This window comes from Panthera tigris, chromosome D1 (genome assembly GCF_018350195.1).
Source record: "Panthera tigris isolate Pti1 chromosome D1, P.tigris_Pti1_mat1.1, whole genome shotgun sequence".
NCBI classification, from domain to species: Eukaryota; Metazoa; Chordata; class Mammalia; order Carnivora; family Felidae; genus Panthera; species Panthera tigris.
This window is the reverse complement of record NC_056669.1, coordinates 14078089-14149936: the sequence shown is the minus strand read 5'-3', so window position 1 is coordinate 14149936 and position 71848 is coordinate 14078089. Positions and strand designations below refer to the sequence as shown.

The window sequence follows — 71848 nt, the reverse complement described above, 5'->3', positions numbered from 1 at the left end:
CCTGGGGCTCTGAGGAAGCCATTACCTAACCGTGGGACCTGGGGATCTTGGAAGCACCCTCTCTTACTTTCTGAGTTAGAAATACTCCCCCTACCCACCCATGTCCTGACAGACAAGATTCCATCATTTGAATGTTACTCTTTTAGTTTAATGTGTTTGTTCTTCTTCGTCTTCCTTTTTTTTAATGTGTATTTATTTTTGAGAGAAAGACAGAGCCTGAGCAGGAGAGGGGCAGAGAGAAAGGGTCACGGAATCCAAAGCAGGCTCCAGGATTTGAGCTGTCAGCACAGAGCCTGACTCGGGGCTCGAACTCAGGAACCATGAGATCGTGACCTGAACTGAAGTTGGACGCTTAACCAACTGAGCCACCCAGGTGCCCCAATGTGCTTTTTTTTTTTTTTTTTTTTTTTTTTTTTTTTTTTTTTAACAAGGCAACATATAGGTGTGAATGAGCTTATCAGATCACTAACTGAGTGTGTTTCACTGGAGAATGAGTAGAAGGTGCTTGGAATTGGTGGAGTAAGAGGGACACCTGGGACAGCAGAAAGACAAGTGAAGGGAGATAGCAAGTGAAAAGTGAGGGTCCTCACTTTACAATGTTCCCTGGGTCACTGGCCTAGAGCTGGCTGTGCTGGTGGGGCTGGAGGCGGGAGGGAGGGGAGTGCATGGATCCGAGGGTATCGTCCAAGGGAGAATTTCCCCTGACAGCCCTATCAGGGCCACCATAGTCGGAGTTACTAGAGTAAATGTATTGGCTCCAGTGATAGATTAGACTTCCCATGTGTGTTCTCCCCGAAGACACCACTTTCTCTACAAGACTCCCTCCAGCTTTTACCGTGTGATTAACTCCCCAGACAGCCCATGCCCTGCTCTGCTGCCTGTCATGTGGTTGAACTTTCTGCCACCAGGGTGTGATGTGTCTCCCAACGTGCTAGAAGGTCTCAGGGACAGGGACAGGTTTTAGATGGCATGTAAAACAAGGAGGACAGGCAGTGGTTGCAGGGACTCTCCCGCCTGTTGAGATGGTCCCGGTGTCCTCCTGCATGCTTCTGCAGAGTTTGCCAGACTGAGGCGATGTCACAGGCAGGGCTAGGGGATGTGTGAAGTTGCTGCTCTTTTTTATCCTTCTCCAGACTCCCATGCAATCGCGTCGGCTAGTTGTGTAACTGTGGAGAGCAGGAGTGATCTACACGTGTGGGTTCAGGTTGGATTTCAAGATGTGCATGTGCTCTCTGTATCTGAGGGAACCTCCCCACATGTGTAAGGTGATGGAATGTCCTGCTACCCCCTTGGCTTTGAGCAAGGGACAGCTTCTCCGGGTGTCCTCAGATGACTGTCATGAGCCTCAGCATCCCCGGTTGTATTCAGTGCAGGGCACTTTCTCATCCTCTGACCCAAGTCTCCTGTGCTTCACTCATGGTCCCTGTGTCATGCTGTCTCGAGAAAGACAAGAAGTGTCTTTGAAAATAGCAATCCTTCTCAGATCTAGGGGCAGTTGCCCGGGAAGTTCTTATCTGCCCTGGATTGTCCCACTGTATTTGGATAAAAGTAATAGAGCAGAGTTGAAGAGGGAGGTTGTCCCACAACTGGTACCCAAAGAGTGGTGGAGGTTTTCTGAGCCTGTGCCAAGTCCCGGCAAATTAACGTTCCTATGTGCGTGTGCCCATCTCCTCTAGCATCTGTTGGTAGCAGATGCCTCCGTGAGGTAGTGGTGGAGGTTTGGAGGGATAGCCCCCAGGTGTGCTCCTGAGAGAGGTGCTAATAAAGTGGCTGCAAGGGGCCCATGGGAATGCCCGGGGAGGAGGCCCCAGGATCTGATCTAACTTTTTCTCTGTGATGAACCTGGGAGAAAAACAGAGATGGAGAGAGACAGGGAGGAAAGAGGAGAGGATTTCAGTGAGGACTGGCCCCCCTTTACAGTACACTCTCAGAGAGACCTGTGGCTGGAGTGCATTCAATGGAGAGTGATGGATATGGGTGGAAAGTAAAAGCCGTATCTCGTAAGGAATGGTTGAAAGAAATGAAGATATCTGCTCTTTAGGCCAAAAGACCTATAGGAGCATTATAACTGTCTCCCAGGGGCTGTTGTGGGCGAGAGGACACAGTTGTTCTCCACACTCCTAAGGGTAGAGATAGGACGTGTGTAGAAGCCCCAGGAAGATGGCCTTGAGCCCAATGCAAGGAAGGTTTTTCTCCAGCTGGAGCTGACCAAGGGAGGTATTGGCTCCCTGGGAAGGTGGTGAGTTTCTGGTCATTGGAGGAAGGCCATCAACCAGAGGCTGGGAAGTGTCTAAGACTGGAGGGAGAGAGAGAGCTATGTTTGGATTCCCTGAAGAGACCATTCCAACTTGAATTGGGGAGTTGGAAAGATGACTTTGAAGTCTCCTTCCAACCAGAAGCTCCTCAGTTGCAAGAAGATTAGGTCACAGATTGTTTAGCTTCCAAGCTGAGCTGGGACTCATCCCAGCTGCTCTGGCTGTGCTCCATAGTGTGAGGGAGGTAGCAGATTCCCAAAAGCTCCCAGATAGATGCAGGGTGAGTCTCAGGGGGACGAATGTTTCTTATGTGTGAGACAGAGCACTGGGGGTAGAATCACGATGGTTGAGGGGTTTAACGGAGCGAGGTTGTCCACAGGGAACAGGGGAATCATGCCAGAACGGCCTCCTCAGTATACCTTCTACTGAATTATTCAGGTACATTCACTTGCTGGGGTCTATGAGGCAAGTACATGTTCATGTAAAGTTTAGAGACTATTTATAGTGAAAAAATTAATGAAGAGATTTTATTTCTGATACGCACTCTGCCAAATCCTGCAGGGATGGCTGTGGACAAATCCCTTGTACTCTGAGTGGCTCTCATCTGTGAAATGGGGCTAATCATTTCTATCTCACAGAACTGTGCTGGAGTCTAAATTAGGTAATACATGTGAGGCATAGTGTTTAGACCTAGTAAGGTTCAATAAATGGTAGTTCCATCTCCCCCAGGATCTGGGCTTTCTCATCAGCCCTTTTGGCTCTCCCCTCCCAGGTCTCATTTACAGTGATGTTCCTGATGCCTAGTGCGGGGCCTTCTATGTGCTAAATCCTTGGTGATGGTTTGAGCAGCAGGTACCCGCCTGTGCCCACACAGAGATGCAGAGCCCTGAGAGCTATTTCTGACTTATGGCTTGTTGGAGATGGGCAGCAGTCCTGGAGAAGCTCAAGGCCATGGCCTGCCTTCTGTAGATGCGTTGCAAAGGATCACCCTGTGGTGATCAGTGGAGGGGGAGACTAGATGCTGAGAGAGGGAAGGAAGTGGGGGTAGATGGAGGCTCTCACTCGAGAAGCCAAGTTGGGCGGGGGGGATAAGAACAAAACCAAAAGGCTGTGCACATCAGCAACCACAATTACTAGACATCCTGAAGTTCCCATGGCACTAATGCACACACACCTGTAGCCTGACAACATGTTCCCCTGCTCTAGACCCCTGCTCCTGCTGATGCAGCAGGTGATAGGCTGTTTAGCTGCAGCTCTCCAGAAATCACTGGCTCATCATGGCTCTGTGCCCCTGCTCTACACTGGCAGCTCAAAAGGAGACAGGTGCTCCAAAACAGTGGCAGCAGGGAGATGAAGCAAATAGAGGTGACCCAGAAAGTCGCAAAGAGGATTTTTGGTGACTGTCTCTGTAGCCGTTATTTCAGTCCTGTAATGTTGAGCTTTCCTGGATTCTACACCTTTAGGTGGTCAGGACATATGCCCACATCTGCTCTCTTTGCCCCCAAGAAATTTTCCCATCCTTTCCTTGAGTGCAGCGTCAGAAGACAGAATAACATCGAATAATTTGGACAAGGCTCAACTCCTGAGCCCAGTGTATTGCTCTGGAGATTTCATAAGTGAGCAGGACACAAGCAACAAATGCAGAGTCTTGAGCTGTGGAGCTGAGTAGAACCCTTTCTCAGAAAGGGCAGGCTCTCTGAGTGGTAGTCACTGCCCTACATTTACTAATACCCCTTTGTATGTTTTATTTTTTAGCATCCGCTATGTATAGGCTGTTGAACAAATATTTATGGATTACAAAAATGACATAATGCATTTTATTTCATTTTATTTTTTCATCTGCAATGGGGGAGGTACTTGCTAGGCACCATGTTTTGCCTCATTTAATCCTAACGACAGCTGAGAAGCAGATACCATTATCCCAGTTTACAGGTGAGGGAATCAAGGCTTGAGACACCTCCAGGTCACCGTGGCTCCAAAGCCCGAACTTCTTCATCACACCATCCTGCCCCTTACTCTGAAACTGTAATTAATTCGAATCATGTTATATATTTTACTCTGTATGTATCTTTTTAGAATTTCACTTAGCTCTTCCCATTTTGAAGGCTTAGTTCTGCAAGTTGTGCCTATAGGAATGTGATTATAGTTTCTTCTGGTACTTTGGTAGCCACTGACAGAGGGTCATGTGGTTGGAATCAGTAGGCTTCCAATGACCTTTGAGAAATATTAGAATACCTTTACATTTTAATTATACTTTAAATATGTAAATTATTGAATTTTATTGGAAGAGCCAAGTATCATCATTCAAAAAGAATAAGTAGACGAGGAAGAGTTTGATAACACTTTTTACCAATTCCATAATTATTGTAAGTTATTGCTTCTCATAGCTCCAATTTTATCTAGAGCTTGAATAGAAAACTGGATTCTCCAGGGCTTGGGAATGGCTGGTGCTTTGGGGGCAATAGGAAAGATTATGACTGAGAGCCCAGCTCCTCAGCTGTAATAGTCTTTAGTGGTCACAAGGGGTACTATTCCTTGCTTACTTCTAGAGCTGTGCTTGTCCAATGGTAGACACTAGCCACATGTGGTTATTGAGTGTTTGAAATATGGCTAGTCTGAATTGGTGTGCCCTAGGTATAAAATATATACTGGATTTCAAAGGTGTAGCACCAAAAAATGTGAAACTATCTTATTAATACTTTTTATGTTTTATGTTATAATATTTTGGAAATATTAGATTTAATAAAACACATTGTTAACTTCACCTGTTTCTTTTATTTGTTTTTAAAGTTGGCTATGAGAAAATTCAAATATAGATGTGGTTCACATTTTTGCCTTGCACTATATTTCTATTGGGCAGCACTGTTTTAGAGAATGCCTTAGTTTTTGTCTTTGATAAGGCTTCAAGTCTTTAATTGTCTTTAAAAATTTTTTTAATGTTTATTTATTTTAGAGAGAGAGAGACAGAGCATGAGCAGGGGAGGGGCAGAGAGAGAGAGAGGGAGACACAGAATCCGAAGCAGACTCCAGACTCTGAGCTGTCAGCACAGAGCCCGACATGGGGATTGAACCCACAAACTGTAAGATCATGACCTGAGCTGAAGTCGGACACTTAACCGACTGAGCCACCCAGGCACCCCAAGTTCTTTAATCTTCTAGGTTGCTCTCAGATGAAAATCAAAAGTGAAACATAAATTTTTAATTCATAGCCTAATTCTTCTAATTTTTGTAAAGAAGCATGGCAGTGTTTCCCCCATTTAGAAGATCTCTCAGCTGCCTTACTGACTCTACCCACCTGGTATCCCTCTCCAAAAGAAATTAAGGTCTTCAGCCTGTACTTGAAATTTGTTGAAAGTTCAGCTGGTGGGAATTTTATCCATTAACAAAAGAGGTTATAGGAAAACCGTAGCGTCCCAGAATGTCAAGGCCAGATTGGTCAAGAAGACAGATTGAGGCATAGTCGTGTCCACATCAAGGCTGATCAGGCTTAGGTGAAGAACAGAAACGAAAGGAAAGTCAGGGCAAGAGCCTACCAGACAATGTCTAATGCAGGATCTGAGATAGCACCCAAGGGCCTCTAGCTCTGGTTGGAATTCACAACAGCTGCTGCCTTTCCATCTAACACAATTTAGGACTCCTCTTTCCTCTTCCCCACCTCCTCACCAATTCCTGATTCCCTGATACCTTCCTTCTAGGCTGAAAAGACAAGAAATTTCTAAGGTAGGTCATGATCTCCCATGAAAAAAAGTCACTTCCTCGTCTCTTTTTCAGAGAAGGCTTAGAGTTAAGGTCAGTTTTGGCGCTCCCTCTTCTAAGTCGCTATGAGCTGCGTCAGGCATGGATCCTCTCCCGGTTCGTAGGAGGTTGGGGTCCTATGAATGGTCTCTTTCCTTTGAAGCAGTGGTTCTATGAGCCGGACTTGTGAACAAGGTGTGGATCCCGGTGGACTTTCAATGGGGTATGAATGCAGTCTCCATGCTAGACTCTATATGGAGTCCAGCCGCCCTCCATCCAAGTATTGAGAAAATCTTCTTTAATAATTTAGCCTCTCTCTGGCTGTATACAGATTATGCATAGCTTTTGCTGTGGGTAATATCTGTCATGCATAAGTTCTGTGTTTATGGAATAATGTTTGTTTGTTTTTCAACTTTTTATTATTCAAACATAGGTGGAAAGAAGAGTGTAATGAAACCCCTGTGGACCATAATTCAGCCTCAACAATTACCAACATACAGCTGTTAAAAAAATCTATACTCCCCACTTCTCCCTGCCCCCTGCTAGACATCATATTATTTCATATGTAAATGCTTCAGTTATGTATTTGTAGGAGATTAGGACTCTTTTCTTCTTTAAACATAACTTCAATACCATTTTACCATCTGAAAATTAGAACTTTATTTAAAGCTGTATTATTTTTAGTTTTTATGAAAGTAATACATTCTCACTGAAAATATTCAGACAATACAAGAAGGTATAAAGAAGAAAATGAAAATTACTTATAAGCTAACATCCAGACATAATTACTGTTAGCATTTTGGCATATAGAGTTATACATGTTAAGCACATATTCTTTATATAGGTTTACATATATAAAATCAAGCTACAAATGATGTTTGCAATCTTGTTTTATTATTTTATTTTTTTTGGTAAGCATTAAAAAAAATTGAAGCCAAAAACACATGCAGAGAAATGCACAAGTTGTAAGTATATAGTTCAATGAATTTTCACTGTCATGTAATCAACTGCCATCCGGATCAAGAAACAGACTATTACCTGCATCCCAAAACCTTTTGTAACTCTCTTAGTCACTGACCACACCGAACGTAACTACCATTCTGACTTCCATCACTATAGAGGAGTTTTGTCTGCTTTTGAGTTTTTTGTTTTTAAGTTTATTTTTTTTGAGAGAGAGAGCTCACTCACATGTGCACAAGCCAGGGGAGGGGCAGAGAAAGAGAGAGAGAGAGACAGAGAGAGAGAGAGAGAGAGAGAGAGAGAGAATATGAATCCCAAACAGGCTCCACACTGTCAGTGTAGACCCTGACGCAGGGCTCAATCTCACAAACCATGAGATCATGACCTGATCCGAAATCAAGAGTTAAGACTCTTAACTGACTGAGCCACCCAGGTGCTCCCTGGTTTTGAGTTTTATACAAATAGGATTATATGGTATTTGCTCTCTTATGTGTGGCTTCATTTCACGTTGAATTTTCAAGATGCATACAAGCTGCTGTATATAGCAATAGTTCATCCATTTTCTTTGCTGTGTAGTATTCCACTGTGTGAATATTTCACAGTTTATTTACACCTTTTACTATTGATGTATACTCCTCCCTCCCCCAACCCCATTGTACTACTGTTAAGAATATTTTCTAGTATTACATATGTATCCCCTTCTATTAGGTAATTACTTAGGAACAGATCTGGGGATGTACCAAATTATACTTGTACCGACAGTCTGTGAGAGTCCCATTTGCTCCACACCTTGCTAACACTTGGTTATTATCAATGTAGTAGTAACTCATTGTGTTTTTAATTTACATTTCCCTAATGACTAATGAAATGGAGTGCCTTTTCATATGCTTATCGGACACATGGATATCTTCTTTTGTGAAATACCTGTTCATCTTTACCCCATTTTTCTATTTGATTTTCTGTGGTTTTCTTATTGATTATAGGAGTCTTTTATATATTCTAGATATTAATTTTTTGGTCAAACATATTTTGCTAGTATATTCTCCTACCATGTGTGTTGCCTTTTCAATATTTTAAGGCACTGTTTGATAAATGGAAATTTTAAATTTAATGTAATCCTATTATCAATATTTTCCTTTATGATTAGCACATTTTGTGCCCTATTTAAGAAATATTTGCCTACTTTAAAGTCATTGATATATTCTTTCATGTTCTAGAAGCTTTATTGTTTTATCTTTGACTTTTTTGTTTAGAATACATCTAGAACTGATTTTTGTGTATGTTTGAGATAGGGATCAAAATTTATTTATTTCCCCATATAAATTCTCAATTGTTTGGTTGTTTTCTGTGAGAGGATATAGCTGGTATCTGTTACTTCAAGTTAATATTGAGTGTATTGTTTCTATATACTTTAATTAGTTTAACATAGTTTTAATTAGTTTGGGCTTGTTAAGGGTATATTTCAAATCTTCTGTATCTTTTATGGTATTTTTGTGCTCACTCTAACAGTTACTGGGAAAAATGTAAGAAATCCTTTATTTCTGCTTGCTCCAAATTTTGCTTTTTACATTTTGAGGTCATGTTATGAGCTGCATACAAATTTAGAATTTTTATATCTTTCTGGCAGTTGATCTTTTTGTCATTAGGAACTGTCTGTCCTCATCTCTAGTAATTCTTCTTGCCTTAAAGTCTACTTTGTTTGATGTAAGTATAGCCATACTAACTTTCTTTTGGTTAGTGTTTTCATAGAATATATTTTTCTATTCTTTTACATTTACTCTTTCTTTGGTCATATATATATAAGATGCATCACTTGTAAGCAACATATAGCTATCTTCTTTTATCATGGTTATTAGAGAGCAATATAAATATTTTCATGTTTCTGCATGGTTCAAGTTTTCTAAGTCTTTCGAAGCAAAGAAAGTTGACATGCTGTAATAATGGAAAATGTCTCTTTTCCCCAGACACATTTGCTTTTCATATTCTAAGGGTGATAAGCCTGGAGCTGCTTTTATCCTTTAAAATGGAGTCATCTGCTCCCATTCAAAGGGTAAATAAAGTTACCTACCCCAGAGTCAAATACTTGGATTCTAGAGTAGAAACTTTGCCATTTCTCTTCCCTGAGAAAATTTGTTTGCGCTAGAAAGATAAAGCTCCTCTCCTTCTCTCAGGAGGGAAGGAAGACAGCTGTATGACTGTTCCCATATAAACACTCAGATTCATAACTTTGGGATTCCTGTTGCACCAGAACCTTCTTTGCATGTACTAGCCTGACTATCTGGCTCTCATTACACCACCCTTAAGGCGAAGAATTAGGTATAGGGAACCAATGCAGTTACTGCTATAATAATAGTCTTCCACAATCCAGAAACCCTGTATTTGTTTTCAGAACAATATAAATAAATAATAGTCATCAAAAACATATCTGACCAGTTAAAAATTTGCCTGACAATTTTTGTTTTCAATAGGAGAATTTATTATATTTACCCTTTTGTAATTACTGATATGTTTGGGCTTAAATACACAATGTTTTCTATTTGTATCTTATTTGAAATTTTCCCTTTGTCCTCCTTTATTTTCTTCTTTTGAGCTAATTAAGTATGTTTACTATTTCTATTATTGTGTTTGTTGTGTACTTTTGTTGTTCTTTTAGTGGTTACTCCTGATATTACAACATGCATCTTTGATTTATTACAGTAAATGGAAAAATCATTATTTTTGCTACTTTTATCATTTCTATTAAGAGGTTATCCATGTTTTATTGTTACTCATTTGAAAGTGTTTTTTTTTTTCCTGGCTGCTTTAAATGTTTCTCTTGGTTTTGCGTTTTCAACAGTTTTGCTACGATATGCCTAGATACACATTTATCCTGCTTGAGTTTCTCTGAAAATCTGTGGCTTAATGTCTTTCTTCAGTTTTAGAAAATTCACAGCCACTATTCTTCAAATATTGTTAATGCTGCTTTTTTTTTCTTGGACTCCAGTTTCACATATGTTAGATCTTTTCACCATGTCCCATATGTCTCATACTCTTTTCTACATTTTTAGTTTTAAAAAATAGTCTCTTTTGTTATCAGTCTGATTATTGTCTTCCAACCTATCATTCCAACATATTCCTCCTTTTAACAGTGTCTAATCTCCTGTTAAACCCAAATTATTGATTTTAGGTAGTATACTTTTTTACTTCTTGAATTTTATTTTGGTTCTTGTTTAAGATTTCAGATTTCTTTCTTTTCTTTTCTTTCTTTTCTTTTCTTTCTTTCTTTCTCTCTTGTTGAAAAGATTTCCTTTTGATCCATTTCCTTGAAGATATTCATCATGGGTATTTTAAGGTCTATATCTGAGAACAATATTTTGTTCAGATGTGAATCTGTCCTATGATCTGAACTTTTGATTTTTAGGCGTTTTCTGTGTCCTAGAATGCTTAGTCATTTATTTTTATTGGATGCCAGACATGGTTATGAAAATTGTTGTTTCTAGATGATACCTTCTTCCAGTTAAGATTTGCTTAGTCAATTAGAGTAGGGGAAGATCATCTGTATTTGAAGCTGAGTTCCAGTCTCTGTGAAGGTTGCTATATTCCCTACTCACTTTTACTCTTTGGGTTTAGCACCTCATGGGTCCCAGATGGAATCCTGGAATGTGTACCAAGCCTTCTCTTCCTTGGTGATCTTTCATTTTTACTCCCCAGCACTTTAAGACTACAGTGCTGAAAAGCCTATTTAAAAGTATAATTTCCCCTTATTTTTATTTTTCCAGAGCACAGCTTTTCTTCAGTCCTTAAGAACCCAGCTTTCTTGCGTGTGCTTTGGCGAAGGCCATGGGGCAACGCCGTTAGGTTTAAATTCGGTGGGAGTGTTCAGGCCTCCCAGGCTTCGTGAGAATGATCTGCGACCACCTCGCTGTGGATGGCACAATTCACGCATAGCGATGTAGTTTTCCACAGTAACGTAGTTTCATACAAGGCTTGGGGAGCATGTGGGTCTCAAAGAGTATTGCTTGGGAACCTCTTGATGGCTGTGCCTATACTGTTTTGAGTGATGAACTTCTTAATGGCCTGGTCCTTGGGCGCACAGAGGGTACCATTAGTGCAGAGTATAGGCTGCACATGGCCGTGGCTCTTTGGAACCACCATTGTCACTTCTTTTCTTGGTCCACATCAGGATGAAGATCCTGTCGGGAAGGGTGTGCGACACATTCAGCCTCAGCCCCTTTCAGGCATCTTGGGAGTGAAGACCTGAGAGCTAAAAGCTCTTTCTAATTTCTCAGCTTCATGGCCACGTTTTGGTTCAGCTTCTTAGCCTCTGGGCTGTTGCTTATTGATCACAAATGCCTTGTGGGAAATTGGCATTAAATATCAGGCTCACTTCTTTGATCTGCCCTTCTTTCTAGGATCTCGCCCTTTGTATCCTGGATGCTCTGGTGGCTCTGAACTGCAATTTATATCTCCTCAGACTCGTGAGACTGTCAAAGGCTCTGTTAGCTTCATGGTGTCTTAGCTACTAGTTTACACTTGTCCTCTTAGTCTCTGCTTGTCTTCTCAGCCTCGGAGCTACTGTGTATGAGCCAGTGAATGCCTCCAGGGAAAAGCAGTCATGAAGGCAGAGTGCCTCCCAGTTCATTTCCCTTCTTTTTGGGATTTTGGCTCGTAAGTCCTGGCTGCCTTGGTGGCTCTCTGGTGATTTTTAAAGGGTTGGTTTCTCTTTTTGTTTTTAAAAGTCTTTAATAGCAGAATTTGTCCGATACAAGCCACTCTGTCGCAGACAAGGACAGAAATCTTGTAACCTGCTTTTATGAAGGACTTTGGTGACTGCTACTTTGTGCTAGACTGGAGATTAAGTAGAAAAGGATTCAAATAAATGTGAGGGAGAAGAGTTACAAACGGATTAAGTTACTTGACATCCAAAAGGCTTAGTGCTGCCACAGTCCATCCACCTTGTTCCTCAGAGTAGTAATTAGATGTTGGTCATGTTGCTGGGTTGGAAGGAACCTGGAGGTTGTTTTCGGCTACCTGAAGGACTGTGCTGTGGCCTTGGCAGTGGCTAGGGGCGGCAGTAGGGAGTGGATCAGGGGAACGAGGGCCAAGGGTACAACTAGAAGCAGAAGAGACAGATTTTTGGCTTGCTTAAGAGGAATTATTTCCAACAAAGATTGGTTGGAATGAGGATCGCGAGGGACTAACACCTTCCCCATCCATGAAGTCTTTAAAACATTGGCCAAAGTGGGATAGGGTACTGTAGAAGGCTTAAAGTACTGGATGTGGGGTGGGCTAGATGGCCCACTGTAGTTACACCTGATCACCGTAGGTGATGAACTCAGTAAATGTTGAATGAACACGTGACCTACAAAACCCGAGCCAACACTGAGATCCCAGGATTTCAGAAGTGAGGAAGTCAGGACGGTGTGGTACAAAGTACACAGGACTGAAACGCTCTGTTCCCAGAGTAGTGCCGGAAGGAAAACAGGGAGAATGCCAGCGTTTCTGTTTTCCCCTCTTACACCTTCAAGCTTCGGCTAGACCCATAAGTTCTTGTTAAACTTCCCACGGTAAGCTGAGCTCCAGTGTGCAGCATCAGGACCTGGAAGAACTGTGGATGGAGGGAGACGAAGGGAGCTTTGTCTGTGGCAGCTCCCCTGTTTCATGCCCTCCTGGGGGCCGCAGGTGCAGGTTTCACAGAGCTTGCTGTCCTGCCTCCTGAGGCAGTCCCCGTCTGCCCTGGGAGTGGTGCCAGCTAGGAGGTCACGTCCTGGCTGGACTTCTCCTTCCTCCTCTCTGCGGCATTTTCTCCGCCTGAGCCGAGCCGTCGCCCCTCCCTCACGGCAGGCTGGAGCAGGCTAATCAGTGCCCCTAGCTTGGGGAGCTCAAGTTGGGCACCCTCCCCCACCCCCATCCCCAAGCAGGGCTGAGAGTACTGTTAACGACCAGCCGAGTCCTGCGAATGGTGCTACTAAATATTTCATTCAGGCTTAACAACTCAATCTGTCTGCCATTATCCTGAAGGCCCCCGCAGCCCCCAGCCCCTTTCTGATTAACAAAGTAGCCGGCCGGGAAGATCTGCAGAAGCCGTCATTGAAGGCTGCCTTAGCGGCTGCTCAGGGCAGGCAGGCGGGTGCAGCATTAAGCAGGAAGCATCGATTGCAGCATTAGCTAGCTTTTTACATTCCCAGGCAGACAATGCAAGTACCTTCAATTATCTTCAAAGCAACTGAAGGGAAGGAAATTGGTCTTAGATGTGGTAAATAGACTCCACAAAGTCCGCTGAAGCATGCAAAGATGTGCACACCAGGGACCTGGAGGCCTAGCCTCCGAGCCCGCTCCAAGTTTGTTCAGAATTTAGACAGCCATTGTAGGGGTTCCGTTCCTCTGTCCTCCAGTGCCTGGGAGAACACGAGGAGTCTGGAGGCTGGGCTCTCAAATGCCAAGGCAGCTGCAGGGAGGTGAGGGGGCAAGACAGCATTGAGCTTGGGATCAGAGAGACTTAGACTTCAATTTTGGCTCTACTGATGTGTGACCTTGATCAAGTAGTCTAACCTCTTGGAGCCTCCTTTCCCTCATTAGTGAAATAGGACTAGTCACATCTAGCTCTGAAGGGTTTGATCCTGACTGCGGGGCTCTATCCTCTGCATGCTGGCCCCCCTTCTGTGCCATCAAAGTGTTTTGTGCTCTTCCTGGTCACAGGGTTTATCACACTGTTGTGATTGTTGGGTTTTGTGTCCGTCCTTCCCATAGACTAGCAGTCGTTAACAATTTTTTAAGGAAGGTGTCATGACCCCATGAAGATGCGGTAAAAGCCATGGGGGCCCTCTCCCCTTGAAGGGGCGCCTGGGTGGCTCAGTCGGTTAAGCGTCCAGCTCTTGATTTGGGCTCAGGTCACGATCTCACAGTTTGTGAGATCAATCTCTGTGTAGGGTTCTGCGCTGACGGCACGGAGCCTGCTTGGGATTCTTTCTCTCCTTTCTCTCTGCCCCTTACCCTCTCTCTCTCTCTCTCTCTCTCTCTCTGTCTCTTCTCTCTCAAAATAAATAAACATAAAAAAAGAAAAGCATGTGAACATAATTTGCCTATAATTTCTAGGAACTCCTAGAAGCTAGGCTAGAATCCCCATGTGGGTGTTTACACAGTGCCTGGCACATGAGTTATAATCAGAATATGAGGTTGACTGCTTGAATCATTTCAAAGATACTTTTCCAGCCCTATAATTCTAGAATTCCATTCTATCCAAGAAGTATTCATTTGGTGAGCACTTACTCTGTTGAAGGCCCTAGACTGGGTTTTGTGGAGAAAGCAAGGACTTAAGTCCTGCTCGCAGATGGGGAATTAGACATGAACACCTATGTCAGTGACTCCAGGGAGCACAATTTGGCCCATCTGAAAGCTCCCTCACCTACTCAGGCGGACAGTACATGTGCCTGAGACAATTCCTGGGAAGGACTTTGTTCCCTTCCCTCTCAACCCTGACCCTGGAGATCCTACAAGATAGGCTGCTGGGGACAGATTGCTAGAGAAGAGACAGGAGTGTGCACATGATAGAGGGCTGGCGGCAGGTGTGGAAGGTGGTGCAGTGAGAAGGCCATTAGCAGCCTGGTCTAGAAGCAATGTCACCGCTTGGTGCTGGGGCAGAGAGCTAAGGGCCTGGCAGCTAGCACCTGCTTGCTCCTGTCCGGTGCCCCCGCTGGGTTAATCTATTCAGCGAGGACATCATTATGCAAAGGCAATTTGCATAACTCTGCCAAACCTCTGATTGCAGGGCATATGAGGGCCTGTTGGGGAAAGCTGGCAAGAGAGTATCCCTTTGTCCTTTTCAGACTGTGAGGCAGGTGCCATCCGGGATGCTGGGCCCTGGCTCCAGGAGAGCTGGACCCCAGGTTGAGTCTAGGAGAGGGAACCGGTGCTTCCCACAGCTCCAGTGTCAGGGGAGTTAGCTCATTCCCACCCCATAGGCTGTTGCATTATCTCTGTTCCTAACAACTTGATTTTTAAATAAAACCCCTCGTGGATGTTTTCAAGGAGTTAAATAAGTGCCAGTGATGGCTCCTGTTGGGGCTGTTTGGATTTGAGAAGAAAATACTGAGATGCAAAGATATCAATATTTAATTGTCTCTTGAAGCCCAGGTTTTCAAGCAAGCGGCAGGGAGCCAAGAGTCTCCTCTGTGTATGTGTGCGCAAGCATGCATCTGCGCGTATGTATGTGTTTGCATGTGAGTGTTTGCACTTAATAGAGAATTCTCCAGTAACATTGTCCATGCTCACTCTTCAATTCCATTTCACCTTTGCTCTCCACCACCCAAAGAGATAATAAAGAACAGGACATGAACTCTGTTTTAGTTCAATTTAACTCAACAAGCAAATGCACAACACTTGTCTGGACTCCACTTGCTTTTAAGGCATTTGCTGTTCAGTAAGGGCATAGGCCCTTTACCCGGATCTCCATGCTACCCATTAGACAGACTGGAATAAATTCCCTAAAGATAGGCAGTCACTGGAACTGACCTGCAGGTGACTGCTCTGTCCTTCGAAGCTGGCTTACGGGAGGGGCTGACCCAGCCAGAGTCCATCTTTGTGTGCCTTCCATAGTTCCCAGAACATGACAGATGCTCAATAAATCTGTGTTGAATGGTTGTTGGATTCCTTAAACATCCCCTCTAGCTCTGTGGTCATTTCTGCCTACACTACCTCCCCCAAATGCTTGGCAGTTTCTAAGAAAAAAATAAACACAACCCAGAGGAAGAAAAGAGACCCAAAGTAGTTAACAGCGCCCTGGGAATTGCAGGATGTTGGAGCAGGAGGCACGGAGTCTAGATGCGGAGTCATTTGCTCTACTTTATATAGCACCATCAGTGAGACTTGGAGAAGACGCTAGGGGAAGTTCCTGGTCTTCCAATGAGAGGGGTTGGTGAAGGGTCCACCCCAGGACCCTTTCAGGAAAGGAGAGCTATGGGATTCTCAGAGGCAAGGGCAAGGACAAGTGACCTCTTTATTTCCTCCCATTGTGGGGTCACCCTCTAACGTTCTCATAAGGGCACTGAAAACGACATTGGTCAGGGGCCTCCAGGATTTTCATGTGGCATCAGTGGAGAGCAAAATGACATGAACAATAGACACAGAAAAACCCAACAATTGGCTAACCACATCTTCATTGAGCTGGGGCCTTGATTAATATTTTTCCCTTGGAGGATTCCAGAGACCCCAGGGAGATGTCAGAGAGGCCTGGGTTAGAAGAAAGGAGTGGGGTACTACATTGCACCTGAGTCTGGGTTCCAAACACAGAATGATATAAAGTAAAATGCAATTTAGGTGTCCCTCTCCCTCCCCTTGGAATCTAGCATGTTCTGGGAACTATGCAAGGCACATGAAAATGGTCTCTGGCTGGGTGAGTCCCTCCGGTAACCCAGCTTTTAAGGATGGAGCTCTGCCCTGCAGGCCATCAATGTCAAAGCATGCCCAGAGGAGAAGGAAGCAAGGAGTTTCAGAAATGACATAGGAGAACAACAGGCTACTATAGGATCTCGGATCCTCTAGATTGAATCCTCTAATCTCATAGGGTTAAGACTGAAAGGAGGGCAGGGAGAGGCGGTGAGATGGAAGCAAGGCCTCCTCTTTGCCCAACTCCAGGGAGCACCACCTATGCCATGTGAAGAGCAAGCCCTGCCATTGTGCTGCAAAGGGTTCCACTCACGCAGAGCTGAGCAGAGCTTCCCGGGGTTGGGCAACATGGAAGGTTGGAACACCTGTCACAAAGCCATTCATCTCACCTCCTTCAGGGCGAGTCAGCACCCAGACCCCGCATGTGGCTGACCACCAAGACTTTCCAATGTTTCTCATTGGCGTTGACGCTTCATTTTACAGGGACTCCCGCTTTAGAAAGGTCTCCCTTGCTGTAGTACATAAAAGATACTGGTCCCATCTGCACAGAGATGAAGAACTACCACTCAGTATCCTTATATCCATGGTTCTCAATTCTTTATCTCTGTTTGTCACAGACTTCTTGGAGAATCTGTCAAAAGCCATGGGTCTTCTTCCCCTTCAAAATGCACATACCCAGACAGACTATTCGGTATGAAAATTTCAGAGCATTTATGGACATCATGGAACCTATCAACGGGTCCCATTAATAAGATGCCTGCTAGAGAAGAACACCTCTGAGCTTTTAGGACAATATAATAATGATTTTGAATAGCATTTTGCAATTTGCAAAGCACTTTGACCGTGGGCTGTGTTAATTAGTCTTCATGGTAACTCATTGAGGTAAGAGTTATTATATTGTCCTTATTCCACAGATAAAGCAACCAGACCTCACAGGGCTCATGTCACTTTCCCACAGCTAGTAGAAGGTGAAGTCAAAACTGGAATACAGTGCTCCTGCAAACTGTCCCCAGGGGCTTGCCCCTTTCTTTGAGCTTCCTCAACTCTTCACGGCTGTGCTAGCCTAAGGCTTCCTTGTGAATCTTGTGACTGTTCTGGTTTTGTGAGATGTATGACAGGCAGAGACTTGAGGGTCTCGCTCTGACAATGGCCAGGAACTCCCTGGGACAGGGGAGGACACTAGGAGGGACACTGGTCTTTAGGAGCCAAGGCTATTTTCTGGTTAATGATTGTACCTGACATTCTTAAAGCATGTCCATGACTCCTCGTGATGCCAAGGACAAATCCGGGAGGTACAGGATTCTAGTACCTGAGGTGACTCATGAGTTCATTTATCCTGCTGTGGCTCCCAGACCTCCAGATCCATGCGGAAGACGACGTCTCTCCCATCTCCATACCCTCTGCATGTGTGGTCACTATAGCTATGTCCCTAATGACCTTTCAAGCTTCCTTTGAAGGTTAACGGGAGCTCCCCTTGCCTGGTTTCTTAAACCTATGGCCTGGCAGAGAGTAGTGACATTAGAACAACTTTCTCTTTAACTCCCTTCTATAGATTTCCAGGAGAGTTTTAATAATATCATTTGCTCAATTCAATTCTAATGAATATGGATTAATTTTCTGCATTATAGCTATTGATCTTTGGCCATTGATCTGAGGAGGGAGTGTTCCTGGTTGTAAATCCTTTCATTCTGATTGGGGGTTCCCTGGGGGCAGAGATGGAGAGGTAGAAGTAGCAAAAGATGGAAAGGCTAGGTGTGCCTGGCACACCACCCCTGTTGGGTGTAAGAGGCGCCAGTACTTGTGTCCTTGCTGTACATTTTTTAAACCTTTATTTTTGAGAAAGAAAGAGAGAGCACACATGCGCACGTGGGGGAGGGGCAGAGACCGGCAGAAAATTAGAAGCAGGCCCTGCCCTGTCAGTGCAGAGCCCCATATGGGGTTCAAACTTAGGAACTGGAAATCATGACCTGAGTCGGAAGTCGGAAGTTTATCCGACTGAGCCACCCAGGTGCCCAAATAATCTACCCAAATAACCGTATTTACTCTCCTCCAGCTGCACCCCATGGTTTCCCATTTCTGGGCCTTTGTTTAGGCCATACTTGCTGCCTATAAGGCCTTCCTTCTTTCTCCCCCACTTGCTCAAATTCTACCTACGTTTTCAAACCCAGATCCAATGCCATATTTTTCATAAAGCATTTCCTGGTCTCTGGCTAATTGGAATTTCTCAGTCTTTTATGTTCCCACACTGCTTTATCTCTTAGGGCACTTAGCACTTTGTGTTATGTACACCTCTTAGTTTCGGGACTGTAAACCCCATGAAGACACGCACACCATCTGTCTTGTTTAATACCATGAGCCCAGCATCTAGCACAGCATAGACTCATTTAAGTACTTGTCGAATGAGAAGTTTGGGACCACAGAGGTTAGGTAGGAGGCTTTTTTAAAATCTCTTCCTTCTGTTCTTTGTGGTCCTTATGTAAGGGAGCCCTAAGCTCTACCTGCGTTTTCTCCATAACTAGTCTTTCTTCAGTCCCATCCCACCAGTCACTGTTTTGCAATAAAATGGTAAATAGATTAAGGACAAGATTTTTGCCTTGGTTCATTTGGGCTGTTAGATAGAACACCACAGACAGAGTGGCTTATAAACAATAATAGTTTACTTCTTACACATCTGGAGGCTGGAAGTCCAAGATCAGGGTGCTGGCATGGATGGGTACCGGTGAGGGACCTCTTCTGGGTTGCACAGTGCCAACTTCTCTCTTGTGTCTTTTGTAAGGGCACTGATTCCATTCCTGAAGCCTCCACCATCATGACCTAATCACTTCCCACAGACCCCACCGACCTCCTAATACCATCATCTTGAGGGACAGGGTTTTAACGTATGAATTTGGTGGGAGACACAGACATTCAGTCCCTAGAGGTTGTCCTATGTGACTTCTCATTCCCATTAGATTCTCAGCACCAAATTGCCAATCAAGTTATTCTCAAATGGAGCATAGCTTTCTGCTGAAACGAGGTCTTGAGTAGTCTCTGCCCTCTTCATTTGGCTCTGCAGTTACTGAAAGGATTCATTATGTTTACTTATTGATGACCATACCCTCTGCTCACTAAGGGTCATCTCTCATTTCTCCTTTTATGAACATCTCTCTTTTCTACCAATTTCTCTCTTCCAACCTCCTCTCCCATCAGGCTCTACCTTCCCCTTTCCCAAACGGCCACCTCTTTTGTCAACCTTCCACTATCCTCTTAACCTGCAGAATATAATGGTGGTGGTACTGGTAGTGATCACGAGGGTGAAGGATACCTTGTCTGGGTAGCCAAAAAATGCAAGCTTTGCCCTCAGAGGAGAGTTGGTGGGGCAGGGAGAGGAAGGAGGAGCTTCTAAGGATTTGAGGATAGCCTTTCCACAGCAAGAATGTTAAGATGGGGAGGGGAAATTTGGGGCTGGAAGAACATTCCGATATAGCTTCCAGATGTATCTCTGGAATAGCTATTTCTATAGAACTCATCGCAAAATCTTTCCAAGTCTGTTTCTCGATAGCGTGAGTAGAGTTCTTTGTGGCTCATTCACAAAGCCTGGCCCAACCCATGCTTCTAGCTCCGTGTCTCACTACTCACCTTCGGTCCAAAGAAATGGTCTTGTCATGATTCTGAAAACAGGTAGATAACACAGAAGTGGAAACCATATTATGAATGGGGAGCTCCAGGCAGTTGTGATGTTGCTGGAGCATAACACGTAGAGGAGGCCAGATTCAAAGGTGGGCTTCCATTTGGCCATGTTATTGTAGAGATGCCCCTTGAGAAACGTTAGTCACGGTCTAGTCAGAAGACAGAAGCCATACCAGGTATTTTGAAAATTTTAAACATGAAAATCAACATAAAGAACTGTTAACTAGCTTGGAAGAATTGCCAGCTGAGAGGGCAAAAGGGGACACTAGAGAATCATCATGGAAGTAGCTTTTGCAGGAAGCAGTTTCTAGTTTCCCCTAGAAACTGTGGGAACAAAGGGAAGAGGTTAGAACTATTAAAAGCGGGAATCTTAAAGGGTGTCGGGGTGGCTCAGTCAGTTGTGTCTGACTTTGGTTCAGGTCATGATCTCACAGCTTGTGAGTTTGAGTCCCATGTTGGGCTCTGTGCTGACAGCTCAGAGTCCGGAGCCTGTTTCCAATTCTGTGTCTCCCCTCTGCTCCTCCTCAACTCATGCTCTGTCTCTGTCTAAAAAATAAATAAGTAAACAAACATGAACATTTTTTAAAAAAATAATGAAAGCTAGAATCTTGAAAGAGGGGAACATCCTTTCTGAAAAAGGAAGCTATTCGGCTGGGACTGGTCACTGAGTTTGGAGGAGGGGCCCTGTGGGGTTAGGACTCAATCCTTCTAAGACGGGGGTCCAGCTGGCTGGAATCAGTGTCTCTGAGGGGTCACAGTGAGGCTGTATTGGAAAAACTTCAAACCACATTCAACTGCTTCCTTGAAACAGATTGCCACGGCTGGGTCAAGGAGTCTGACAGAAATAGGAAGTCGACTGGGCACCAAGCCCTTTTTTTTATCCCTCCCTTTATCCCTACAGTCTTCCTCCAGTAACACTGGGACAGGGAGCCAGTGGCACAGCAGAAACCCTACTATCACAAATTGGAAAGACAATTGCTTGTGAGTCATTCACAAAGGCTGGTCTACACTGTTGCAGGTTACTCTTTTGGGTCCTCAGTATCCATACGCTCCTTTCTACACAGATAAGAACTTCCTACAACCATAAAAAATTGTCCTTTCACCTAACAAGATGCAAACATCTTTTGCACAAAGGGAGACGTTCTTGCCCTCTCTTCAAGATGAAGAGAAGCAAAGTTTCAACAGTCATCGTATCCCTCTCTGGGAGACAGGTTGTGTTGGCTACTCTCCTCAGACAGTTTCTTCATATGAGTATTTTCTTCCTTAAAGAGTAAATTGCAAAGTTAATCTTCCAACAACCTGTATAACATAATTAGGGAAGTAGGACAGAAAAGGCAATAATATACACACATATAAAAAAAGAAGAAAAAATGCATAACTACTATAGTCCTTGTTCATATTACTGCTCATAAAATACATCTATATGTAAGTTTATATATACACATAGAATCTTCCTTTGTATACTATCTGTTCCATATTTTTGTGTTCTCATTATCCTCATCCAGGATATCCTCTTCTTGGTGTTTTTTACGTGGTGGAGTAGTAGAGTAACCCAAACCTTCATTCCTGAAGAGTCTGAATCCTTAGAGATTCTGCGTATTTTTTTTTTATTTCTGTGAATTTCCATTAACATTTACTATTGGACTCAAAAATAGTAAGGGATTCCCCCTGAGAATCCCCTAGGCTCCAAACATTGTCATCCCTGCAATTAAATATCCTCTTGGTTTTAATCACCCCAACTAGTAGAGTAATTCCTCCCCCCCCCTTTTATTTTATTTTATTTTTTTGTTTTGCTTATTGCTTCAGTGACACAAGGACCAGAACAGCCAGGGGAAGTCTCAACTTGTAAAACATTGGAACCATTGGTGTTTATCCTCGTGGAAGATTTTCTCCCTTGGAAACCAAGACCTCTGGATTAGCAGAGCTCAAAGTTGCAGTGGCAGGAAGCAAAAATTCTGTGAGGTGTTAGGTGTCCTGGTGAGAAGAGCCACTCTGGCTTCCAGCGCTTGGTTCTGAAATCTCTGCCTCCCAGTTAAGAAAGAAATAGCACCAGTTATTGATCACTGAGTCAAAGGATATATTGCAGTCTGTTAAGACAGGCCCTGGGACCACAGCTGAGACTCCAGTGGCTCGTCCCAGCTTTTAGGTCACTCGTTTCTGGGTGATGAGGTAGGTAACAAGAGGAATTTTATGGGGCCTGAGCCCGACGCCACACCTCTTCTGCTGAGAAATGAATTCCTTGATCAGAGGCAATGTTGTGAGCAATACCGTGATGGTGAATAAGGTGTTTTATAAGCCCTTAGATGGCGGTGGTAGCAGAAGCATTACAAGCAAGGGCAGCACATCCAAACCCAGAATACGTGTCTGTCTCAGTGAAGGACAACTCTCTGTCCCCTTCATGTTGAAAGGGGTCCAGTGTAATCCAGCTGCCGCTGGTCCCCCTGGGAAATGGTGCCATATAGGCGTTTCAGTGTTGGTCTCTGTTTCTGCCAGGTTAGGCGCTCAGCAGGAGTGGTGAGCAAGTCAGCTTTGGTGAGAGGAAGTGCATGTTGTCAGTTCCCTGAGTAGGTTCCATCCATACTACCATGACCACTTTGTTCCTAGGTCCACTGAGCAAGCACTAGCAGGGCTGGGAAAGAGACTGGCATCCGAAGAGTGTGAGCAGCTATACGGCACACCAACATCCTTGTAGGTTCACTAGTTTCATGGTTGGCACAAGGGCCACCCCAAATGAAAGGTCACTGCATTGGCAAGGGAAGCCCTCCCCCAACCTCTGCTTCTAAGATAACGAGTATTGGTAAAGCCACGTTCAAGCTCAACAGGCCTTCCTTCTGTCCACCTGGCCTTCCTTGGGGAAGTATTTTTGTCCCTCGGGAGCTTTTTGTAGCACTGTGTGACTATGTCTTTGGCACTTAGCTCTGGTTGCCTCGTGTTATTCTTTACTTGAAAATATATGCTTAACGGCAAGTTTAAATTAGTCCTTGAGGGTAGCAGCCATGGTGTATACATCTTTATATCACCAGAGGCTCACTCTGTGGCCCTTACTCAGTAAGTAGCAAGATGCAGGGGAAAGTTTGCTTTTTAAGAAGATAAGTTTAGGTTTGAGGCCTCCTCTTCTGCTTCTTCTCTGTGTCACCCTTATGAGAGTCTTAGCACCCTCCCTATGATCAGCATCACATTTTCTGCCCAAACAACATGCTACTGCTTGGTGTTTATTGCTTCCATGATTTGCTTGTGTAGAACCCTCCCCGTTTTAATGAAAGAATATGCCTTCTTTCTTACCTGAGGGGCGATACAAGTCCAGTAAGTTATAGGTTCCCTTCAAAGTTAAGGCTAGTCACAATCTCTGAAGAGACTCAAAGCAAATGGTTAGCAAGGCAAGCAAGTGTCCTTTAGTTGGTCCCAAAGTTGTAACTGACATTCATCATTTTTCTCTCTTATCAACCGTTCTAGATTTTCCTAGCATTCTCACTGGTCTTGATAGGGACACCTAACCTTTTATCCACGAGGTGTCTAAGTCCTCAATAACCCTTGCTGGGCTGTGGTTTTTCGCACTGCATATCAACTATTATCTCTAGCATGAAAGCACCAAGTGATATACCTCCAAACACCCTGGGACCAAATGTACCCCTTACCTGCCCTTATTGTATAGCAGCTACTGTAATTCCTCCTTAAAAAAAAAAGTTTATTTTCAGAGAGAGAGAGAGAGAGAGAGAGAGGGAGAATTTTAGCTGGAACATTAAAGATCAGCTCATCACTTGATTAAACTGGCTTTTTGGGGTGATGCATTACCTGGTTAGATCAGTGTAGCCCATGATCATTTTCATGTGTCCATTGGTGCATCTTCTTTGGCATAAAATAGGAGTTTTTATCCAAAATAGTGTCACATGGGAGACCGTGTTGGTAGGTTAGCATCCCCTAAGCCCTTGGATGGTGGTGCCAATGGAGGCAATGGGGGTATTGTAGGCAGAGAAAGAAAATTCGTATCAAGAGTATCAGTTCTTGTAAGGACAAGTTGATGTCTCCCTCAAGGTGCAAGGGGTCTGATGCAAAAGAGGGTCTCCTTGAAAAACTGCCGTATCAAGGGTTCCAAGTAGGCTCCTGCTGCTGACATGTCAGGCAGTTATCAGTGGAAATAGCTCCATCAGTCATGATGAGAGGGAGGCTATGCTTTTGGGTCCATGTGTAGTATCCATCCTTGCCACACTGTCACTCCGTTCATGAGATCATTGCATCAGCACCGGCTGGCTGGGGAGGTGGCTTGGCTGATTTCACGAGACAAGCCTACCAGTTTGTTGAGGGCTGCTTCTACAGTGGGTGACCTCTGCTGACTGTGAGGAGATACAAAGATCTGCTTTGTGCTTTGTGCCCACCCCTGTAGGTCTGTTGATGTATCTCTTCACCAGACCTCCTCACCCCTGATCTTCCAATTGTGTTTCTTCCAGGCTCCTTCCAGCCAAGCCATCTGCTACCCAGTTATTCTGTGTATATACAGCTCAGATTTCGTTTTCTCCACCTATAGTAAATGATGAAGCATAGTGTTCCTGATCTGCCCACTGGGAATATTTACCAGTGAAAAAATTTCCTTTAGTCACTCTTGAGTAGGGCCTTAATGCAACTGCAATTTTTGGCTAGCACTAGCATATTGCACTTTTTACAAACCTGCCTGAGGTCTTTTTTTTTTTTTTTTTTTTGGTTGGTCATAGGAACTCCTCTACTCCATGAGGTAATAAATGTGAGTAGAGGCATCAGTGAATAGACGTAAGATACGAGGGAGTCTGGCTCACCCATTAGTGTAATTTACTTGTATCTTCAGAACCTGATCTGCCTCCACTGTGCCACTTGCATTGTGTGATGGATTACTGTTACGGCCACTCAACCTTACATCTTGAGGGGATCTAATAACACCCACACCGTAATGGACAGTTCCTAATGGTTACATAGTTCCTGGATTTTACATGGCTCAGTTTCTATGAGGGTCCAGTATTGTGTCAGTTGTCTGTCCAGTTGGTGCTTGCAAAGGATTCCATGAAACACCCTTATACACTATGGATACCTCACTCTGCCTCTGGTTCCTATGCCCTGACTTGCAAGGCAGCTTGGACCTGCAGCATACATATGCTGCAGAGGACGGTCTTGTTGAAGGCCTTCACAGTCACCTGATAATGGATCAAAATAGTATTCTCAAGAGCAGCTTATATATCACATATAGGAGGTATGAGATATAAAAACTTGTTTTAGAGAGAATGTCTCAACCTGCCCCAGACCACCAGAATCTTAAAAGTTCCATTATATGGCAGGATCCCTGAATCTTAATGGCATTTCTTATTTGTTGCACCCATTTTTCTTACTAGGCTATCTATAGTAGTGCTACTGAAAGTGTGATTTGTGAACTGTTTGTTCTGCAGTGAGATAAATGCCAAGGTTGAGAGGTAAGCTTTTAGAAGATATTATAGCAATCTGACATTGCTATGACATCTAACTTCATGACTAGTGGATTTATCTTATGCAACCAGGTTAGTCAATATGGGTGTTACTGAACTCATACAAGCCATTTATAATGATAGTTAAAGGCTAGTTTGTACGATGTAATCCCTGTGTGTAAAACCATGAACATATTTCTTTTATTAAAAGATAATCCAAATTTAAGTATAATTTTGTGGGATAAACAAAGAACTGAAGAATGATTTTGAAAATATAGCACACTTGTTTCATTTTAGAGAAAAGTTAAATACCTCAAGCTTGCTTGAAATGATTTTAAAATCTCTTCTTGGGTTCCTGGCCACGTCTTTCTATACAACTGGTTTCTTTATTGTAAGTGTTATATAATTAAATAAGTCATAGAAATGGGTTAGATGTACTTATGTCTTGCAAGCCTGGTTATCATAAATCCAACCCAATTTATGTAATTTTACAAGCAAGAAGCAAGTATGCTTAAAGGCATTTAATGCAGGGGAATCAATATGTCATCATAACCTCTGTTTAGTTGAAAATGATAAAATGTTTTTAGTGTAATAGTGATTTTATATTAATAATCTAATGTACACTTTCAGTGAACACGTATACAGTTTTTGTTAACCTCTTCCCTATGTTATATATTTTTTGGATTATATTTATCAAAATGTAATTTTATATCTATTGAATCTAACAATTTATGTATTATTTTGTATGTTTCTATTTTTTATTTCATTTTTATAGTAATTCATTTTTACTGAGGTTTCTACAATTGTTAGTCTGTGATGAGTTGGAAAAAAAAACTGGCCCTTCACAGATTTTTTGAATATAGTATATTTGGTACTTTAACTCATGGAGTATAATCATCTATAGATCATCAGTAGAGTAGGCCACTCTGAAGTCTTCAGAATGTCAAGATGAACAAGGTCCTTGGGCACTACACTATGGCAGAGTTAGTGTAGCCCTTGGGAAATACAGTGCCTGTGTACTGATGCCCTAACCATGTAAATGCAAACTATTTTTAAATCTTTCCTACTTATGGGAAAGAAGACATTTGCCAGATCATTAGCTATATTCCCAACTGTGTTGATCTAATCTTGTGTAGATACCATACCTGCCACATCAGCTGCAATTGGGGCTACCACCTGGTTAAGTTTACAGTCCTATGTCATCATCTGTTACAATCAACCAGCTTTTCACAGGGATAAGATAGGTAATTGAAAAGGGATGTGATGTGGAGTATCACTCCCACATATAATTCTTTGATGGTGATGGTAACTTCTGCACTACCTCTGTTGCAGCATCATTTCTGATATACTGTCCTGGCCAGAGGTGAGAGTGGGGAGTTTCAGGAGCTTCCACTTGACTCTTTTTACCCACCTTTGTGACCTGTACCCCACAGGCCAGGGAATGAATATAAGGATTCTTCCAGCAGCCAAAAAATAACCACAGAATGACTTGATAGGCTCCATAGATGGTGGATGGGCTTGGGACCAAACTCCATTTATTATTTGTCCTTCATAAACCTCTAATCAGGGGCTCATGATGCCATTTTGTGTTTTCTGGTATCAGAGTCAGCTCAAATCCTGTATTTAATGGTCCTTGAAAAGTCAAAGTATTTCCTTGTCTCTAGGACATGATCATTCTGACAAATATCCTCATGTCACTTCGGGGAAGGATTGGGGTAGTACATGCTGCATATACTTATAGTGACATTGTATGATCTTTCCACAATATGACAGATACCACTTCATCTATGGGCTCTGGGTCTGCCCAGTCTGAAAGTTGGGTGAAGGCCTACACATTTTCTTTGTGGCAGCTGATGACAGGCTTCTGCTTGCCAGCTCTTTTTTTTTTTTTTAATTATACAAGCAGCATGATGCCACAGGTAGCCTTCTATTTCTCCGTATCAATTAGCCAATACTGCAGACCCTGTAGTTCAATCCCCTTTGATTGCAAAGCTCAGGCTTTGCAAACCATTTTGGTAATTACATCCATCTTGCTGCTGATGGTTAAGTGCTGCTACTGTCCTATGTCATTTAAAAACCCATGACCTCCAATTCTGTCAGCTGAAGTTTAGTCAGAGAAGCTGAATAGGTAGGAGATATATACTGAGAGATTTATTATAAGGAATTGGCATAGATGAATATGGGGGCTGGCTAAGCAAGTCTGGAATCCATAGAGGAGACATCAGGAAGGACAGACTGCAACTCAGGCATAGGCTGAGGCTGTTGTCCACAGGCAGAATTTCTTTGCTTAGGGAACCCTCAGCACTGCTTTTAAGGCCTTTCAACTGAGCAGCCAGCCCTGCTCAGGTTGTCTAGGATAACCTTTCTTACTTAAGGTCAACTGATTCTAGACTTTAATCATATCCACAAAGTTTCTTTCCACCACCATCTAGGTTAGTGTTCTGTTGAATAACTGGGTATGGTAGCCTAGCCAAGGTGACACATCAGAAAGACTGTCACGGACCACCCTTTGCCAACTTGGCACCCACACACATCTCCTTAAAATATACATAATATCGAAAAAAGGACAATAACAAAGTCATGCTTCTTCTTAACGTGCTATAAGTATCCTGAGAACAGCCAAAAAGCCACTAACGCTTTCACCAGAAGAGATTGCAAAGTCCTTGGATGGTGTTCACTGTTCTTGGTCTTGTATCTTGAATACTGAGATATAAAGTTAGCTATTATTAATATACCTGATGTTAGATGATAAAAGAATAAGAGAAGGAAAATATTATATATATGTATATTAACACATTTATATAATAAATATAAATATTCACTTCTATATTACAAGTCGTAAGTATAAATTTATTTATTTATTTATTTATTTATTATTATTATTTTTTAATGTTTTATTTATTTTTGAGAGAGTGCAAGCCAGGGGGTGGGCAGGGAAAGAGGGGACAGAGGATCTGAAGTGGGCTCTGTGCTAACAGCAGTGAGCCCAACGTGGGGCTTGAACTCACTAACCACAAGATCATCACCTGAGCCAAAGTCAGACGCTCAACCAACTGAGCCACCCAGGCACCCCTGTAAATATATTTATTATAAATACATAATATATTTATATATTATATATTAATATGAAATATTATATAAATAAATATATAGATATTTTTTATAAAAAATAAGAAATACTCATAACTATTATAACCCTCATTTCTAAAAGTGGTCACATGGTCAAAGCTGATACATATAACTACCATCTTGTTCCCATTCAACATTCCTTTTGTTCTCAACAAGTACCTTAGCTGGCCTTAGTTCTTTGTGTGGTAAAGGCCCCAAACTTCATTCCTAAAGGGTCTGGACCATTAGCAGTCCTGCTTGAATTAAGTTGTTATAGTTTTCCATTGACTTTAATCACAGCACATGGTCTTACTAAGAGAGACCCTAAGAGACCTCTTGCTTTCCAGACATACTTTTTCTTATCTCCACTGTGTAGTGACAACCCAAATTTCCCTTTGTAGTCAGAATCAGTCATCCCAGCTAGTGTAGTAACCCCCTTCCTCACCTATAGACATCTCCTCAGAGACATGAGGAGCCATCTCATGTGGCAGCTATGCAGTTCCATGGAATTATTGTTGTGTCTCTTCCTGGAAAAATTCTTCTGTTTGGAACTAAGGTCTCTAGATAAGCAAAGCCTAAGGTCACAGGGAGGGGAAGACCTAGTAGTTCTTAGTTAATAATAGTTAATGGAGCCACTCCCATTTTTAATGTTTGATTCCTAGACCCATGAATCTTGCCTATGGGAGAAACAGCACCATATATTGGATGCTGATTTAGATCATATATTGCCTTCTGGAGAACTGTGCTTCAGTCCCACAAGGTATCACCATCCAGCAGGCAGCCTAATTGAGTCTTCAAAAGGCTGTTCCACTATTCTATCAAGTCAGATGCTCCAGGATGATGGAGAACTTGGTAAGACCAGTGAATTCCATGAGCGAGCTCCTTAGAGCACTTAATTTGCTGTGAATTCCTTGATAAGAAACAACGCTGTATAGAATACCATGATGATAGATAAGACATTTTATGAATTCATGAATGATGATTTCGTCAGAAGCATTGGGGGCAGGGAAGGCAAATCTTTATCTGAGTAAGGGTCTGTTCTGGTAGGAACAAAGCATACCCCTTCCACAATGAAAGTGGTTCAATGTAATCAACCTGCCACCGGGTAGGTAGCTGATTATTTTGCTGAATGGGTACCATATCAAGGACTCAGTGTTGGTCTCTGCTGTTGGCAGATTGGATATTCAATAGTGGCTATAGTCAGGTTAACCTTAGTGAGTGGAAGTCCATGTTTCTAAGCTCTGGAACATCCTCTACCTTTGAATAATGACCACTTTGTTCATTAGCCCATTTGACAATGACAGAGAAAGAAGCTGATTGGTATTTTCAGAGTGGTCATCCTATCTGGCAGATTATTAAAACCATCCTCTGCTGACGTCACCTTTTGATGAGCACTCATATGGGACACAATTATCTTCACATTCTTCCCCAGTTAGAGAGCTGTATTCGCATACATCTTTCCCAGATTTCTTTGTCATCAATTTTCCAATTGTGTTCCTTCCAGGTCCCTGATAATGCAGCCAAACAATTGGCCATAGACTATGAATTGGTATGGACTTTATGTCAGACCATTTCTACTTCCAGGCAATATGAACAGTAAGGTACATAGCTCAAAGTTTTGCCCACTGTGAGAGGATTTCTCACCACTGTCCTTCTGGGATGTTCCAGAAAGTGTATATAAGTACTGTACCTGTTCATTTTCAGGTGATGCCTGGACATCATGCAAAACCATTTATAAACTAAGTTGAGTTCCTCTTGTTCAGTTAGCTAGGCATATAGAACTCCCCATGAGGCCATAGGTGCAGGTCTAGAAAAGGAACGTAATGTAGAAGAAGTAGGGACCATAGGCACTTGAGCTGCATCCTCATGAAACTTACTTGTGCCTCTAGGACCTGCTTGAGCCTTATTTCATATATACCATTTCTGTTTGATAATGGGATGCTGGTTTGCATGCCCAACATCATGGTTTGAGGCGTCAGACAATACCCAGTTCATGATGGCCAGCTCAGGTTGCATGCATAGTAACCTAGTGGCCCATGGTTAGGTGTTAGGTCTCTACTGAGGCCCAATAGCAAGCCAAACACTATTTCTCAAAAGGACATTAGTTATTCCCAGAATATGGCAAGGCTTTGCTCTATAACCCTAAGTTTCCTACAGGGGCTCATGAAAGGTTCCAAACATATCTCTGTTTTCTACTGACACATTGAGCACCATTGGATCTACTGGATTATATGGCCCAATTGGAAGAGCAGCTTGAATGACAGGCTGGACCTGTTGCAGAGCCTTCTCTTGTTCTGGCTCTTACTAAAAACTAGCAGATTTTGGGGTGACTTGGTGCATGAATTGGAGTAACACACCCAAAGGAGGAATACATTGTTTCCAAAATCACAAGAGGCCTCCTAGGTGTTGTGCCTATTTTTAATGGTAGGAGGAGTCAGATGCAACAACTTCTCCTTCACTTTAGAGAACATGTATAGACATGCCCCGTATCACTGAACCCCTTCTGACATGCAAATGCCTTGACAATATGTCTAGAGTAGCTGCTACTTCCTGCCCACCAAGTCCAGGCAGCATACAATCATCAATATAATTGACCAGTAGAATGCCCTGTGGAAGGAAAAGGTGAGCAAATTCCCTGTGGACTAAATTATGACATATACCTGGAGAATTGCTATACCCCTGAGGTGGGACAGTTGAAAGGGTGTTGCTGACCTTTCCAGCTGAAAGAAAACTGCTTCTGGTGGTCCTTACTAACAGGTATACAGAAAAAAGCCATTGGCATCTCAATAGCTGCTTACTAGGTACCAGGGGATGCATTAATTTGCCCAAGCAACAAAACCACATATGGAACAGCATTGCAATTGGAGTCACCACCTGACTAAGTTTATGATAATCCACTGTCATTCTCAAAATCCATCTGTTTTCTGCATAGATGAGTTAAATGGGGATGTGGTGGGAATCACCACATCTACATTTTTCAAGTTCTTAGTGGGAGCATTAATCTCTGCATTTCCTCCAGGAATGCTGTATTGCTTTTGGCTTACTATTTCTGTAGATAGAGGCAGTACTAGTGGCTCCTATTTAGCCTTTCCCACCATAATAGCCCTTTCTACGTAAGACAGGAACCAATGTAGGGCTTCTGCTAGTTGCTGAGTGTGTATTTCAGCAACTGAAATATGCTTTACATTAGCATATGCATTACAGAGATGGGGAAATAACACAGGATGGGTGGTTAAGGGTCCGCCAGTCCCAATGTGAGAAGGATCTGGACTAAAACTCCATTGATTATCTGCCCTCCATAAGATCCTACTCTGATCGCTGGATCGTAGTGACATTTTGGGTCTCTAGGAAATACTATCAATTCAGAGCCAAGCCAATGTCTACAAATCCCTGAAAGATGCAATTATATTTCTCTTCTCACACCAACCACACCAATCAGTATATCCCTTGGAGAAGGGCAGGAGAAGGCTTAACAGTGTATGAGTTTTGGCCATGTAGCAAGATCCTTCCTCAAGTGGATCTAGGCTCCCTTTCATTCAAAGGGTTCTGAGTCTGTAAAGGGGCTCAAGTCTGGGAATTTATTCAGGGGCTAGGTGTTTTCATCTTTTATATTAGACTTCTGTTCATGAGACCTAGAATTCTCCTGCTTATATATTAAGAATTTAGTAGACTGAACATCTGTTTCTTTTCTAGGGACACCATGATCAACTAGCCAATGCCATAAGTCTGTGAGAGTCAGACTCTACTGATTACTGCTTTGATTGTGCTGTCCCTTATGGTAACTGTGCCCCCTTGCCTTTGGCAATTAAGTGCCACCATTTGGGCCCTGCCACCCAGTATCCCATTATACCCACTGCATTAATAGCTCTCAGTTCAATGGTAGCAGTTTCCCACTGTAATTTCCTACCTACGGAGAAGAGCGACTAATGAACTCTTTAATGATGCTGGCACTTCTCTCATTGTTGGTTTGCAACCTCCTTGGGAGCTCCGGAACTCCTTGCGAGTTTCGGTATAATCCCAAACTGGCCCTCGTATGCAGAGAGCAGAGAGAAACTGAAGGAAGAGGCTACTCCAGATTGGTAGGTGGCAGGTTTCATAAGCAAAGGCAGTTACATATGTAGCTTGTCTTGGGAGGCCAAATATGAGTATATCTCCACACTTGTTCACCGCATCTTAAAAGTTTATATAGAGGCCTCAACTGAGTTTATTCATGTATACCATTCAACACTACATCACTGTCTCAAGGTTGTGTCCTTACAGCAACCTCTAGGAGCAGGGAAGACAAGTGGAACCTACATTCCAAAGTAGGGGAGGGGATGTGGAACCTCTGATTGCCTGGGTCTAGCTCATGGGCCATCCAGTGTTCATTTTTTTCATGACAACCTCCTTCAATACCCATAAATTTATTTTTCATAGTGGTGGGGAAACGTGTGTCCTCTAGACCCTCCTGGGGTAGCTGAATAGGATTTTCATGATAAATTCACCTTAATATTATAATCTCCCTAAGTCTTTGGATACCTTCCTCCCATATTACCATATTACCCCATATTACCAAGGCATCAGGCAAAAATGGGCAAGCCTCCTTAGGCAGGGATAGACTTGCTGCTTCTGCAAAGAAGGCTTAGCAGAATTTAGGGATTTTCAACTTCATTAGGATCTTCTCATGTCTTCTTCCAATTTTGGGTGTCCCATTTCTTCTCAGTCCAGGCCTTAATTACCAGAAGACACCCTACAAGGTTGGGAATACAATTTGTGTAGTAATTCAGTCGTTCAGGTATCTCACTGGGTACCACTCTGTGTTTGATTTTCAGAAATCTCAGCACTGAGGCCACGAGATAAGAGTTTCTTTCCAGGAAGAGATAGAATATTTCAGGATTTTATTCTAAGCTCAATGGGAACTTTGGAGAGGCTTAGGCAGGGTAGTAACATGTATCGATTTATAAGTAAAGAAACTTTCTTTAGCCCCTGTGTTAAAGAGGACTTGAAGGGGGAAATGAAGAGATTATTGTAGTACTCCCAAAAGATGACAGTGGCTTGGACTACAGTTGTAAGCAGTAGATATAAAAATCAGTGGGTCAGCATGGAATATACTTTGAAGGTAAAGGCAACACGAAGTGCTGATAGATAGTCTGTGGGGCTAACAGAAAGAAACCAAGATATGTTCTAGGTGTTTAGCTTGGGCAACTGGGTGGTGGCATTAACCCCCATGGGAAATATGATAGTTACAGGTTTGGGGGTGGGAGGAATCCATAACTAATAATAACCAATCAATAATTAATGGTAAGAAATCTTGTGGACATCAGTGGGTGATGTCAGGTAGGCAGTTGAATTTTGCCCCTCACTCACGTCCTCATTCCAAATAGGCTTCTGCTCGTCCACAGTCCACAATCAGATTTCACAAAATCATCCCCAGAATGTCCTTTAGAGCAATTCTTCTTCTGACACAAGACCCAATTCAGAATCACGTATTACATTCAGTTGTGAGATCTCTTCAGTGTCTTTAATCTGGCACAGTTCTTCCGCCTTTATCTTTCGTGACCTTGACAGTTTTGAAGAGTGCAGGCCAGTTGTTATGTAGAATGTCCCTTAGTTTGGATATGTATGATGGTTTCTTCATGGCTAATTTCAGATTAAATATTTTTGGCAGGAGTGCTTTGTACATTATTTTGTGTCCTTTTCGGTGCATCACATTGGGAGGCGCACTGTATGGCTTTGTCCCACTCTTGCCCTTGTTTATGTTGATCACCTTGTTAAGTGTTGCTCTCCAAGCTTCTCTACTTGTAAGTTTATCATTTCCCTCTTTGCGATTAATAAGTAATCCATGGGGAGGTACGTTGAGATAGTAAATATACTAGTCCTCACCAATATTCACTCCATAGTTTTAACATCCATTGATGATTCGTGCCTGAATCAATTATCATTTTGATATTTGCAAGACAATGATTTTTAACTGAATAAATCCTCCTGTATCTGTTAGTTGCCATTTCAACCAAAAGGAATAGCTACCAGACAATATTGAAGTGATATAAGTCTCTCTTACTAGACTATGAGCTTCCTGAGAGCAGGCACTATGTATTTAGCTCAAACACCAATGCTGTATGCACAGTAGGTGCTCAATAAATATATATTGAAATAAACTGTACTAAAGTCACCCTGAAAATGGGCATGATATGAAAACTACCTACCTAAAATGTTTCTGTGGCACCAAAAATGTGATTTTATACCCGAGGGAGCTTTGTAACCTGTACCGGACTTAGCAGACGGTGCGGTCCTTGTTAGGGGCTCGAGCTGTGCCTGTCTCAAGGCACACTATAGTGGAGCCCATGACTCCTCGCTCCAGCAGGAGGGGGGGAGTTAGTGGAATGATTATGGAAATCAGTGTGTAAGAAAATGGAAGCAGCAGCAGATTCTCCCCAGAGACTTTACCCACCTCTCTCTCCTTTGAATTCTTCACTCTTCTTTGAGTTCTTCAAGAAAGGACTGGGTGGGTGCTACTGCTTTGTTGGTTCCCTCTCCCCCCACCCCTCCCTCTTCCTTCTGCCACACCACTCTGCCTGTCTCTCCCGCTCTCTTTTCTAGAAAAGCAGAAACTTTCCTGCAGCTGTCAGGCTTCTTTCCCTGAAGAATATCTCTAATCGCCCCGCCTGATTGGGTCTCGTTAGCGGGCTGGTGGCATTGATTGTACTCAATCAGCATCCTCCTGCCCAGCTGGGAAAATGTCCCATTTATTCCTCCATTTTATCTACTCTTCCCTCTACAACTATTTTACAGTTTTTTTCTGGGATTGAAAAAAAAAAACAAAAAACGCAAGCCCAAAGACCCAAATTTTTTGCTGTCCCTGGTTGTGGGATCCTTTATGATTTTACTTTGCATAAATCTTTCCTGCTATGTCTATCCTAGGGAATTTCTGAAAGTTCCTAGTGGGATCTCTGGGGACAACCACACCCTCCTCCCCAACCTCCACTTGTCAACAATAATGGAGGGGTAATAAGAGCAAGCATTTACACATACAGTTGGCGAAATGTATTTGCATAGATGAGCTCATTTGTGCCTTACAATGATCCTCTAGTACAGATATCATTATCATCATCATCATCATCATCATCCCTATTTGTGGATGAGAAAACTGAGGTCTGGGAAAGTTAAGGGACTTGCCTAGATCATACATCTAGGAGGTGGCAGAACTGGGACTCAAACCAGGTAATTGGCTGGGAAGTGTGGTCTTATTCCAATACCATAAGCCCAACCCTTGGTCCAAGTACTGGCAGCTTCACCCTGGGGCAGAAGTTGTTCTGATTTTGGAAAAGCCAGGGTGGCCTCGTGTTCCCTGGCACCACCAGCAGAGATCACTCTGCCCCCAGGTGGACTAGGCAGCCTTTTGGGAGCCCTGACAGACCTCGGACTCCAAATCTCTCTCTTGCTGATCTGACCTATCCACATCACTCCTCTGAATTAAGGGACATGGAGAAATGTCCTCCAAGATAGTCTAGTTGGAGAGAGGGAAAGGAGGAAAGTCCAGGTCACGATGGGAAATTCCTCTAGGCAGGTCAGACCCAGATGGAGCACAGGGGATCTCACAGGTGTCCTTTCTTGCCTCTGGCACGTGGCAGGAAGAGCAAGCAGACCATGTGCTTGACAAGGCATCAGAACTGACGTCTTAAGACCTGGGGTCGATTTCCAGGTTTCCTGCCTGGTGGTTATGTCACCTGGGGCAGATCACTTACAGTATTCGTCTCAACTAAAGGTAGTATGGGGGTTGAGGGGGTGGAAGGCAAAGACCATCTTAACATCCCAAAGAAAGATAATCTATAAATGTGAGAAACACAGTGGATATTGGGATTCAGAATGTAGACTGCACCGCGTGAGAGTGCTAAGTGTTCTGAGGTAATGCGAGAAACTGCAGAATTTCTATCAAGATTGAAAAGAAAAACGTGAGCACTTTAGTATGATTCAACTACTCATGCTTTAATCTAGACGTTTCTACGCAGATGGCAAGCTGCTTGTGCTCATACACCAATTCTTTTACTCACGTTCATGCTTGTGGTACTTCATACGATTTGGTTCTCTCCCGCTTTCCTTCAGTTGTCTGACGTTTTGTTTACAGCTGGTTATAGCTTCTTTATTGGCCACTATCTTTCAAACGACCATCAAAACAAATCATATTTTCCTCCCCCTAGTAAAACTTGTGTGTTCCACATGACTGTAGCATGACAGAAGGTAGGACTTTTTCCTACCCCCTACCGACTGTGAGCATTTTAGCCACGTTAGGGATAGCTTGCCTCAGTTTCCTCACTAGTAAGATAGACTGATAATGCATCTCATGAGGTTGTTAAGAGACTTCAGTGGACCTACTGGGTGTAAAAGTCTTCTTTAAAAGTAAAAAGCGCCATTCAGATTTAAGGGATTCTTTGCACTTCTATACATTTCCTCACATTTCATGTTTCCTGTTTGCCTCATCACTCTCACTTACCTGTAAGTAACCGGGGGGGGGGGGAGGGGTGGTAGGGGAGCCTATTGTATTAATATTAATATTTTGAATGGATTGCATATTGTCTGGAACAGGGCAGGTGCTCAATACGTATTGTGTGGATGTGTGGATGGGTGTGTGCATGGATGGATGCTTGAGGAATAGAGGAGAAGATTGTTGAGCTGAAATAGCGGTGCAAGATTCATTGAACAATTACAGTTATAATTCCACCCCCCCCCCCCTTAGCCTTTGCTACCATCTGTGAGGTAGGTAATATTATTCCCATTTTACAAATGAGGAAAAGCTGAAGCTCCGGAAAGCTCAGGCTAGTAAATAGCAGAGCTGGGATATTCCAGCCAGATTCATTCCCAAACTTAAGACCTCTTTCCTGAAGGCAGAGAAGGACAAAGACTTGCAGAAGAACACAACTTCCCATCAACATCCATTTGAGTCTCTGATACACCTAGCTCCTTACAAATTATGTGAACCAATGCATTGACTGTTCCATTTCTGTTCATTTGATCTGGGACTCTGTCATTTGCAACCAAAAAACCTTGATGAATGCACACCCCCTTACCCACTTCCCCATAGCATGCTTCTTATACTTTATTCTAGCATCAGTGGCTCTGCCTGATAGTACAACTATTTATTCATATCTGTCTTTCCACCAGATGGATCCCCCAGAAAGTATGGGCCATATCTAATTTATTTATTGAACACCACTTATGTGGCACGCTCTTTCCTGAGTATCAGTAGCCTGCCATATAGACAATGTTCAATAAACATGTGTGTGTTTTAATAATGGTAATGTACAGCTCCTTTATACTAGGGGATTTCTCCTGATGTCCCTGGGCACTAATTAAGCACCTACTATGTGCCAAATCCCCATGTACTAGAGGATTTTACAGAGATATCATATTATCTCTATTTTACCTCTCAACGGTCTCTTGGAACAGGTAACATTTCGTGACCTACCACCATCATTTCCTCCTTCTTTCTTTGGGAGGAACAGAAAGTCCCCCTGAAGCCACTCAGCAAACACATAGTCAGAATATGATGAAGATAGTTTGAACCTTTGTTTTAAAACCTTGTTAAATTTTCTGTTTAAAACTGTTTTGTTCACATAGTGATAGGAGATCTTTTAGAAATCAGTTCTGAAGAGCAGTCTTCCTAAGGCAGTCAGTATTCAAAGCAGTTTGGAGAGAAAGCTGGTTGCTAGGGGCAACACTAACTTCTGAGGGGGAATCTCTGGATATGGATATAAAACCGATGCCCTGGGGACCCTGTAGGAGTGGGGTCCTCTCACAGAGGAGCCAAGAAATGGAAAGTGGCCGGGGAAGCCTCTGGACTGTGCTGGCTGCCCTCTTTTGGTGACTAGCAGGCGGTAAGAACCACTTGTGTGGGGGATGAGGCCATGACTCAAGCACACGGGTGGTGGCCTTCCTCCTTCTGACAAGGCCACTAGGAGTTCGGAAGGGTCTCAGGTGGAGCTGTGAAGCCCTATTCCACGGAGCAAGATGGTCCCGGCTGGAGCCGGGCGTATTGCCTCTCTGGTTACTTGTTTTTATGGTATTTATTAGAGCTCTGCCCCTTGGCATCCACCCATCTGTTCTCCATCCCCGTAGTTTTGTCTTTTCAAGAATGTGATATGAATGAAATAATATGGCGCGTAACCTTTTGAGACTACCTCCTTCTGCTCAGTGCAACACCTATGAGATTCCTCCGGGTCGTGTCTACCTGCAGTTCCTTTTTGTCGCTAAGTAATACTCCATAATGTGCATGTTCAGTCAGTCTTCATTATTTGTGGATTCCGTATTCATAAATTTGCCTACTTGCTAAAATTTGTGACCCCTGAGTTGGTACCCGCAGCGCTTTCATGGTTATTCACAGACACGTGCAGAGTCGTGAAAAATTCGAGTTACGTGATGCACACATAGCCAGCTGAGGTCGAACGAGACGACACTCAGCGTCTTGTTTCGGCTCTCACGCTGTAAACAAGTGTCCTTCCCATGGCCTATTTCATGCCATCCCTTTCTGGATGTCTTTGTGCTTTTTGTTGGTGGTTTTGCGGTTTCAAACGGCCCCGAGCGTAGTGCTGCATTGCTATTGTTCCTAAGCAAGAAGCCTGTGATGTGCCTTATGGAGAAAAATACACGTGTTGTAGGAGCTTTGTTCAGGCAGGAGTTATGGTGCTATTGGCTGTGAATTCAATGTTAATGAATCAACAATATGCATTAAGTAAGTTGTCTTTAAACAGAAACACATAAAACAAAGTTACGTATTGGTCAGTTGATGAAAATGTTGTGACCAACGACTCACAAAACCTAACCCTGTATTCCCCCTACGGACAAAGGTTCGGTAATTGCTAATTCAGTGTTCGAAGTGACTTTACAGAGCACGACTGCTGTGAATAATCAGAATCGAACGTAGTGGTGGTATCTATTAAACTCGAGCCCTGGGCTAGTTACAGTGGATCTCAAAACCCAGTCCCTGACCTCACGGTGCTTACAATTAGGTGGTGATGATAGGGCTTTCACAGCAATATCACTTAGGAGATTGCATTTTGGTTAGTTGATTTTAGTTCATTCAGTTTTTGGAAGGTTCAGGGGAGCTGAGATTCTAAGGTACCTGCCCTGTTCTGTGCAGTCCTAAGAGAAGAATGAGCTGGTTTCTCAGGAGGACAAAGAAGCAGACGGGGAGAGAGGACAGGCAGGATCCGGGAAGACTCCTGTCTGCCACGGCTCCTCTCCTGGATGCCTCATGTTCCCAGGAGTGTTTCTATACTTAGGAAATTCTTGCTGCGCATGGGTTTTTTTGTGGACCCTCCACGGAGGCCCTAAGCTTTATGCCCCAGGCAGGGCAAAGGAGAATGGAGGTAGCTCTTTGGAAGGAGGAGGAAAGACATCAGGGACCAGGAATTAAGTAGCTGTGGGGGCCTTATGGAAATTGGAGGTGGTTCTGGATCCCCACGGGCTGCAAATTGGCCACTGTGGTCAAGTTTACCTATATTTGGGGAGTGGGTAGGCCTCAGCCAACGTCTGGCCTATGCATAACCCAGTGGTCAAGAGCGAGACGAACTGTATTATCGACTTCTCGGTTGTGCAGGATGAATTTAGGGGTTGTCTGAGTCAGACGTGGATGGCAGTGGTCTGGGGGAGGTCTTTTACTTCATCCGAGCTCCCGGCTGAGAGTCAAGACCCTTTCCTCCCTGTCTCCATAATCATCATAGTGGCAGTAGGTGCTATCTACCATGTAAATTCTCATTTCTGTTCACAAGGATATTTTGTGTATATTATTTCCATGATTCTTCACCTTTTCTTTCCAAGATAGATGGCTTTTAAATTTACACAGATAACTGGGATCGAGGTGACTGGCTGTGTGGGTACCCTGTGGCACTAACCATATCCCCCTCCGCTGTCTTAGCCAGGGAAGGACACCGACGGGCAAACGACACGTTAAAAGGGATGATTTTGAGTCCACTCTCGTTTATATATCTGGTTTCTCACTGAGAGTAACAAGGCCACTTGCCACAAACTGGTGACTGGCGTGTGGTATTGTGATAGCCAAGGTGGGGATTCTGTGTTCTCTTGTGCGATTTTCACAGTGTTGTGATGCCTCTACTCCACCTAGTACTATTACTACTAGAATTCCCTAGATGGGTAACAATCATCACCGGAGCAGCGAGGGGTCTCGCACACCGGCATGAACCTGGATCAGTTTAGAAAATAGTGAAAGAAAATACTTTCACCCCACACACCAGGTTTTCTAGGTCTTTTCTCACCTCTGTAAGCTCTCGTTCACCAGTCAGAAAAGAAGGTTTCCAGAATCCCCACCATGCACGTCCCCCCCCCCCACCACCCCCAGACAGTGAAGGAGATCGTTTCCCCCCAGCACCCGCATCTTCCAAATCTGGGGCGGTGTGCGGGGAGATGAAAGCCATCTGACGACACAGAAGCAGAGAGGGCTGGCCCTGTCCTCCGCCTCTGAGAACTCTGGAGGTGAGGGTGGGCGCTGCGGGGAGGCCCCCAACGTGGGAGCACGTGCTTCCTGTCAGTCACTCCTCCCACGTGGAGCCACGTGCAGCTCTTGGCTTTGCTCTTTTTCTCTCCTCTCTGTGTCCCAGGGAAGGGAACAGACTTATCCACTCAGTGATCTCAGGAGAATCCATCAGGCATGGACCTCCGTTCAAGGTCGGATTTATGGCAAGAGCCCAAGCTGTCTCCTGCCCACCCATGACACCCGTCACCCTTGGGCAGCCCTCCACCATCACCTCCACGTGCAGAGCCTTCCAGTCTGTGCTGTGTGGTCAGAGCCCCCTGGCTCGGGGGCCCAGGGGGTCCATTTGCCCTCTCACTCGGCCATATCCATCACCTCAGTCTTTGCAGCAACCAACGTGGCATTTCTATCTCCCAACTCCCATCATTTGTCTTTTTTTTCTTAGTTTTCTTAGAGCATGGAGAAAGTGGGGTGGACACTCCTTTGATGGAGACACAGCAAAGGATTCTTTTCTTCTCTTCCACCAACTAGGTCTGCCCCTCTTTTCCACATCTGGCTCTAAACTCACCTCTCCCAAGCCTTCTCTCCAGATTAGTTGCTAATTTCTGAGCCACTGCTTTCCTCTCTGTAGAATGGAAGGATACGCTGAGAGAGACCTTAGGGATTATCTGGGCTGGCTTCTTGCCAGAAAGCCTTGCAGCTCAGGGAGGGCAGAAGAATGGTGGGCTTCCACTTAGAAGAGCTGATATGATTTGGGGAAGAGTTGCGACCTCTCTGCACATCTGTTTTCTCGCTGGCAAAATGGACCTAAATCGTTTCTGCCTCTCCATGCTGCGGTAAGGGTTGTGGGATGGTGCCTTACCAGGTTTAAAGCCCATGAAAATATGGGTTGTTCATATTGGCAGGGTTTCTGGGTTTTTTGGGGTTATTTTTTTTTTTTTGTTTTTTTTTTTTGGTTTAGGGGTTTTAGTTTTTGTTTTTTTCTGTTTGTTTGTTTCTTTTTCAGGTTTTCTGGTGTGCCAGGATTAAAAGGGCCGCAGCTTGGGGAGGCTGAGGGCTTTTCAGGACCCAGAGGAGTGGGGTTAGATAGTAGGAAGTCCTAAAGAAAATACTCTGGACTGTGGGTTTTTGAACCTGTCCAAGCTTTAGTGCCTGGGGTGAGGCCTCCGGAGGCCTGTCCACAGAGGGGCTGCTCCCAGCCTCTGCTAGATGTGTGCCTGGAAGGGGCAGGTGGAGTATGGCATCCAGGCCTGTATAAGGAAGGCCTTGAGAAGGAAGTCAGAGAAGGCTGTGTCCCCTCAGGCTCTAGCAGTACTTGCTTCTGAACCCCAGGACCCTGTCATCAGGCTCAGGGGAGCCTCCACCTCGAGACCTCACCCCTGGCAGAAGTTAGCGTAGGTGTGAAATCTTAGCATCCCATCTACTTTTTCATCCCACGACTCACTCCTGCCCCACCCCCGAGCCTGTAGGAACTGCTGTGAAACCCAGTGTCCCCCAAGATCCATCCCTGTTCCCCAGTTAGCCCACCCTTTCCCCAACTTCTGCACTGTCTCCTTGTGACCCTGAAGGTCTTATAAAGACCTGGAAAAGTTCTTCTCTTTGGAGATGGGTGACAGCAGCAAACTACTGGTCCCTTCTAGACCTCAGTGTCTCTTTTCTGTAAGTGGAAATAATACTCTTATATAATCCTTGGTGCTTTGGTTCACCAGAATCACTATCAGAAAATTTTTCTTTCCTTTAATTTATTTTCACTTAAATGTTTATTGATTTATTTTGAGAGAGGGTGAGCACAAGCAGGGGAGGGGCAGAGAGAAAGGGAGAGAAAGAATCCCAAGCAGGCTCCGTGCTGTCAATGCAGAGCCCAACATGGGACTACATCCCATGAACCATGAGATCATGACCTGAGCCGAAACCGAGAGTCGAACACTTAACCCACTGAGCCACCCAGGTGCCTGAGAAAGTTTTTATTAATGCTAATTTATGTCTGGCACTATGCTGGGCATTGTGGCTTCCACTGCCCTGGAGAGAGAATATGTGTGTGTGTGTGTGTGTGTGTGTGTGTGTGTGTGTGTGTACACATGTGTACGCACACAGGCTTTGCTCACATCAAACAAACTTGTTATATGAACACCTGGGTTTACACTAATGATAAATTAGGGGATGATTATTCACTTTATAAAGATTCATGTTAGGATTCCCCTAGTGCGTTTATAATGTGATTCAATTTATACCGTATTCAGCCACTTCCTATTGTGTGAAGGGAGGCCCTCTCTGCATAAACAAGAGCATGTGTAGGCAGTATTTTGAGCATTATGGAAGGAAAGAATTAGAGATACTGAAGAGGTTTTTATTGCTGCTACAATGAGTAATACTAATGCCTGGGAACAAAGGTGACTGTGGATCACGATTTCTGTAGCCTCCGGAGCACTTCGGTACCCCTGGGGCCCAGCAAGAAGGCCAGCTCCCTGCTCACAGGTCTGACCTGGGATTAACGGGGACCCGCGTGGGGGCTTGGAGTGGTCGGGGCCTGGGAGCCAGAAGCTCTGGCTTTGGTATCAGGTGTAACAAAGGAGAGATGGAGAGGATAGTTACTTGGTTTATGTTTCTTGAGATCATTAGGTTTGGGGTGCCTGAGCTGAGGCCAGTCGGGGAGACTCTTAAGGAGGATAGAGGCCCCAGGGTAGCACAGGGTTCTGGCCAACACTTAGCCCGTCTTCTACACCCTGTCCCTTACCCTAAGCCCTTTCCCCAGGGTCATGGACGGCGACCCACTTCTGGGTTTTCCTTGTCCATCTTGCTCTCTGGAAGCATTTTGCTGCGCCAGCCGAGCAGACGAGGAGCTCCTGTTTTGAGGCTCCCTGGTAGGCAAGCTGCACCCTCTCTCTTCAGCATCTTTTTCCATCTCTTCAGCTCTCCAGATTCATCACTAGTAGAGGAAGACAGAGAAGTCCAGGTTATGGAGCCACACTTTTTCAGGCAGGCAATGGAAAAGCATTAGGAATTTGTGGTCAGGGGAGTGATTTGGTAACAGGTGGGGTTCCTAAAGATCGTCTGACTGAGGCGGGTGTGGAATGCGGATGTGTGGGCGAGGCAGGGCTGTTGGAAGGCCGCTGAGAGGATAAGGTTTTCGGGGTGAGACGGCGGCATATGGAATGGATGTGAGACCCAGTGAAGGATCCAGACCGGCAGGTTATTAGAGTGAGGGGAAGGGATGGGCCTTCAGATGCTGAAAGACCATCCCTGGCCCATTGTGTCTTCAGGAAAAGCATCTCCATTCCCTTTCCCTGGCTCCAAAGCTCACTGGCCTCTCCCTTCATTCTTGGGCATGCCTCTGAGCCCTGGTCTTCTGAGCTGTGCCCAAGTAAGAGTCTGGCTTGCCACCACTGGATTATGACCCCCATTGACAAGTGAGACCTGGAACAGAAAGGACCGAGTCCACCCTGGAGTTTTCTGGGGCCCTCGTCTCTCTGCTCAAATCAAAACCCGTGCCTGCCATCAAGGGTCCCGAGGAGGGCTAGACAGCTGGCTCAGACCTGGGGACGCTTACCACTGAGCCCCACTCCCCCACATCGGGCATCTTCAAAGGAATCTTTGGTGTCGCCGACCAAGTCAGCAGGGGCTGGGAGGGAGCCTGGAGCTTTATTAACTAATCTCTGGTACTTGAGTAATTTATTATGTTTAAGCTGGTGCCATCAAGTCTCTCAGCAGTGCCCGCGTGCGCTGGGAAATAAATTAAAGGCTGTCCAGAGATACTTGGATCATCTGTGTGATTGCTGGGCTGGTGAGATGGAGGTTTAAGGCTCTCTCTTCTTGCAAATTGGAAATTAGGAATTAATAAGACAGCAGGCCAAAGAGCTGCTGTGGTTGTGGCTATTTGGCTGCAGGGCAAGGACTGGGGGAGGGAGGACTGCTGCCTGGGAGGGTGGGGTGGGCAGGAGCCAAACTGAGTCCGGCTAGGGTTGCCATGTGGTGGGCAATGCAGGGGGGCTTGTGCTGCTGGGAGAGGGGCCCTTCGTTGGCCTGTGCCTGTGGGGGCTTTTCTCTCCGGAGAAAGGCTAAGTGGGTAATGGAGAGAGCCTTAGCCTGGAAGCCGGATGAGTTTCTTGTGGCCCAGCTGGGCCTCTGGCCTCCTGTGTGATGTTGGGCAGACCCCTTCCTCGTCTGGACTTCAGCCTCTCGCCTGTCAGATGAGGTTGAACTCAGAGGTGACATATCCACTAGGCACATGATGTTTTAATTTCTCTTAAAGTCAGAAGAAAAACAATGAACTTCTGGGTTGAAGAAACTGCTTTAATCTAGAGTATGAGTACATTCATCCAAAGCGGTTGTAAAAGTGAATTTTTAGTATGAACCTTTTCGTGTGGGGAGGAAGGGGCTCCTGGAACTTCTCACGTAGCCTCTGTTAGACTAGCTGACCTCAAAGGCCCCTCCTGCCCTGACAGCCTCTGGTTTCCAGAACCTTCCAGAGCCACTGTCCGCTTTCGTTCTGGGTTGATCTTGGCTCTAGCTGGTGAGCTCTTTGAGAGGAGGGCTGCATTCAGCCACGTCTGTCTTCCCTGCTCTTGGAGCAGGAGCTTTGCATCCAGGGAAAGGGTCACCGTCTGAGTGGTGGCTGTGGTGGCTGGTGGTGGAATCAGGAGTGGAATCCAGGCCTGTGGGCTTTCTGCTTCCCGGCGCTGCTGCTTCCTTGCCGCCATCCAGGAAAGAGACAAGTGAGCTGGCCTAGGAGCCAGAACTACCTTCTCTCACGAGCCTCTCCGTGCAGCCTTGCCCATGAGCCCCTGCCTCGGCCCTTCAACCCAACCTCACCCCTGCCTTTTGCTTGTCTGCTCCCACCAACTCTTCCAGAAGGGAGCAGCGCAGGCTTCAGCAGTTGGCGCTGGGGGGCCAGCGGGCACCAGGCTGGGGGGCCCAGAGTGGGTCGGAACCCCCTCAAGAGCCCTGGCCTGTAGTTGGGTGGCCTCACCACCAGGTGGCAGGCTTGCTCTACACAGATGCCTTGGCTGGAGCATTTGCCTGGCAATGACTGGAGGTGTCAGAGGATGCCAAAGGAGCCCGCGGCTGGGGCTGTTGAGGCCAGCGTGGGCGGCTTCAGAAGCAGGGCTGAGGCCTCTCAAGTTGGCACTGGGCTCCCGCTGAGATCCTGGCTCCAAGGGCACCTTGGTCTCCTTGAAAGGGCCTCCAGGCTGATGTCAGGTAGCTGACCAGAGGGCGCCCCCTGCAGTAGGGAGGGCTGAGTTGCCTCCCTTTAGATCTGTGTACCTGTAAGGGTGGATGGGTGGGTGTGGTGGACAGAAATGCACCTGATATCTTCGGAGGCATTCCAAGGACCGTGGATCTGGAGAGAAAGGAACCTCCCCATCCCAGTACTTAGACTGTCCCTGCTCTGGGCAGGGTGGCCTCAGTGATCCTGCACCTCTGTCCAACCCTCTGCCCAGTGTGGCCCAGACCCTTGGCACTCCAGCAAACTGGGTTCACCCCAGGGGGTGGCGGGTCCTAGGAGGCAGGGGTCAGAGCACGCTTGGGCCCAGGTTCTCTTTGCACCAGGAGAGAACAGGGAAAGATTCAAGCCTTGGTCTAGGGAGCACTAAGGGGAGGAGATGAGAGTGAAGGACACAAGTGGGAGGTGGTCCCGGTGGCAGGGAAAGGGGAGCCAGCCTTAGCTTACTGGAGAGATGGGTGAGGGTCCAGGACCAGGGAAGTGGGGGCACCCAGCCTCTCCTGGCACTGCTTTGTCTCACGGTTCTTCCAGGGCCTGGCGACCTCCTGGGACTCCTGAGTGGCATGCAATTGCTATGCGCTGGCACCAGCCAGGCTCTGGTCCTTGCTCAGCTGCAGACTCACACCCTTCTGCCGGTGGCACCTTTGTGCCTGCCATTCAAATCAAAGGCCCAGAAATAAACCCTGGACTTTACTCTCCTGTCTCCCTCAGCTTGTCCGTGCTCCCCTGTGCTTGGGCCAGTGTCTGGTCCTGCCTCCAGCCCTTACCCTGAATCCTGGTCTCTGCTCCTGTTTCAGTACATGCCATGGCCTCTGTCCCCCCCTCCCCACTAGCATCCATGGTGCTGCAGGTCAGCTGGTCCCTGCACCCTTCCTCTGTGGGTGTTGTGTCTTCTCAGGACAGAAAGTATCAAGTGGGCCTTGATGGGGATGGGGTGTCAGTCATGGTGGGGCACACGTGCTCTGGGGTCCCAGGTCTCTCACTCTTACAGTTCACAGGGACGACGAGTCTGAGCCAGAGCTTGAGAGAGACCAGGGGGAGGAAAACAGAGGCAGAGAGACAGGGGGGCCGAGGCAGGCGTACTGTGGCCAACAGCAAAAGATACTGGTTTTGGGGGGGATGCAGGGAAAGACAGGAGGAAGGAGAGCAGAGGAGGAGGAGGAGGGGAACGAGAGACAGAACGAGAAAAAAAAGAAGGGACAGAAGAACCAAAAAAAAAAAAAAAAAAAAACCCGAGAAGGATGGAAATGAGATTCATTGCAAACCAAGGATGGAGGAAAACAAAAGAAAAAAAAGAGAAAACACCCAAAAGACCGAAATGGATAAATACATAGACATATGCAAATATGTGCGTGTGCATGGGTGTGCGCACACACACACACACACACACACGGACACACAAGCACACTTATTGCTTCTGGCCACTCTCCTGGCCACTGGCTGTTCCTCTCTCTGCGTCTCCATTGCCTTGACCTGCCTCGGGTTCCTGAGAGGGGTTTAGGTCCCGGTGACGCCTCTCCCGTGATGTGCCCCCTGCCCATCCCTGAAGACCCCTCCACTGAGGCTACATGCACAAAGGGGGCCAAAGTCTTCATGCCTCCCATGTGTCACCCAAAATTGGATCCAACTGCCTCTCTCTCTTCCTCTCTCTCCCTCCTAGTTTCCTTAGTAACTGACAGCTCCCCAGTGAATTCCAGACCCCGGGTGACAGACTGCTGTCACTGTCACACAAGCGCACTCTCTCTCTCCACTGCCCCTCCCCCCCCCCCCACATGGATTCACAGACTTGGGCGGGGGTGTGAGGATGCCTGGGTAGGCTCAGGGGTAATTAAAACATGTACCATTTATTCCATAACAGGGAGCAGAACTTTAATTACTCACTCTGAGGGTGAGGGCGTGAGTGAGGAGGTGGCTATTGGGGGGTTTGGGGAGGGGGACTGGGGACGTGTCTGCCTTCCTTCTCTCCTTTCCATTTGCCCAACTTGGATGGGAGAGGTGGGAGGTGAGTTCCAGGAAGCAAGGGGGTGCTAAGTGCGTGTGGGGAGGGGAAGCCGAGGGTGAAACCTGATTGTGTTCATTAAGGCAACACAAAACTGGGAGCCGTAATAATAATTAAATTAATTATAAAAGCAATTTGCTTTTGGAAATTTGATTTGACAGCTTACTAGTGGCTGCACTGATCTAGCAGCTCTGGCTTAAAAATAGTCGGAACAAAAAACCAACTAGAAGAACCATCAGCTAATTTTAATTAGATGCCAGGATTGGTAAACAAAATTCCGCACCACCCTTTCATTGTGGCTGACTTCGATTTAAGGAGATGTCGGGATTGATTTTGGGAAAGGCAGGGGAAGGGAAGGTGCCTTTCGGAGAGCGGATGGAGGCTGGGGGTGGGGGGGCGAGCAGAGGTCTTCCCAGGGGGATGCTCCCTTCATCCCCACCCATCTGGGAATATTTGCTCAAAGGCCCTTCAGTGGTTCCTCACTGACTCAGAGAGTGACTTGGTGTGTGACCTTGGCAGAAGGCAGAAATGGCTCAGCTGTGTGACTGACTGTGTGTGTGTGTGTGTGTGTGTGTGCGTGCGTGCGTGTGTGTCTGTGTGTTGGAGAGGACATCACACTGACAGCATTCGCTGAGCCTAGAGGAACTGCCAAGAAGGAAGGAGACAGAAGACGTGCAGTGTTGGCTACACTCTCTGCCCCCCTACCTGGGTTCTAGAAAGCCTGAAGGTCTGAGGAAGCCGTATTCTGTATTCACTGTCCGGAAGCTTTGATGAAGACAGAAGAAGGGCTGGATTCTGGCACGGCGAGGCTGCCGCATCCTGGGAATCTAAGGTCTCCAGGAACCACTGTGACCCCTGACCTCCCAAGGCCTACGTAGCCCCTGTCTTGCCTCCCCAGAAGTGCGCACATCCCCTGCCTCGGGAGCGTGTTGTGTTCCTGCCTCACTGTGCTGTCACTGCAGGGTCCCCTGCTCCTCTCCCCTCCGGTGGGGCTTGATTCATCCCTGGGTCCCCCTACCTGGTCAGTGCCCGGCATGAAATGGCATCTAGGAAACCGCTGGAGCAAAGGACTGATTGTGACCTGTCTAGAGACCTTTTCTAGCTAGCATCTGATGGCCCACCCCCCTCTGTCTCCATCCCCTAAACCCGATACTGCCGCCCCCCATTCGTTCCCCTCTGGTCCTCTGCAGATGAGGCACTCTCGTCACCCCCTGGGTAATGGCTCTCACAAAGGTCACCGAAGATTTCCTCACTTTTTACCCATGGCTCCCTTCCCCATCCTCTTGTTCCCCACAGCACCTGCACATTTGACAACCCCAGGGCAGCTGTCCTCGGGGCCCGGCTCCTGCCCTGACCTCCCTGGGGTCACCTTCAGGGTGACATCATGATGACATCCCCAAATTTCCACTGAGGTGCGCTGGCTCAGGCTCCCAGTGTGGTAGGCACAGGTGGGGGAGAGCTGGTTGGGGCCCCACCCCCTGCGGCTCAGAGTTCAGTGCACAAAAGGGTCTTTTCTACCTCCCTCCTGCCCGCCCCCCACCCCTGCATTTTCCCAGCAGCTCCGTCCGGCCTCTTGTTTCTAACCACCCAACAGGCATTTCCACTTGAAGATCCCTGTGCTATCTCAGAAACAGTGTTTGAAACAAGGTTCTCCACCCTCTCTGCACACCCCCAAACCTTTCTCCCAACAGCCCTGTTCTCTGAGGGTCGCCACATCTTCCCCACCACCCAGCTTTTCCCTAAGCCTTCGTGTCATCTTCTGCAGCTCCCTCTTCTTGTCTCCTAGGTGTCATCCACCTTGGAGGCCTGTGGCCTTTTTTCTTTAAATTCCCCTCCTCTGTGTTCCCTGCACGCCTCGCCCCACCCTCTCTCCTGGGCCCAGGGTCCAACCTGCCCCTTTCCTGGCTGAGTGTGGTCCTCGCCCTCTGGACCCGCCCCTGGCCACCCTGATGATGTGGGAGCCCCTTGCTGTGGCCCGCAGGGGCTGCTCTTGTTTTCCTGCCATGGGCTCATGCGGCGCCAGGTGTAGCCTACGGGGCTTGATCCCGGCAGTATTTGGGGTGAGGCAGAGAGAGGGGAGGGTGGAGGAAGGGGAGGCCTCACGCCCCAGCATGCCTAGAAGCCCAGAGCCGGAGTGGCAGAGATGCAGCTGAGAAGGATTTGGACTCACGGGTGTAGGGAGAACCGGCACTGTGGAGCAGGCAGGGCGCAGGCCCCCCAAAGAGGCTTCGGGCCTGGGGCTGAGCTGTGAGCAGGGACCTTTGGGGGATGAGGGCAGATTGGGGGGTGAAAAAGGAGGAAGTGGAGAACTGAGAAGACAAGGCACGAAGCCATTGTCTCTAGAGCAAAAAGTGGGACTTGTGCTCTGACAAGTCTTTGACATCCAGGGGGTACCTGGGAGTTAGGGGTGTGTGCTGATGCCGGGGTGGGGTGGGGGGGGCCCACCAGTTCTCGAGGCTGGCAGTGTGGGACAGGCCTCCTGTGCGGCTGCAGCCACCACCCCGAGTGTCCTGGCTCCAGGCGGGATATGCCACGTGTGAGTGTGTGAGAGAGTGTGCATGTGTGTGAGCGTGTGAGTGCTCTTTGAGTGTGTGTGTGTGTGTGTGTGTGAGTACACTTGTGTGGGTGTGGGAGTGTGTGTAAGACAGTGTGAACATGGGTATATGTATGTGTGTGAACGTGTATGTGTGAGTGCATCTGTGAATGTACGTATGTGTGTAAGTATGTATAAGACAGTATATGTGAATGTGTGTGTATGTGTGTGAGTGTGTGTATAAATGTGCATGTTTGAGTATGTGTGCATGTGTGTGAATTTGTGTAAGTGTATGTAAGTGCATGTGTATGTGAGAATGTGTATGTATGCGTGTGTGTATGAGTGTGTAAATGTGCATATATGTGTTTATGTATGTGTATTTTTGCATGAGTATGTGTACATGTGTATTTCTGTGTGTGTGCATGTAAGAGTGTATGTTTATGTGTGTGTAACTGTATGTGAGAGTATAAGTGTGCATACATGTGTAAGTGTGAACATGTAGGTGTGAGGGTATGTACATGTATGTATGGGAATGTGTAAGTGTGTTACACACGTGCACACAAGTGTGAGTGAATGTGTGTAAGTGCATGTGTGAATGTGTGAGAGTGTGTATGTATGCACATGTGTGCTAGGTATGAGTATCTGTGTAAATATGTGTGTATATATGTGAATGTGTGAGTGTTAGAGAGTGTGTATGTGTATGGAAGTGTGTGTATGTGAATGTGTGAGGGTGTGTAAATGTGTGCACGTGTGTGTATGAACGCGTGTGTGTATGTGCACATGTAAGTATGAATGTATGGAGGTTTGTCCATATGTGTGGGCATGTGTGCATGTGTGTGCACACAAGTGTAGAAGTGTGCATCCAGGTGCAAGTGTGAATGTGAGGGCGTGAAAGTATGTGTGGGAGTGTGTATGTGCACACCTAAGTGTATAAGTGCACACACGTGTGTGAATGTGTGGGTGTGTAAGCATGTGTGTGTATGTGGGAGTGTGTGCACATGTGTATGTGTGCACATAAGTGTGAGTGTATGGGGGTTGTCTGTATGTGTGGAAATGTGTGCACACAGTGTATAAGTGTGCATGAACATAAGTGTGAATGTGTGCATGTGTGGAAGTGTGTGCACGTGTGTGTGCGCATGTGTGTGTAGGAGTGTGAGTGTGTGTGTAGTGCATGGGGTGGGAAGGTGAGGGAGAGAAGCCGAACGGTTCCAACCTTACTGCTTATGAGTTGTATGACTTTGGACAATCGCTTAATTTCTCTGAGCCTCAGTTGCATCATTTATGAAACGAAGATAATTAGAGTATCTCAAAAATTGTTGTGAGGATCAAAAGAAAGAATTTGTGAGAAGCCCCGAGCCAGGTTCCCAGACTTAACCCGTGTTTAAGGAATGTTACATTGTGAGTGTTACTTACGCCAACCTTTCCTGTCGTCTACATTTTTCAGTCCTGTTCTTCCCTTCTTCCTAAGTGGCCGAGCCTGGCGTGGCAGGGCTGGAGGGACCTTACAGCTGATCTGGTCCAACCTCCTCACTTCATGGCTGGGGCCACGATGTCCAGATGAGGCAGGAGACTAGCCCAGGGCTTCCCTAGAGTGGGTTCAGAGCTGAGGCTAGACTCGGGCCTCGGGACTCCCATACCAGTGCTTTCTTTGTCCATCGGGTCTCAGAGTTTTGAGTTCAGGTTAATACAGGTAGGAGTCCACGAAACAGAGGCTGCAGTAAGGACCAGTGCATGGGGCAGAAGCCACGGCACCACCTCCTGGTACCCACGTCCTGGCATTGTCCGGGCAGCCTCCGCCTGGAGGGGTGAGATGCATCGCAGCACCGTGTGAGGCGCTCACAGTCACCTGGCTGAAAACCCTTCGCATGTCTCTGGTGATGCCTGTGAGGGGAGACAAGGGCGCACTCTTGCCTCTTGCCTTGAAATCCCTCAACGCTCCAGTTAGACCACCAAGAAAACATCATCCACCCAGACCCTGCCCAGTCTCTGCCAGGAGAGAGGAACATGGGCTGGGCTCACCTGGAGACAGGTGAGCTCACCATCTGGTGCCTGGATCCTAGCAGAGGGTGAATCCTGTGTGATTTTGGACAGGGCATTTCACCTGTCTGGATCCCACATCCCTCATGTGTAAAAAGAGGAGGAGCAGAAAATGTCTACTCGTCTGTGATTCTGAACCCAGCCGGTCCCCTTCCTCAGACCCGCCCAACCCTCTCCACTAGCCCTGGGTGGCATGGTACTTAGGTCGGGAGGACAGGGGGCCAAAAGCTCTGCATTCATTCCTCTGCCGAGAGCTGTGTTTATGAGTGAGGGTGGATGTGTCAGGGAGAAATGGAGAGCCAGAGCTGAAAGGAAGGGCAAGGACAGAAAAGGGCAAGCCCACGGCCGCGTTACCAAGCAGACGCAGGTGGTCTCGGAAGGGGTGAGGCGAGTGGAGAGGACGCACTCTGACCTCTCGGCCCCTTGGTGATCCCGCATGGTTAGGCATTCCCATTGCCTCTGTGGAGGAGGATGGAGGTCAAGGCATGGGCTGCAAGTGCACCGTAGGCATTCAGAGAAGCTACCAGAAAGAATTTTCAAAGACCAAAGGACAAGGGATCGAGGAACGCTCCTTCCCTGAGAGTGTTTGGGAAAATGCAGCTCTACATCCTTCTCCCCCGTTAGGTTTTGAGCGCTGCAAAAACTATGCATGCCTGAACATTCGAACAATTGCAGCTCTAGTGCCCCTGGAGGTCACCACCGTTCCTGTGCTCCCGACTTTACAAAGTATATTTGGACGTTAGTTAAATACATCTAGAACTTACCATGGGCCAGACACGGTGCCAGTTTTTTTACATACATTATTTTATTTGAAACTGTGTATCCGCCCACACAAACACAGATTGTTTTTTAAATACACTGAGTGTATCGTTTTGTGGCTTACTTTTTTACTGACTGTGTCTTCGAGAGCTTTCATGGCAGTCTGTTTTTCCACTTCATTCTTTTTAATGGATATGTAGTATCCCACTGTGTGTCTGTACCACGGTGATTTCATAGATTGCCTCGTTCATGGATATTTATGAGTTTCCATTTTTTATTACTATAAACAATGCCGAATTGAACATCCTTATGCATTTGTCTTTTTGCAGGATAAGTAAGGCTTTTATAGCGTAATCCTTTAAATGGAACTCTGGATCAGAAGGCAGGTGTATTTCTTAGCCTGTGAGATCCTTGCTTCTCTGCCTTGAGCTTTAGGTGCTGGGGTTTGTCTGGGGTTTGTCACGGTCACCAACAGAGCGGTCAAGAGTATTCCCGTCAAGGGACCAGGAGGCGGCTCCATGGAGCCAGAAGTAGCTTCTTTGCTGGAGGAACTTTTGATAACTGTATCTGGAGGGCAACCTAAGGACAAGGGATAATCCACAATTAGTTTTGTCTTTGTTTGGAATTCATAAAATGATTAGATTTTCAAAGGAGATTGACCTACCCTTAGATGCTTGAATTTGACTGAGATTAAAAGGGTTTATTTGCATCCCGTGAGAGCATCCCTGAAGGAGTCCCATGCCATGCTGGAGAAAGGGAGTGTTGTGGTGTAGACCAGCCCCACACAGAACGGTGACCCATGTGGGTGTCGTGAGGGCAGAGACATATTTGTGTTTATGGCTGGACCTCCAGTGCCTGGAACAGAGTCTGGCACCACAGTGGGTGCTCATTGCATATTTACTGAATACGTTCAAAGGCTTTGGAGGCAATAAAAAGTAACTGAGAACCCAGACTCTCGATTCAGACACAGACCTCACAGACTAGCTGTGCAATTTTTTGAGTTTCTCTCTTAACCTCAGTTAGCATATCTGTGAAATGGGTATAGTAATATTTCCTAATACTACCAGCCTCCAGGGATTGTTAGGATTGTATAAGAAAAGTTATTAATACTATTCACTATTTTAATGATAATGAACACTTAATTTTGCAGTTTTTCCTTCTTAAATCTTTTCTAACCTCTGTCCCAGCTCGTTTCACTTGAACATTGTAACTGTCCTCTACTTTCTTCCGTCTGTTGGGCACCAAGTTCGGAGTGTTGTATTCTTTAGACCAGCGGAGGTATGAAGCCATGGGCAGGGTGCTGGGGTGAGGGAACGCCATCTGCTTTCTGCAGAACATCCTTTGCTCCTCCCTGCCACACGTCCTTGTCCCTCCTGTCCTGCTCCTTCGTGAGTCCCCTTTGCTCTGATTTCAGACTGCCTGGGGCCTCCTTCAGGCCCAGAACCTATTGACTCTGCTCCTTACTTGATAGGCCCTGATTCTGCTTATGGGTCCTAGAGACCCCAGTTGGCATTGATCAATCCAAGCAATCTGTGAGCAGGACGGGATGACTCCTCCAAATTCAGTCTAGAAAACAGGGAGGAGGCGGAGGAGAGAGTCACCATTGCTGAGTACCTACTGTGTGCCAGGCACTGGCCTCGGAGGGTTCACTTGCAACCGTTACAACCTGGTTCACCGTCCGAGGTGTCAACATGACAAGAAGGGCAGGTCTCTGAGAGTCTAGGTCACAAAACCAAGGTTACACAGCTGGGAAGTGTCAGAGCCAAGGGTGTGACCAGGTGTTCTGGGGTGCAGGGGTTTGCCCCTGCGGCTCTGCTTTGTCAGGCACCCCCTCTTTCAGCCTTGGCTGTCTTACTTCGGCAGCCCATCATCCAGAGCTGTGCGTGACCCTGGAAGAAGAGAGGCTGAAATCTTATATAATTACCCAAATCATGGCTCCTAAATGGTCTCTGATTACAGCACTAAAGCCCCTTTCTGCAGTGCAGCCCCAGTTCTCCTGAATAGAGCTGCGGCCACTTTGTGCGGGATTTTTTTCTTTTAAAGTGAAAGAGATGGCTTATCCCCATGCAAAGTAGGTCAGAACCTTAGCAAAGATCTTTTCAAACACTTGGCTTTTTTGAAGTCCCGCTACGAAACTCCTTTTGTTTCTCCTGCCTTTGCCTCTTTCCTCCCACCCTTCTCCTTTTTCCAAAAGGCTCAACGACATCAAATGGCTCTAACCGACAGCGACAGTGAGCACTGCACGCGATAAGCTCAATTATAAATAATGCCCGGGCCCGGCCAGCCCAGCTGGGCCGAGAGTGCCCACCGAGGCCGGGCTGCCTCGGTCCCGTGCCTCCCACACCCAGGCCACCTTTACAACATCGTGGGCACCTGGCTGATCTGCCAGAAAAACATGTGCCCTTGTCCTTGGTCCCACCATCTCAGGCGAGACAGGAGTGCACTGGGATCGCACCCAGGCCTGGGAGCCATTGGCTTGAGTCTGTGGTGCTCATTATTAATCCAAACTTGCAAAAGGTTTTTGCTCCAGCGGGAAATCAATGCAGCTGGAACAGTGTGGTGCTTTGCCTAATGGCCTGCTATCTTGGGGGTTATTTCTCTGCCATTTGTTCTTGCTTGCCAAGTCCCCCAGGCCCACCCTCAGCAACTATAGGTAGAACTCAGTTGCATAGGCATTAAGGATGCTTTTCAGCAGGTCCGTGTTTACAGAGGTGGCCACACCCAGGAGCACCTGAGAGCCTTACCCCACTCTTGATGGGCAGGTTGGGTGAGGAGGCACTTCTGGCCCCAGAAAACCAGGCTTCCGCAGCTGAATGAGATGCTTGTTGGCACTGAGAATTGCAGGGCTCAGGAGTGATGGCTCAGGGGCTGGAGCCCATGTCTGCTGATGTTGAAGCTCTCTCCACTCCTCAAACCCCATGACTTTGAAACGGAGGGGTGTGTGTGTGTGAGCGAGTGTGTGTGTGTAAACATGCACACCTGTGCGTGTGTCCTTACTGAGGAAGAGACTAATGAGAGAGATGAATTTGCCCCTTGCATGTGATGATGGTGTCTTCCGGGAGTTCAGTGGGATGCCCACCCAAGAAGTGTCTCCCTGCACCTATATTCTGTCTTCTCTGGACCTGGCAGGAAAGAGTCCTCCCTCATCTGCTCTCCCTGCCACCTCTCTCCTGTCATTCTCAGTCTTTATCCAAAAGACAAGTAATTTTCCCAGAAGGTTGGTGTCTTCAGAGGTACTGACGAGGGGCATTGCTGTAGGCACCGCAGGGGAAGTGTGGCAGGGGGCGGGGGCAGGCTTAGGGACAATTCTTTCATTCAGTGAGTAGTCATTTAGGACCTACCATCTTCCGAGATGCTTCTAGGTGCTGAGAACAAAACAGGTAACCCCCCAGCCTTCATGGTATGTGCATTCAAGTGAGGGACACAGACAGTAAACTACATGAATGGGTAAGTAGAGGTGGTCGTAAAAGCTAAGACAAAGTAAAGCAGGAAAGAGGGGCCGGGAGTGTTGGAGAGGCTGCAGTTTTAGGTAGGGTAACCAAGAAGGCTCACTGAGAACATAATGTTGAAATACAGGCCTGAGGGAGTGAGGTATGAAGACATCTGAGGAAAGCATTCTGCCCAGAGGAAATAGCAAGTGCAAAGGCCCTGAGGCCCCAAAGCACTGATCTGTAAGAGGAGTAAAAAGGAGATGCTGCAACTTGATCAGGGCAAGTGAGAGGCAACGTACCAAGGGATCACAGAAAGGTAATGGGCGGGAGGGGTGTGTTTGTAGATTTTATAGGGCATTGATGTAAGAACTTTGGCTTTTATCATGAGTGAGATGGGAGCCATTGTAAGACCTGAGTAGAGAACTGTCAGGATCTGACTGACACTTTAGTAGCAAGTGCCCCCTCCCCTACTCGCCCCCCCCACCCCCCGCCGCCCCAGTTTACTGCTCTTTGCTCAGGAGCTAGAGGGGGCTGGGCCAGACTGGAGGAGAAGTTGTGTCCTTTTTTGCTGTAGGAGAAGGCAAGGAAAGAGGAAGAGTATTCGGACTGGACAGGGAGACTTTGCCTGTCAGGTGATCCTGGGGCTTTTGGAGGCAGAGTCCACTTGCTGCTGCAAGGATTCTGGCAGTCTGGGGACTGGACAGCTCCAGGCTGGACCCCATCTCTCCCAAGATGTTCAAGCGCACGTACATCTGTGTGCAGCCCTTCTCTTCATTTTCCCACCCTTCGGGGTGTCCGGCTTCAATCCTTCCTGTGGGCTCTCTAATGACTGTGAGATGAGGTATTGCACACAGCAGAGAAGCCAGCCGTGTGGGCAGGTCTGAAGATGCTGGATTTCTCACCTCTCCCGCCTGCTCCCTCTTGGTGCCACCTCTCCCCCTCCCCTCTTCTCACCCCTTTGCAGAAGAGAACGACAATGCATGTGTGAAGATTGCTTGCTGGCTGGAGATGCTCTCGTTCTCCTCCCTTCCCTGCTCAGAAACAACCAACCGCCTTCCTTTCCACATCCCCAGCCCTGTCTGTTTCAGGGTATCCTGGCACCGCCATCCCTCTTCTAATGTTTCCCTCTCCACCATTCAGAGGATTCCCGGACCCTTTTATACTCGGTCAGAATTCCCTGGGCTGCTAAGTGGGGACTAGCTGCTTGGGAGGCTTGATCCATGATGCACCTGTTGAGTGGGGATGGCGTTGAAAGCCTCCTGGTGTACCCAGCTTGCATTATTTACCCCAATATAAATTGTCTTGAAGACAATTGTAAAGGTTGTTGGCATTTCAGAACTCCAAAGTGAATGAATTCAAAGATACCAACTTACACTCATACACTTGGCTCTGAGCTGGCCTCTCTATTTGGGTAGGAGAAGGGGGCCAACCCTAGGTTTCCTGTTGGTCCCTCCATCCCCCTTTCTTTCCTGCGAATGTCCCATTGTAGACTTCCAGGCCCAGGCTTCTCCCTTCTTCTCTCAGGAGGAGGCCAGTCACCATGGAAGGACAGGCTTAGCAGCTTCCTTTCAGGGCAGGGTGGGGTTTGTTTGTCTGTGTAAATTGCCTCTTTCTTTTTGTAAGAGAACAAGGAGAGAAAATGAAACACTTTTGCCACCTCCTCGTTAGCTCGGAGTCCCAGGTGAGCTGGGGAACTCACAGCTCCTTTTGTGTGGCTGGCGGCCTGGAGCGTCTCCATGGTGATGCCTTGAAGCCTCTCAGAGCTGGGGACCAGCCTCTCTCAGCAGCATCCCCGAGCCGCCAGCATCAGGGAGAGGCAGGGAAGAGGGGCCTGTGGGATCCAGGGAGGACAAGGTTGGGTCTGTCCAGGTCCTGGCAGTGGGTTCCTGCCCCTCTGCTTCTCTAAGGCCAGCCACAGCGTTGGAACCTGGGATCCAATCTAAGAACACAGCCATAGTGTGTGACATCCGTGGTCTTCTAGAACCTGGTTTCATGCTCCCGATCTAGGTTTGTCTCCTGTGGCTCCTCGACACAGAGGTGCTATTTGAGCCCCGCCTGGTCTCTTCACTCCCCTCTAAAACAGCATTTACTTCTGCTTCTGTGCACTGGCTCCAGCCATTGCCTCTTGTCTGGGACCTTTCCCTCAGTATTTCTCTGACTTGGTTCCAGAGCCTCCTTCTCTTAGAAGCCTTCCTTGATTAAGACCTGAGCCCTTGGAGCTCTGCCCCTCTTCTAAAACCAGACACCCACTGCCTCTCTGGGTCTCATTTTCTCCTGCAAACACATAATGTCTCGAGTTATTAATTCACTTGCATGTGAGGGGCAGGTGGTACAGTGGGGAAGGCCAGGTGTCTGTTACTCCTGGCCTTGAATCATGGTTCTGGCAGTTGGTAATTTGCTCTCATAGGATGAGTGCACTTAGCAGTCGTCTCCCAGAGCTGGTGAGGGACCTATGAGTCTCAGTTTCTTCACCTGGAAAATGGGAATCCTAGCAATTCCCCACAGACTTGTGGGGATTAAATCAATTGTTGTAAGTGAAGGTGCAGGTGCTGGCAGGGGGTCTGGTGAGCAGCAGGTACAGCCCCTGCCCTCTGCCTCCCTCCCCACCGCCAGTTTTGATGCTACCCTTTGCTCCCCAGTACCCCGAATTTCCCTCCTTGTAGTCCTTTCTTTGCACATGCCTCTAATTAATGATTTATTGGTTGTACTGATGTACCCGATGTTTCTTTTGGGGGGCTTGTAGGCGATGGGCTTAGTCTGATACGTCCATCACTGTCTCCCTGTGCTTAGCACAGAATCTGGACAAGGAGGTGCTCAAGTAACATTTGCTGACTGACTGACCATCTGAATGTAGATTAGGGCCCCTCCACCATTAGACCTAGAATGCTCTGTTTTTTACTGCTTTGAATCTCCATGGAGCCTTGCATGTGGTAGGTGTTCTGTAAGTGGCTCATTAGAGAACAGTCCTTGGCTGAACGTTTTGCCATTCAGGAATGAGTGACCACAGAAAGACTCTCCTGGGTGATTCTAGGAATGGAAGAGGGGCCCCTTCTGTAGAATGGCTGAGGGGGGTGGTGATCTGCGGCTTGAAGGCAGAGGGGCAGACCAAACAAATCCCTCAGTGTCCCTTCTAATCCTGGAGTTTACGGTCTGCAGAAGCTGGAAGCACTTTGTTCCAGAATATATTAGCCCCAGAGAGACCACACCCTTGGGACCAGATAAAGGAGATGGGGCCTTGTGCTCTGGGAGAGCTGGGCTAGTAGGCTGATTGGTTAGAGCTAATTCCCATGAGCATTGCTGAAGTTGGGACAAACTCAATTTTAAGTTAAGTGGAAATATTTTTATTTGAGTTAATGTACATTGGATCTGGTAAACACACAGAGTATATTACTACGCACTCTGGAAATGTGCAGTCCGATCAGCAAACAGATTAGTTTTAAGTGAAAAGACACTGGCAGGCGCTTAAATTCATTGACTTGTTGAGAACGTCTAGATTTGGATACAAACGCACTGGAACGCTACATCAGTTTGGTGTCTCAGCCCATCCGCACGGAGAAGCTATTGATTTTAGTTGATATGCATTGATTCCCAGAAAACAGGACGGCTTTTGAAAATGAACTTCCAGTAATTTCAGGGAGAAGCTGGTGCGTTTGTCTCCACGCGAGGCTGACTTGTTTTGTTAAACGTGTCTCCACGCCTCGAAGGAACAGAGCAGCAGACAAATATCTTCGTATGAATTAAAATGCATTGATTCTTGGAGGGAAATGATGGTCTCTGTTAAAAGCTTTTTTGGAGATGTTAGCACCCCTTCCTCCCTGCCTTCTGCTCTCCCCGAAACGGCGTCAGTGTTCGAGCCCATCTGAAGTTGGAGGTGGTGGCGGGTGGGCGGGGTGAGGGAAGGGGGCAGGGAGTGTGAGCAGGAAGCTGCTGCTCTCCAGGGAAAGGAGCGTCACAAGGGTTCAACGTTGTTGGTCTCATAAGCAGACAGAGACAGGTGCCCACATAGGAGCTGAGGGAAGGTGAAACAAGGGTCCCGTTGATGAAGAAAACAGTGATGAAGACGAAGGGGTCCTGGGGTCAGGTGTGGGATGCAGAAATGAGGGTGCGTGTGCGGTTTCCATCTCTTGGTCAATGGCCTCTCTGTGTCAGAGGGGAAACGAGTCGACGATGATCGTGGAAACCACGCGGGAGTGAGTTTTCTCACGTTCCTACCTTCTGAATGAGCTGGACGTGAACCAGAGGTGTAATTTAGGCATTTCTCACCCTCATTAATGAATAGCTCCCATGGGGTGTGCAGACAGCACGGCTGGAAAAATGATTCCAGGAGCCAGGAAGGAAGCAATTGGCCCGGAACTTATTTTTCATGTGCTACGACTCCCCTGGATCTTTCTGGATCAGAGCCACTTGGGACAAGTTTGAGGGTTGATCATGGACTTAACTCCTCCTTAGCCCCCAGAGATACCTTGGGTGGGTGATTAAATCCATTTGGCGGCTCTGTGTTGGGTGGGGTAGAAAGCGTTGACCAGTTGTCCAGGTAAGTGGCTATGGACCTATGGTCCTTGAGTCTCTCCCTTCACTCTCTTCCACTCCACCTCTTCACTCTCTGCCAGTTGCCCCTCCCCACTCTGCTTTGGAATGGGGATTGCCTAGCCTGGGAAGCAGAGGATCAAAGCGCTGGAAGGGATTTTTAGAATCTTTCAGTCCAACCCCCATCTGAAGCTTTATCTTCTTGCCCCTGCAACATCCTTTGCCAAATGTGGTATTGGCTTAAACGCCTCTGACCATGCACCGTACATCATCTCCCATGTGTCTTTTTCAAATAGTTCCACTCAATGCCAAGTGCCCCCAGCCCCTAGCCTGCCAACACCAACACCGAACTTAAATGAGCCTCAGCCTGGTGGCTGGGGTTCTGTCCTCTGGGGTAGCACATAGGCTGTTTTATTCTTTTCCTGCATGAATGTCTTTAGACATTTGAAGATAGTTACAATGTCCCTATCAAAGCTTCCTTTCTCCAAGCAAAACACCCTGGGTTCTTCAACTATTTCTATTATGGCATGATTTTGGGTCTCTCCACCATATGCAGGAACAGCTACATAATGTGTATGAGCCCCAGTACAAAATGAAAATGCGGAGCCCTTTGTTTGAAAATTATTAGGAATTTCAAGATGACATTAGGACCCTTCTGAGTGACTGTACCGGTTGCACACCCATAAGGCAGCCCTGACCATAGGGGACCTCTTTTCCCAGATGTCAGTCTGCAGTGTCCTTCTAAGTGATGTTCCAGGGTTAGCCTGCCCAGAAGCAGAGTGACAGTCACTTTTTTTTCTGAATGTATCCATTAGTGTTATCGAAGCAATTGATGATCACATTAACTTTACTGGCAGTCAGAGCATCCAGGTGAGTCATACCCAGCTTAGCGTCCCCTGTAAAGTCTGGGTTTGATTTGTACCCACAGGGGCCGACCTCCCTCCCTCACTTTTGTGCAGTTGCAAGAATCTGCAGCAGTGAACTTTGCTCTGCCCGTAGGACCCATGTTGGTGCTTAACCACATTGTTGTCTTTAGGCCATTTCTCACTCATTCAGTCCATAGAGAAACATTTACCAAGCGCCCCCTGTGTGCTAGGACAGTGACAGGAGTTAGGATCCAACGTCGAATCAAAGCTGACCTTGAGCTTAAGGAGCTTTAGTTTAGAAAAGGTATTTAAGCAATAATTACACAAAAATGTACAAATTCCTGCAACAGGGATGTACCGTGGGAGTGGAGAAGATGGGAAGTCATGGAGGGCTTCAAAGAGGCAGCATTAGAGATGGCTCCTGAAGGGTGAGCAGAGGTTTGGCACGTGGGAAGGGGAGGAGGGAAAACCCAGTTCCTTGGCCTGGTTGCCTGCCCAGATGTTCCGCCTCATTTCTTTTGGCCATCCTTCTAAGGCAGCACCAAGGAACTTGGCCCTTGTGGCTTCCCCCGCCCCCCCACCTGGTTGCCACAGCCCGTTCCATCTCTGGGCCTTTCAGGCAGACCCCATGCCGTGATGAGAAGACATTGCTGAAGTTTTTGCTGCAGTTTTAATTTCTTGACATCATCTGGGTGCGTTGGGAAAAATGAGATCTAATAATGAATGATTACAACTCTCAAGTTAAGTCTAGTTGGTTGACTAATCAATTTGGTTAAGTGAAAATCCATAGCAAATGAGTCGACCGCAGTATGACATTTCTCCATCCAATTTAAATTAAAATCACCAACCATAATAATTTCACAATTACTCAGGGAGGGCACACTGGAGACTTGACCCCCGGAGCAGAGAAATTGCAAATGCCGCAGAGAATGGGCTAAGAGTGGGGTGATGAGGAAGTCACTTGAGCTGAACTCTGCTTGAACTGCTCAGCCTCGTCAGCTCACGGAGGTGGGGGGGCCGCAAAGGATGCTGAGCGGCACTTTTATATTCTTGGGTGCAGCCCTGCTCCTCCTCCCCAGGGAGGTAGGAGTTTGTAGCCTCCTGACTAGAAAGCCCACAGGGAGCTCCTCCAAGAGAGAAGGGTCTCTCTCCTCCAGAGAAGATGGTGGGGAGAGAAGTGGGTGTTGTCTTTTGCATGTTAAATTCTCCCAAATTTAGACTATAAATTGCTGGACAGTGGATTCCATGTCTGTTTATCTTAAGAGTGCTAAGTGGGTGTAACAGGCAATTAATAGGTTTTTGGTAATGAGGGTGAGGATGACAGAGCAAAGGAAAGGATTAGATTCTATCTAATATGATAAACGTTTATTTGCCGGATGTTCCCTCTGTACCAGGCACGGTATTAGGCACCATGGAGTGAGAGATGTAGCACTTAAACACGGAGCGCTGCCTTCCAGGAGTTCGTAGCCTCTTGTGTAGCCTGAGAGATAAACAGCAGATAGGAAACAAGGCGGAATGTCAGTAACATGTAGTAAGGAACTTGAAAGATGAGAATGTTTTGGATCAGGGAACTTCATGCAAACATTTTTGTCTGCCAGTTACACCATCTGTAAAAGGCATTTATTTAGTAACAGTGCTAGCTCACAAAGTGGTCAAATGAGTGAGGTGGCTGATACTGCCAGCGGTCCCTCAGTTGTTTTTCTCTCCTTCTACAGCATAAAACTTCCAAATGTCGGGTGAACATGTGGCTGCCTGGAGTCAAGACTACATTTCCCTGGACTCTTTGCTCCTGTGGTCACATGATGAGGCCAGGCCAATGGAATGCAAGTTCAGGCAGCTTCTAGGAAGTGCTCTTAAAGGGAGGGATCAGGTTCTCCTCTTGTTCTTACTTCTGTCCTGCTGGCAGGAATCCAGGCGTAGTGGATAGAGCTGGAACGGTCACCCTGGAACATAAAGTGACTTTGGAAGTGGAGGCCACGCAGGCAGAGCAACAAGATAGAAGGAGCCTGGGTTCTGAACATGGTGATGTGCCTACTAGCCCTGGACAGCTGACCTCGGGAGCAGAAAACAAACGTCTGTCTTACTTAAACCATTCTTATTTTGGGTTAACCGTCACTCCAGGCTGAGCCCAATTCTAATAAATTCAAGTGAATTGGTCCACGTAAAGCACTCTGCATAGTGCTTAGCATATAATAAAGGCTTAAGACCCGGTGGCTCATATTAGTGTTTTCGGTCCTTACTCTAAAGAAAACAGGAGACAAGGTGCCCACTGAGCTGCAGGGTGCCTGCCTTATTTCTACATGGGGACTCCTGGCTGAGACGCTCAGCCTTCAGTGTCATGGTCAAGGCCCAGCTCTGCAGCCCCTCCTCCTCCCACAGTCCACTCTTCTTATACTCTCAGCTTACTACCCCCGTCTCCTAACTTAAATCGTGCTGTCACCAGCTCAGCCATTACTTATAGGAGAGGCAATAGCAGCAGCCCAGGAGAAGTATGGGCAGAGAGTCAGGTCCTATGGATCAATTTGTAATTTTTCTTGTGGCGGCGAGAGGAGCGTGAGCGATGTATGCACTAAATCCCCAGCGTGGCAGCAGCGTGGCAGCACGTCTTGGCTTGAATTATTTATCTTTGCGTGGGTCGGGGGCCCTGGAAGGAGAGGGGAGACGCCAGGTGCATATAAGTGCTACCCGGCTTAGGCGGTCATGGGGGTGGGGGCAGTGGCGGTCTGGCAAGGATGTGGGTCCTGAACACCTTGCCGTAAGAGAGGGCGCAGCAGTTGTCTGTGTAGGTGGGCCAAGATGCTTTCAGTTTCTGGGCAGACAAGAGTCAGCAAGTCACCCTTTTGCATTGCTGGGAAACTTAGTAGAAAAATGGCAAAGCTGTTGGCCCAGAAGTAACAATTGGCTCTTTGCCTGTTATTGGGTGTGTATATTGAGAAAGTACAAGTACATATTCTATTCCCTTTGGAGAAGGGAGAGGATAAGGGGATGTGGGGGCTCTCCTGTCTGTGGGGGCAGGATCATAGTTATTAGAAGTCGTGTCACTTAGCAGGAGGTGTGAGTTTGATAGACATTACTCGTGTTCACCAATATTTCAAAATCTCTTCCCTTTCCTGTTCACGTGGAGGGGTTAACCAGTCTTGTGGGGCTAGTTCTGGATAATAGAGTATAGCCAGAAATAATGTGCGATCACTTAAGAGGTGGCGTGTATTTCTCTCTCTCTCTCTCTCTCTCTCTCTCTCTCTCTCTCTCTCTCTCTCTCTCTCCCCCTCTTTAGAAAGATCAGAGATGGTGATGTCACAATCTGGTGGAACCAGCAGTCTGGTCCCCAAATGAGTATGTCATAGCCCATACCCAACAGCACTGGGTGTGTGAATGAGTGCCAAGGAAATTGGTTGTCTTAAGTGACTGAGATTTTGGAATTCACGGTAACCGAGCACAGGCTCACTGATGCTGATAAATGATGCTCAAATCAAAGGGGTGGGCGGGTCCTGTAGCTTCAGCAGGAAGCCAAGGTTAGCAAACCAGAAGCTGGAGTCTGGATGGGTCGCTACATCTTTGTGCACGTGGCTTGGGCAGAGAAAAAGCCAATAATGAGTGCCCATACATGGAACTAGGGTGAGTGGGGCCGGAGTGATATGGATGGTAGCAGGGTCAGTTGGTAAGATCTGAGAATGTACCTGGGACGGATGCCACCGTCACTCTAACACTCTGCTGCAAAAAGGTCCCAGAGGGCAGGCTATGTTTAAGATCTTCAAACCAGGGGATCAATTCCAGAACCTTCCCCAGATCTTATGGACTGAATTGTGTCCCTTTTCACCAAATTCATATGTTGAAGTCCTGACCCCCACTGTGACTGTATTTGGAGATAGGACCTTTGGGGGAATTAATTAATGTGAAATGACATCATAAGGGTGGGGCCCTAATCCAATAAGACTGATGTCCTTATACGAAGAGGAAGAGAGACCAGAGATCTCTGTCTCTGCACAGGCACACAGAGAAGAGCTGTGTGAGGACACAGTGAGAAGGCAGCCATTTGCAAGCCAGGAAGAGAGCTCTCCATAGCAACTAACCCTCATGGCACCTTGATCTTGGACTCCCAGCATCTAGAACTGTAAGAAAACGAATTTCTGTTTAAGCCACCCAGTCTGTGGTATTTTGTTATGGCAGCCCGAGCTGACTAGTACAGACCTTGACCTAAGCCTGGTGACCTGATGTCCTCTTCTCCACTCATGCCCTGGCTTTCTTGGGGTAAACTTTGTGGGTGGAGTCAGGTATTTTGAGGTGGAGAGGAAAGAGAAGAGAGGGGAATAATAAAAATATTAACACCTCCTTGCACTTCTAACAACATGCTTTTTTTCTTTTTTCCATTTATTACACTGGATTTCAATTATAGACCCGTAGAATAGGGATACTTATCCCAGGCTTGCCGATTTTATTCATTTGCTCAGCAACATTTTTTGAGCATCTACTAGGCGTTGGGGCATGATGCTGAGTTTTGGGGTGCAGAGGTGCATAGGCAACAGCGCCTGCTCTCACGTGGCTGAGTGAACTGAGGCCCCTAGGAAAAGCTGCTAGTTCGGTGAGATGGGGTTAGTGAGGACTCGATTAGCTTTGTGCCTGGGTGTCTGGCAAAGAGAAGCAAAACAGAGTTAGGCTGTAAGAGATGCTGATGGACCCTTGCATCCCAGGGAAAGCCGTCTCCTCCTTGTCCCCGGGAAGTCGAGGTTCAGCCTCACAGCGAGGTAGCGTGTCCAGCTCCTGGCAGCCTGCGTCCCAGTCAGTCTCCACCTTCTTCTTTGCCGGCAGAACCTTTACTTTGTCTCCATCTCTTGCACCCACGCACCTCAGGGAAAGCTGGCTTCTCCCAGTCCCGAGGGTGTCTCACGTAGGCAAGCCAGGCAATCAATCACACTCGATGTATTCTTCTTGCAATTATAACCAGTGAAACACATTAGAGCCTGCAGGGATTCTTGGATTTCTCACCCTAAAATGAGCACAAAAGAGGGACATTCCGTTCTTTTGAGAGGCATTATTGTGGGAGGCATGATGCTGGGAGCTGCCGCAGCCGCTTTATGACCATGAGGAAACAGGCTGAAAAGTAACTTCCGCTAGGCTGAGTATGGCAGAACGGAGCGGGGGAAAGAACTGGTTCTGGATGCCAATCACCTGAATTACCAGGGCTCCTCGTTATATAAGATAATGAATATTCTCATTGTTTAAGCTCTTGTGGGTTGGGCATTTTATTACATGAGGCCAGAAGCTTCCCAATACACAGGCAGAAATAATCAACCAGCATGTGTATACTGAGGCCCTGCTGTCTCCACCACGCTGCCTCAGTGTGTGACTTCGGGCGGGTCTCATGATTTTTCTGGGCCCCGGTTTTCTCCTCTGTAAAATGAGGGTAGGGATAAGGGTGCATTCTGTCTCTACCCCTTCAAATTACACACTGTGCTCAGCACTGGGATCTGTACCCTGGCCGGGGGGGAAGGTGCAAAGAAGGATAAGAAGGACTGATTGGAATTAGAGAGAACGCCATCTCATATGTGGCTGGTGGAGGGGAGAGGAAGGAAAGGAAGAGGGGGTCTCCTTTCTCGCTGTCTAAAGGAAGTAATATGTGTGGGAGAGAGGATGTATGCACTGGCCGCCGAGGGAAGTGTCTGCGTTATGCACTGTCCCTGCAGCCATGCCAGATAGCCTTCTTTCTGTCCCTTCCCCGACCTTTCTCTGACCCGCGTCATCTTGCACATGGTCCGCTCACAGCCCTTTGGGCCTGGCACCTCTCACTTGGCTGGGTCAGCTTTTCCTGCAGGGGTGGGTATGTGGCAGATCTTGCTGGAGGTGGCTGAAGCCAGAGAGGAGAGGGGCCATGGGAGTCCACGATAGGCCCTGTTTTCTGCCCAGTCTCAGAGCCATCAGAATCAGAACTGCTAGGATCCCCAGGAGAAGCAGATGTGGCTTCCACCCAAGATCTAATGAATCGGCTGTGCTTTGTGCCCTTGGTATGTCCCTGCCCCTTATCATCCTCACTATGATGCTAGAAGGTGAGTGCTTATAGTGGCTGCATTTTACAGAAGAGGAAACCGAGGCTCAGCAAGGTGAGGTGCCTTGACCAGGGTCACGCAGCCGGTAAGCCATGAAGTGGAGACCCAAGCTTAGGTTTATCTGATAGCATTCCCAATGCTGGCCTGGCCTGCCCCTGAGTCTTTGGGTCACCGGGGCCAACTCACTTGTCCAGCGTGTTTGCCTGCCCCTGTCCCATGCTTAAGCAGCCCCCCAGCTCCCAAACTCTCATGCCTCTGCAGGGGCTCTCCTCCTGGCAGGGGGTTTCTTCTGTCATCTCTGCTTCTTTCCATATAGTCACACCTCTGTGCTCCTCCAGGGTTGGCAACACAGCTAGCTTGGTTTCTGTGTCTCCTGTGACATGTACCTTCCCCCTGCTCCCTTCCTCCTCCCCGCTGCCAAACAAAATAATACCCAACAAATAAAATCTCTTTTCGTTATAGTTACAGGTCTTGATATCCATTTTTTTTTCACTCAATATTCATCAAATATAATTGAGCACTTATTATGTGCAGATATCGTTAGCTGCTAGAGATATCAAGAGTGAGTCTAAATGGCTATGATGCCAGCCCTCCCAGAGTTATGGTCAAGTGCACTTCCCGCTCTCTTTCTCTATCGGCCCCTCAGCGCTGTGTTGCTGGCGATATGAAGGCAGGTTTTAGAGTGGCCGGGACAATGTCTACCATCAGTAGGTGCTGTGTGGAATAAATAAATTAATGAAAAGGGGTAAAGGGTCATGAAGGGCAAGGTGAGTACAAGAGGTACGTTTCAAGGAGGTCAGGCGGCCTGCCTTCTGTTGCTGCGTCCTCAGAAGATGCTAAATTGTCTAATAAATGGTTTCCCAGCCCAGGGCCCTGGAGAGGGCAGCTGATGCGCCCGAAGGCCCGAGGCCAGCGCCCAGCCCAGGCCCATGTTGGGAGGACGCATTATGAATGCAAGGTGTAGGAAATAGAAATTATTAAACTCGCAGATAGGGACAGAAACGCCTTTGTGTGGCTGCGGAGTTGGGAAATTATGCTGAAGCAATGCATTGCAAATCAGCCCGCACTCGGCAGAGAGGGGCTTTTATTCTCCGGGCCCCGAAGTTCCCTCAGCAGCTTTTGTGTGCAGCCGCGGAGGCCCTTCTGGGAGGAGAGAGAAACCAGTAATTTCGTGGCTGATTGGCAGACTGTCCAGAGCCAATAAAGATACTTGTTTTCTTGCTGAAGTGCTCACCAACCCAAATCTCAGCTCCTCAATTTTATCCTTCTTTCTATTCTTGTGATCCCACCTCTCCCCACCCCTGCTACTTCTTTTCCATTATGGAGAGATGTGAAAGCAGAACTATGTCTCCCTCCACGCACTTGGTTTAGTGTGGACCCAGTGGCAGCGAGGCTCCCATCCTGGTGACCCGCGAGGACAGAAGACAGCTGCCCAGGGCATCTGGACTTTTCTCCAGGCATCCAGTTTGCTGTGGCACAATCTACAGGGATCTCCTGTGCCACTTAGTTACCTTTGGGGAGCTTAATGTGCACACCTCCATGAGTCCACCCCATGTCCCTGCAGTGTTTTGATGTTGTTTGTTCCAGTACTAAGGGTGGGGGCGGGTGACTTGTCCAAGGTCTCACAGTTGTAAAGCACGGCACTGTGATTTGAAGTTGGGTTGACTGAAATTCATAGTCTGTGGTCTTGGGTGTCTCGAGCACCCCCGCCCCCTGCCCCGTGACATCTGACTCTGGTATTCATGGCGCCCCTGCTGATTAAAGATGCCCTCTCTGGAACCCTGAGGACTCTCCTGCTGGGTTCTCCAAGTGGTCATTCCTAAGTCACAGGGCCATCTTGAAGTTGTAACAGAAGTGTCTGGCCTGGAAATTGAATGGGCTTTTTAAAAGTTTTAATTGAAATTCCAGTTAGTTAATAGACAAAATAACGTTGGCTTCTGGTGATTCAGTACATATGACACCTGGTGCTCATCACGACAAGTGCAGTCCTTCATCCCCATCACCTATTTCACCCATTCCCTCCCCCTCCCCCCCCAGATGGTTCTGGTAACTACCAGCGTGTTCTCTAGAGTTAAGAGTCTGCTTCTTGGTTTGCCTCTTTTTTTCCCCCCGTTTGCTCATTTGCTTTGTTTCTTAAATTCCACATATGAGTGAAATCATATGGTATTTGTCTTTCTCTGACTGACTTATTTCGCTTGGCATTATACTCTCTAGCTTCATCCGTATCATTGCACACGGCAAGATTTCATTCTTTTTTATGGCTGAGTGATGCTCCACTGTGTATGGGTGTGTATATAAACCCTCTCTGCCTTATCCATCCATCAGCTGATGTCCACTTGGGCTGCTTCCATAAGTTTGGTGTTGTGAATAATGCTGCTATGAGTATAGGGGTCCATATGTCCTTTTGAATTAGTATTTTTGTATTCTTTGGGTAAATACATAGTAGTGCAATTGCTAGATCATAGGACAATTCTATCTGCAACTTTTTTGAGACACCCCCATACTGTTTTCCAGAGGGTCTGCACCAGTTTGCGTTCCCACTAACAGTGCACGAGGGTTCCTTTTTTTCCATGTCCTAGCCAAGACCTGTTGTTTCTTGTGTTGTTGAGTTTAGCCATTCCGACAGGTGTGAGGTGATAGCTCATTGTAGGTTTTTTTTTTTTAATGTTTGTTTAGTTTTGAGAGAGAGTGGGGGAGGGGCAGAAAGAGAGGGGGGCAGAGGATCTGAAGCAGGCTCTGCACTGACAGCAGAGAGCCCTATGTGAGGCTTGAACTCACAAACCATGAGGTCATGATCTGAGCCGAAGTCAGATGCTTCACTGACTGAGCCACCCAGGCGCCCCCTTATTATAGTTTCGAATTGTAGGAAATTGAATGGACCTTTGAGACTATGCAATTTATTCCCTTTCCCTCATGCACCCATTTTACAGATCACGAAGCTTAGGGCCAGAGAATTTAGGAACTGGCCCAAGGTCACAGCCTAATGGTAGGCCAAGGACAAGAAACCTTACCTTTATTTACCATCCAGTGTTCTGTCTCCTTCATTTGCAATATCAAGTAGGATGAGGTTTGGTTGTAACAGACACCCCCAAGGTAGTACCTTTACTCCTTGTTGTAAAATAAGTCAGAAACAAGCAAATCAGATGTAAAAGAAAGCAGAAGAGGGTATGGGAGCTCCACAGTGTTAGGGACCTAGACTCTCTCTGTCGTATCACTTTGCCATGTGTAGCTTTCTTCCCAAGTTCACGTCATGGTCCAAGATGGCTCCTGGAGCTCCAGCCATAACATCCAGCAGCTGGAAGGAGGACGCTCTTCCCTTCCAGAAGATTTCTGGAAGTTTCACACAATGCTTCTGTCTCACTGGCCAGAATTTAATCTCTGGCCATACTAGATAAATGGGAGGCTGGAAATTGTCATCTCTTAGCTGGGTGCCTAGTGAAAAGTCAGGGCTTGTGTTC

At 46.6% G+C, this 71848-nt stretch overlaps 1 long non-coding RNA gene across 1 annotated transcript; it reads right to left on the bottom strand.

The window, feature by feature from the left end:
• Window positions 1–53549: 53549 nt before the first annotated feature.
• LOC122231433 lies at window positions 53550–58944 on the bottom strand. The gene is made up of 2 exons (XR_006208677.1): window positions 58614–58944; window positions 53550–54104 (listed from the first exon to the last, which is right to left on the bottom strand). It is a non-coding gene; the product is annotated as an uncharacterized LOC122231433 (long non-coding RNA).
• Window positions 58945–71848: the final 12904 nt, after the last annotated feature.